The 72,089-nt window shown below is 37.3% G+C and overlaps 1 protein-coding gene across 1 annotated transcript; it reads right to left on the bottom strand.

The window, feature by feature from the left end:
- Positions 1-23,634: 23,634 nt before the first annotated feature.
- On the bottom strand, positions 23,635-32,010 carry LOC144456996 (syncytin-1-like). The gene is made up of 2 exons (XM_078153553.1): positions 31,578-32,010; positions 23,635-25,926 (listed from the first exon to the last, which is right to left on the bottom strand). The coding sequence occupies exons 1-2, from the start codon at positions 31,596-31,598 to the stop codon at positions 24,115-24,117; spliced, it is 1,833 nt and encodes a 610-aa protein (XP_078009679.1). The 5' UTR covers positions 31,599-32,010; the 3' UTR covers positions 23,635-24,114.
- Between the last annotated feature and the right edge of the window lie 40,079 nt (positions 32,011-72,089).

Here is a 72,089-nt window from a genome sequence, read left to right as displayed (position 1 = left end):
CTCAAATTACAAACATTGCAATTGTTCTTGAGTTTGGAACATGCAAAATATGATTCCTATTGAATTCTTATTGATATGTTCAGTTCTAACCATAGTGAATAACTGTTCAAACAAGAATTTTCACTTTTAGCAGACTTCTGATAAGCAGAGACCAACAGCTCAACTCATCCCTAGTGGAGAACTTTAGCGAATACAAACTTTGAAAAACACTTTTTTTCTTGCTTCCAGGAAAATTCTAGATGTAACTGGAATTTATTTCAGGAAACAAAAATTAAATTAATGTTTCATTGTGGATATTCTCTTTACTATTTCCTCCCCCTTCCTCTTCATCAACTTCATTCCAGCCCTTCTAGTTTTTCCTTTCTCAGTCTCAAGATTACATGAGAAATGATGTTCTATCTATCTATCTATCTATCTATCTATCTATCTATCTATCATCTACCTACCTACCTTCCTACTTACTTATCCATCCATTCATTCATCTATTTATTTGTTCATTTGGTAATTCATTCATTTATTCACTTATTTATTCACTTATTTATGCCTTTATCTATCTGTCCATCCATCCATCTCTTTATTTGTTAGTTTACTTATTTGTTGTAAGTCAGAGTTTCTATGAGTTAGGAAAGTATGCAAGAGAGTAAGCTATGACTCACCCTCATTCCTCTTCTGTGTTACCCAAGTGTACTTGTCAAAAGTGAGTCCTGATCTCTGTGCTCTCTCATTAGCACTGTGCTTTATTATGCCATTGTCACGGCACACATGTGCCATCTCCTCCCTTCTTTCCCCATTAAACAATATACAGGATTATTTTATCAATATTTGTAGTACCATATTTCTAGCAGTTAAAAAGGTTAACATCTTTTAATAGCCTTTTAAGTTCCTGCTGCAGCTAGATAATATAGTTAATGGTGGTGGAGCCCCAAACAAATTTCCTGCAACATTAGCTGCATTTAAAAGTATAATCTTATGCAGCTTTCTCTTGTTCAACAACATTTCAGAATAATGGGAGAATGCTTCTATTTACAATGGAGAAAATAACACACAGTATTTAACGCTGCTTATGATGCTTATAATTACTTGCGACCCAACCCTGAAAACCAAGTAGAGTCCTGAAAATATTCTCTGAAAGCAGAAAAGCATTCGAACCTGGGGGACCATAACCAAGTTTCAGATTTTCAAAAGCTGAGGTTTGTCTAATAAATGGATGCAGAACACCCAAATGTTTTTAAACATAATTACCATATGCAGAATGAAAAGGCTTAACACTTCTAACTAGCACATAATGAGCACAATCATCATCAGACTTCCTTATAAGGTTTCGTTCTGTATAACAGATGCAGGACTGACTGCTGGGTCTGGCGTTTTGTGTCTGGGGCTTTCAGTCTATCTCAAGTGAAAATATATAATTCCAGGCCACTCTTCCAATACATCACAGTCATTTTCTGCACTTTAGTTGTTTTTCTCTCCATTTTTCTTACAAAATAAAACATCATTACAGCAGGTTTAAAGTGCACTTTAGTGCCTGCAATCTACCCATGCTATTCTTTAATATTTCATCATTAAACAGCAAAATAACCTGATATGATCCTAATTTAGTGCCAATTACACTGCATTGATCAAAGTGACCTTTTCATACTGGAGCACAAAAATCAATCCCGCTGTACAACAAATGTCAGGGGGATGAGAGCAACATATAATCTGTGACAATCAAAACATTACTTACAAATGAAATCACCAATGACCTGCTTGCCAAGGCAATTTCTGCATGATGTGCACTGTTTTTGTTGGGGAACTCTCTCTCTCTCTCTCTCTCTCTCTCTCTTTCTTGTTCACATATTGTCTTTTCTATTCTCTCTCTCTCATGTTCACATATTCTCTTTTCTATTCTCTCTCATTTTCTCTTTCATATTCTCACTGTCATGTTCTCTCTCTCTCATTCACATATTCTCTTTTCTATTCTCTCTCTCATTTTTTCTTCCATATTCTCACTCTCATTCTCTCTCTCTCTCTCTCTCTCTCTCTCTCTCTCTCTCTCTCTCTCTCTCTCTCTCTCTTTCCAGACATACACACAGTTGTGTTATTTCACAATTTCAGTGACAATTGATAAAAATGGTCAAGTCTACTCAGTGAGTTTGTAGAACAATCTCGGAAATGGATCATAAAGATCACTTTGTCCATATTGTCCAATGAGCAGTCTTTCCAAAATATACCTCATTAGGACATTTGTGAGATAAGACAACTGAGACAAAGTTTAGATGGCTGTATATATTTTGCACTGGTTCCAATAGACAAGATTGGGGGGGAAAAAGGAGGCTGCTGAAAGGGAATTAGAATCTCTTCACAAAACGTAGTAATTTTATAACAATCTAAGTTTTATGAGAATGTAATTCAATATTTAGACCTACTACATAAGTTAATTGGGTAAGAATTGTCTAAGTGGGCCCAAACTAAGGCTAGTGTCTATGATTTCTAATTATAGTATTATACTTTATGATGAGACTTAGACTAATTCATTTCAGCCTCTTTCCTTATTTAATCTTGGTTGGTTTGTAGAATAAATTAAAATATGAATTGGTATGCTATTTTTAAACAATTTCTAAGATTTTGCTTAGACTTCTCACAGAGCCTCTCTCTATCTTTCCTGTGAATTCTTCCTAAAAGAGGTAAATGTTTCAGTAGAATGATTCTGGGATTTAGATTCAGAGGACCTGAAGCAAAGTCCCAGCTCTGATGTTTATTAGCTATGGACTTTATTTGCAAAGTGAAGAGGTCAAACTAGATGATCTGTAACATGTCATCTAACTTTCAATCTTCCAATATGATTGCTACCCTGCTTTCAAGATCCAATTCAAAAGGCAGTGCTTTCTTAAAGTTCTCTCTATTTAAATTCCCTCTTCTCCATAAATCCCCCACTCCTGCCATAACTAGGTGGCATGGTAGAATATTAGCTCTGGAGTTACAAAGACCTAACTTCAAATCAGGCTCCAGATATTTATTAGCTATGTATGACCCTGAGCAAGTCACTGGACCTCTGTTTGTCTCAGTTTTTCTCAACTGTAAAATGGAGATAACAATAACACTTACCTCTCAGGGTTATCATGAGAATCAAATTAGATAATATTTGTAAAAGTGCAGTGCCTGACACATAGTAGGCACTTAATAAATGATTATTGCTTCCCCTCACCTTCCCTTACCTGAAATACCACAATCCATTATACTTCTTACTTTATGTGTGCACATTCTAATTTACAGTGATTTATGTGCCCTTCTTAGATCCCGTGCTAGAATCTAAGTTCATGAGGTGTGAAACTGCTTTACTTTTTGATTTTCAACAAATTAAGTTCAGAGAGCATTTGTTAAGCACCATCTATATCCAAGGCACTGTGCTAGACAACAGAAATAAGCAGATATGCTACAGATCCCGTTCTTAGAGAGTTTACAATCAAACAGAGCCAAAGTCCTTTGTACAAATAACTGAAGCAAGACAGAATGTCATAGGTACAAATGGGAGGACCAAGAGAAGTGCTAGGAGAAAGTTGAGGAAGGAGAGAACATTTTTACCTGTGGAAACAACTGCAAGAATGTTTCATGGAAAAGGTGAAAACTGAGTTGACTCTTGAAAGAAGGGGAGAACTAGAACTGGAATGAAAAAGGATGGATGTAGCATTCCTTACAGGAATGGGAGACAGAATGAATAAAGGAATGGGAAACATCAGGATGAGAATGGAATGGAAAGAGTAGTGTAATTTGGTAGCAATGTGGAGTATATGAAGCAACCTTGTATAATACTGAAAGAGCAGGAGAAAGCCAACTTGTGGAGGCGTTGAATAAAAAGCTCAAGAGATTTTTTTTTTATCCAGAGGACAATGGAGAGCTACTGAAAGTTTCTGAGAAGGGGGTGATGTTATAAGAGTGGTACATTAGGAAGATGAATTTCCTAGAAGTGTGAACGGTTGACTAGCATGGGGAAAGGATCAATTGGTGGCAACAACGCCAATTAAAATGCTTTTAGAAGCATCTAGAGGAGAAGACATGAGAATCTTAACTGAGGATGGTTGCAAAGAGAGTAGAAAACAACAAGTATAGATACGAAAGATAATGCTGAGATAGAATCAACAAGACTTAGCTTTTTTTTGTGGAAGTAAGGAAGAAGGAAGAATCAAAGACAAATTAGGGGTTAAAAGCCCTGGTTGGTATAGTGTTAATAGTCAGAAGATGTGAGATTTCATTCCGGAATTTTAAATCTCAAATCATGTAACCTTCATGTACCTCAGTTTCCTTATCTATGAAGTCATGAGGTTGGATTAGAGAATTCAAAAGTCTATTTCAGTTCTAAATCAATGACTATAAATGGGAAGGTGATATAGAAAATTTAGGAGGATTAAAAACTTTGGGGGGAGCCAAAGGTTAATTTATTTAGTTACAGTATTGAGCTGTGTAGACATCTAACACACCCTTTCAAATGGGACTGGAATAATTTATAGACAAATGATAAATGAAGCTGTGAGTGTGGATGAAATAACCTCAATGGAGAGAGTTCAAAAGGAAATGAGAACAAAACTGAGGACCGAATCTTGGAGAATATGTATGTTTAGGATTCAGGAAAAGAATGAGTTACAAGGAGATAGAAAAGGAATAGCAAAGAAATAGGCAAAGGACTGTACAAAGACATCTCCTATAGAACCTTTTAAAGTATTTTTCTTGTTCTTAAAAGTTAATAAATGTTTGTTAAATGAATTAGACTGTAAGTTCCTCGACAGTAGAGACTGGCACATAGTAGGTACTTAATAAATGTCTATTGATTGACTGAGTGTATGGATGGAATATTAAGTTAATATTGAAGCTATAGCTGCAATATCTACATTCTCAACTTATTTTCCCTAAGATTATGCAAGATACTATAAAATCTAATTATATATGGAAGTTTTTATGATAAATCATACAGGTAAGCTTCATTATATTAGAATATTATTTTATTCCCTTTAATAAATTAAATTTAAATAGCAGAAATAATTTTTCCAAGGTTGGACTGTTTTACACTTTAACCAGCTCTGTTTTGCCTTTGAAATACACCAAAAATGTGCCAAGGCAATATATTTGCTGCAGTTACCTATTTGGAATAAGTGAAACCTGGATTCAAACCCTAACTCAAACACTTACTTTGTAAGCATGAACAGATCAGTGAATTTCTCTTGACCTCAGTTCCTCATCTGCAGAATGGAAGACTAGAAGGCCTCCAAGTTGATTTCAATAATTTATCTGAGGTTATTTTAGCCTGATTGTTCTTGTTGTTCAATCATCTCCAACTCTTTGTGACCTTATTTGGGGTTTTCCTGGGAAAGATATTGGAGTGGTTTCACTTTACAGATGAGGGAAACTTGGTTAAGTTACTTGCCCAGGATCACCCAGGCAGTAAGTGTCTGAAGTTAGATTTGAACTCAGGAGGTGAGTCTTCCTGACTGTACCACCTAGTTGCCCTTATTTCAGCCTAATGAAGGCATAATCTTTGAATATTCCATAATTATAGGATCAGTAAAAGATTTCAACATATAGTATATACAAATTTTCCCCATATCAGCTAACTTTCTGATATTTTGAACTCAATATGAAAATATTTTGACCATAATTCTCTTCTTTCCTCTGTATTCCTTGATCAGTTCAAGTTACTGGGAATATGCCATAATTTTCCAATAATATCTTTTCATTAAAAACTTTTTGTTTTTATTCTTTGTTAGCTTTCCTTCTCTCCTTTGAATTCTGATTACATTTCAGGTCCTATTAGCTCATGTTTATGAAATGATTAACAATTGAAAGGTAATTCTTTCCCAATAAACCCAGTGAAGCAAGTAGTGCAAATATTATTGTTCCCATATTATAGATGGGAAAGCTAAGGCTCAGAGAAAGTTAAGTTACTCTGTCATACAAGACTTCATGATTAGAGTACAGACTTGAACCTGGTTGGTGCTATAGCATTCTGAGTCATGTACTCTGTATATATGCTTTGGATGATTTAAGGCCAGAATTTCATCTCCATCACAAAAAGAAATCTGATAGCTCTGTTAAGAGACAGAGGTGCCATATGGTATACATTTACCAGAGTTTGTATGTGAGTTTAACAAAACTTCTTGAGCTTTACCTTCCTTTTTGGCTCCACCCTCCCTCCTGGGCTTCCTTTCCTGCAATGATTACCAAAACAAATAAATAAATGAATAAATACATAAACCTAATCAATAACCTATGTAGCTTTTTAAAAAAATCTTTCTTGTGTGTTTATGAGGCTATTTCCCCCTTATAATAACTTTGAATACAATATCAGTGCCATACTAAGTTGATTAAGTCAAAGTTTGGTTTCATAGCTATCTAACAAGAATATCTCTGCTCTGAGTAAGTCCATTAACAAACATGATTTATGACTGACACTTGCCCAACTCTGTACGTATGTAGCTCAGGAAAGACCTAAATAATAATAGAGTCCTGGTTATGAACCAAATCCAATTCATTTCACGCTGATGCCCAATTAGTTTCAGCTTAATGTAAAGGAGCAGGGCAGGCAGACTGTTAAGGTGACTTTTTTTTTAAAACATTTCCTAGTGCAATTTGCAGCTTAACGGCCACACTATAAATGACATAATTAAGTTTTATATATTTCTGTATATTTGATGTATTTACCCAAATGCAGCTGTCGTTTTGTATACTGTTTCAGATGTTTAGAGTTGAATGAATTGTTTGGAGTAATCACACTTTCCAAAGACAAGCTTTCTTTTTTTTTTTCTGTCAAAGCTATAGTAAAAACATGAAAGGACACAAATTCACACCAATAATTTACCATTAGGCTCAAAAGTGGAGCCTTTGTTGGGAGATGCAGGCAATAGAGAAGATACTTACAATCTCTAAATGAGCCCAGTGACTTTCAACTGCTTTCTAGGTTTCTATTCAATTCATTTCTTCCCATTATAGTTTTAAGCATTCTAACAGTGTTCCAGACAATTACATTTCTCTGGCCAAGTTTTGGAGGTCTGTTTATAGCTCAGCAAGGAGTACTATTTAGATAGCTCAATAAACTCAGAAATAATTATAAATATATGTTGTCGTTCAGTTGTTTTCCAGTTGTGTCTGAACCTTTGTGACCCCATTTGGGGTTTTCTTGGCAAAGATACTGGAATGATTTTCCATTTGCTTCTCAAGCTCACTTCACAGATGAGGAAACTGAGGCAAACAGGGTTAAATGACTTGCCCAGGGTCACACAGCTAGTAAGTGTCTGAAGTCGTGTTTGAACTCAGGTCTTCCTGACTCCAGGCTGGGCTCTGTTTCCCTGCACCACTTAGGTATCCCAAATATGAGTACATAATGTGATACACACATATGCATTTGCATTGTTAAATTAATCCTTTTAAGGTGAAAACAAATCAGGTAGTGACTTTTCACCTTTGTGACAATGGCACTGCAATGGGACTGTGTCTAAATGATGGAAAAGCCCCCAGGTGAAATTTTAAAAAAAGTCAATCATCCAGATGTTTGGTCTATTCAGTGCAAGACATCTGGATGTCCCCAAATAGCCAGATGATCCCGTAACTCTTTTTTTCACTTTTCATCCAGATGTTTTGGCATTCTCTAGATGTACCCTACATTTTTCAGAGAAACAAAAAGATAATTAAAATATATCACTAAAATAAACAATAACATGACTGGCATGCTCAATATTATGAAGTTCTACCATATTGAGCTAATCAATTTATAAATAGAACTACATATTTTTAGTTCAGAAGGAGTTATACTTATACAGGTTGGTATCTTTTATAAAGAGCCATGAGGTGTAGCTGCTATAAATTTATCAAGAGCTACATTTTTTAAAATAGTCGTTAAATTGATGGGTTGTTTTAATTTAAATGAACTGGGATTAGGTGGAAAATATTTGAGACAAAACTGTAACTTGAATGTTAAGAAAATTGAATCTTTAAAAAATTATAGATCTATATTATAATTTATATTTTTATTCTAAATATATCTACATATACTTATTTTTAAAGTGTCCTATTTCACAATCTTAGAAAGAGAAATACAATAGAGGAGTAATGACATTGTTTAGTAAAGCCTTTTCTTTTAAGGTTAATTCAGCATAGGAAATTAATAGCATTTACCAACTCAGATAATATGATGCCTTGTATATTTTTGTCTGTTTGCATTTATATTCCCACCAAATGTCTAGCTACACATTTTTTTCAATGCCCTTATGAATAAATCTTCTTTATAAACACATATTACCTATAAAATTAGTTGACATATTTTGTCATATGCATTTACTTTTCAACACAGTAAAAGTATTGCATGGGGAAGGCATTTCCAATGATATTAATTCAATATATGTTTTGTTTTATTCCTATGCAACTAAAAGATCTATAAGTTTAATACATAGACCCTATAGAAAAGCAATCACTTGTCTTGGCAATAAATCATGCCTTATTAAATAAAATCAGATTTTCTGGACACTGAGATTGGAAAATTATTAACTTAATTCTTTTTGAATTGCACCCAAGATAAATATCTGATAATACATTAAAAGCATCTTACTCAATGTCTTCCATCATAATGTCATGAATGCTGATAAGAGTTCTTGGTCTAGTGAGCCATTTGTAAAAAATTCAGAGCACTTCAAATGAATGCCTTACTAACATACCAATTAAATCAATTAGATCCTCTGTATATTCTCTGTAAATGCCATACAAAGTGAAAGCAAAACAGGGTGACTGATCTAAGTAAGGTTGCCTAAAAAAAAAATCACCTGTTGAAGAAAGTTGGCTTTGGAGGCAAGAAGACCAGTTCAACTCATTTATCCATCTTTCTAATACATCCTTTCTGTGTGATCATAGGCAAAGTATTTAACCTCTTATCGCTCTAGACAACTCTCATCTTGTACATGCATAGTTGTTGGCATGATATCTCTATTAGTATTTAAGATCTTTGAGGACAAAGGATCCATTGTTGCCTTTCTTTGTATACTGAACACTTAGCACTGTGCCCAGCATATAGAAGGTGCTTAATAAATGTTTCTTCACCGACTGACTGCCTGTACTGGTAGAGGAAGTTTCTCTGTCTGGCAGTTCTCTAAATAAAATAATAGGTCTAGTACCTATCCTTATCCCTCGAAAAAAGGTCAGAATCCGTATATTCTCTAGGAAAGAGATGTTTCTGATATTTTGAACTGTGATCTTAAGTTTTAAGCTACAACCATGAAATCACTTTGATGAAGATGATGATGATTCTCTTCAAAACAAATCAACTTTATTTTTACATATTCACACAAAGCATACTTGAAGATTAAGTAATTTATGGTGTGAAATTCAAATACTTTAGCAATATGTTTTAAGTCCTTTACTTCCTTATGCTGACCTTACATAATAATTGTCAAATGACTGCTATGAGAAATATTATTATATTTATACTTTCAAGTTATTTGAGTAAGGTCAGTTTGGAACATATACAAACATCCAACTTAACCCCTTCTCCCATTTATATATATAGCGATTTTTTTTCTGATTAGAAAAATCTTGTCAATAATTTACTTTTTAATAAAACCTCTTTCGAATAATTGTCAACATTTTTTAAAATGTCTGATTAAATAACATATGATTGTATGTACAGAGAAAGCTATGTGTATATAGATACATATATGTGGACATTATATATACTTTTAGCAGGACACTAAAGTCAGGCAAATTAGTGACTGATAAGAGCCCAGTAACTTCGTAAGTGCCATGGCAAATGTAATAAATATTAATCATGTGAAATGAGGCAATTTACCCCCCTTAAGATGAACGGATGGTATCTAAATAGTCCTCCTTTTCAGTTATAAAAGGTCTTCCAATCTGAACAGACAAAGCTATTCTAGTAGTTCTATTTGTTTAAGAAAATAGGTCTAAATTGATGAAACTAATCATTTTATTCTAACTGCTCTTTTTAAAGACAATTGCTGATTGCATGCCCCTTTTGTAGCTGTAGCTGAGCCCGCGATGGTACAAAATAACCATCTTGCCAGTTGTCACAACTATTTGCTCCTTCTTTAATTAAACATAATATAGAAAACAGTATAATTCACATCTAATTAGGAATCAAGTTCTTTAGTCTGTGAACTCTTTCCAAAACTGGCTTTAAGGATCATTGTTCCATGATTAAGATACTTATCAAGGTTATTTGTGCTTACCTGCATTAATTTCATATTTAAAAATACTACACTTTGCCCATTTTTTGTTAGCAATTCCTTCAAGCTGCATTGCATTCTGTTAGAATAGGTAATGACTATGGTGGTCAGTGGGGAAAACTGTTACCGTTGTCGCTGATTTCATTAGAATGAGTCTGATCAAGAGTGTGAGTCTTCTGAATAGACCTAATAAAATAATTAAAAATAAAATGAATACATAGGAACCACAAAACAAAAATCACTAAATGTTTTATAATTTACCTATATTACATGAAAATATAACTTAATGATATTCAAATGAGCTTATAATACCACAACTACTGTATTATAGTAATCATTCTTTTTCACGTAGTAAAACTTTTCTGATCTTTGTCAAGTACTACATACGTACATTGTTCCTTCAAAAATCTGTGCAAGGGAAACCATGCAGTCATTACTATGTCACTCTTGTTCCACGTCCTCAGGTAATTTTGATTTGGCTTAGTTGATCATAGTCACCTCACTGATGCTTCACTTTATCTCTGTCATTTTGCCATCATAAATCCCAAACAACTTGTATTGTCTTCCTCTACTACTTTCATTATGTAATTAGCTTATGTCTAAGCACAAGTGACATGAAAATTGAACTCTTGGTCCTTTGATCAGGCTCCTTCTTGAGGGCCAAAGCCTAATGGGAAAAATGTTTTCTTCCCATTTAATACTTTTCTGTCTCTCTGTCTTTCTCTCTCTTTGTCTCTCTCTGTCTCTCTGCCTCCCTCTCTCTCTCTCCATGTATATAAATATATATATAGTGTGTGTATATATATATATGTATTATATATATGTATATATATACACACACACACACTCACATACATGTATATAAATATATATTCTCTTCACATATGTTAATTATATTCACATATTATCATATATACATATATGTGTGTGTTGTAGTGATTCAGATATATATTAGGAGTCATCTTGGACTCCTCATTATTTCTCACCCCTATGTCCAAGCTGTTGCCAAATCCTATCAGTTTTACTTCTTCAACATCTTGGATACAGGGTGAAAATAAGGCATTTTGCAATTGGGAAGCATTCAGCGATTAGGAAATCCCTGAAATTGCATTGAGAATTGAAGGTGATTGCTGAGTCAAGGTTCTTATAGAAGTCAGAGGAATGGAATTAACTGGTCAGGGTTGGAAGTAGCATCAATGGTGGTGGTGATTGCCTTATAATATAGTTATCTTTTATTTTGGAACAAAAGGGAAGGAAAAAAGGATGAGTGAAAATTTGAAGGAAAAATTGGTGTGAGAAGTGAAGTTCAGGAAGATCATGGAAGATAGCTTTAATCTTATCAGAAAAAAAAAGATAGGAAATAGGGTCATCTTTTGTGAGCATTAAGTGCCTGAGATTATTTGGGTTCTCAAGAGGAAAGGTAATGTTTTGGACTAGTCAATGTGGGGAAAGAGAAAGGGAGTTAATGAGTAATAAAGCATTGCCGAGTATTAGTGGGTCTCTCGATGAATTTCTGTAATGTATATTCAGGTATTCTGTAGTTTGTGAATGAAATAAGCTTAAATGAGACTTTCCCCAGAAAAGCAGGACTGGATCAGGGAAATTAGATTTTAGTGATAACCTAAGGTTAAGGATTAGCAAGACAATAATAGCAGGTCAAGAGAACTGGTGATATTAGGACACTAGCTGTGGAACCATTGGTTGACTACAAATTCAAGCCTGGGAAAAGAGGAAAGGAAGATAGCCTGGGAGATTATGTAGGAATTGAAGGTCTGGAGGTCATGAAATGGGCAAATCATAAGTTTGATCAGAGGAAGAAAATCAGGTAAGTGGAAAAAGATGAGCTCAGAATTTCAGAGGTAGCAGAGAGGTCTAAGGTATGGTTGTTCTTGTATGTGGGTATAGTGGAGATGAGGATAAAGATTATAAAAGTCATGGATATCAAAGAACAATGAAGTTAGAGTGCTACAAATGACTGACTAGGTAGATTTTGAATTCCTCGAGGATGATTGCAAAGAACAATGTAGAAAGGAAAATACATAATATCATATACTTCAGTTGCTGAAGTAGTTGAAGAATATGAGTGAACTGGAGGTTGGTAGATACTACTGCTTATATTAATGATAATAGCTAACATTTAGAAAGTGCTTTTAGATATGCAAAGTGTTATATATATGAACTCATTTGTTCCTCATAACAATAACTAACATGGTTACCCAGGGAAAAGACAAGTTTCTATGTAGGGAAGGAGGCAAAAGGAGCTCTCAAAGAAAATGTTTAAGGGTGAAGTGAGTAGGGCTCCAAGTGTCATACTGGAAAAGAATGGGAAAGCTGTGTAATACTCCAAAGTTGAATCAGAGAGGAACAGAAATGGTCGAGACAAGAAGAAAGCAGAGATGGTAAAGAATGAGGGATGGAAAGCTGTGTGGGTAGAATTTTAACCAGACTTAAAGTTCCAATTAGTGTGCTCACAACATGGAATGTTGGCCTGGCGAGCTGCCCTCTCCAATCTGCTCCCCAGGTGGATTAAGCCCTCTTTGATTACAGCAAGCCCAAGGAGTATGAAATTGGGAGGGAAGGAAAAGGTCTGGAATCCTGCCTTCTTTGATTTGCTCCTTGGATGGATTGGGACCTTTCTGATTGCTATGTGCAGCATCTAGGCCATAATGAAGGCAAATGGATGTTCTCTCATAGCTTATTTTATGGAATATGGCTTAACCTGGGCTTCTTCAATGGACATAAAACATCTGGGATGGGAACAAAATACTCTTACAGAATAACCATAAATTTGTTTTCTCTCATATTCTTTTTTTTTCCTTTACTTTACTCAAGACTCTAAAGGGCACATTTTATTTAAGACTCTATCTACCCAAGAAGCAGTGCAAATTCTCAAAAAATAAGGATATTAAGCAGAGGAATTTCAAGAAGCCATGATATAGGATGAATAGAAGTAGAATTGAGTGACCAGAAGTCCCTACATCTATATTTTGGGAAAGCATATAAGTATGATATTAATGAATTAATCAAGAAATGATGACAAAGTCTCACATGATGTAATTGATCAAATATTTTTTGTTGATTTTAATTTATACCTACCAATAGAACATTGTATATTATACTATGATCTGACGTTTTGTTGTGTATCTGCAAAATTTATCACCATATTAGTAAAGTCTGTTTATCATGATCAATTCAATGAACTAATCTAAAAATTGTACCTTCACAGATATTCTTAAAGATAGTACTTGGCAATTAATTGCCATAGTAGTCTATGATCTGACTACATTATCTATATCTATCTATCTATCTATCTATCTATCTATCTATCTATCTATCTATATATCTATATCTATCTATTTATCTATCTATATCTATATATGTGGAGAGAGAGAGAGAGAGAGAGAGAGAGAGAGAGAGAGAGAGAGAGTGAGAGAGAAAGAGAGTCCCGGAAGAGAAAATTTTACTTACAGCTTCAGATGTCTAAACAAATTGTGCAAAATTATTAGTAAAAATAAAGTGCACTATCTTAATAAAAATAGAGCAAATGTAATTTCATATGTTTATCTAAGAATGTTGAATGTGACTAATATTTGGAATTCTGCAGTAGGAGGAGAAATATTCTTCAGAGGAACCAATTACATGCAAGTAGAGTGGTAGGATCAGAGTATATAAAGAATGTGTCTTATTTTGTCTATCTGTTACCAACATGACTAAGATGTGGATAAAAAGATTTGGGTGAGAATCTATTATGGGAGAATCAGAAGAAGTAATGGGATTGGAACACATTGTATACCTCCCAGACACTATTAACAAACTTCTGACAGGTCATTCCCTCACTATCCTGGTAACTTTGACCTCCTAGATTCAAACCTCATTCTTTATTCCCCACTAGCTACTTCCTTACTTTCAGCCCCCACAACCCAATCCTCTCTTCTTAATGCCACATTCTAAGGCCGCTTCCTCTATGCCCTCTGGAATGTCTGTTCAATATGAAACTAACTAACTTTAATCTTAAATCTTATCTTTCTTACTCTTATCATGTCCTGGCTCTCACCAAAACTTGATTCATGTTTGAAGACACTGCCTCTCTGGCCATCCTGTTTGGCATAGGTTGCATCCAACTCATTCATCCAACTCACTGGTAGACATGGAGTTGGAATACTCCTTTCTTCCAACCGCTGCCTTCAAGCTTTTCTTCAACTTCCATCCCTCAGACACTTCGGTACTTAATCCATATCCACCACCCAATCAAAAGTCTTATAGATATTGTCTACAGACCTCCAAGATTCTTTCCTTTCAGCAATTATTTAATGCCTAGCCAACAATCTTTCTTTCCTCCCCAACTCTTGCCCTCAGACTAAATACTTAAAAATACATATTAATACTTCCTCAAACACCCTAAACTTAAATTTTATTCATTTCCCATTTCTCATTTCCTTCTTTCACTCTACCTTAGCTACACTCCAAAATGTATCATTTCCATGTTCGTGAAGTCAGAAGTTCTCCTCTCTGATGACAACCTGTTGTCATGACCTATCCCTCTGTCTTGAAATAACAAACTCAATTTCTTGTCCTTACTATAATCTCTAGTCTCTTGACCCCTTACTTATTTCCTAGGTCATCAGCCATATAGTGGCTACAGTCTCCTCACTTCTTCCTCTTGGCCCTTGGTGAAACAATTTAACTCTACACTCCCATCTTCTCTTAAGTCTCCTGACCCTTATCTTGTCACTGATCTTGCCCTGCCAAACCTCAGTCTTGAACTACTCTACCATCCACAAAACTTCTACTCCTTTGCTGAAGAATAAAGCTGGAGAAAGTATTGAAATTGTGCTGACTAGATTCATTACAAATTTATGCTATGTAACCTTACTGGGCCCTCACTTCTGTGGGACAATTGTTTTACACTTCCCTAATCGACTCACCAAAACAATCACCAAAGAAGCCTTGCAAACATTTTTTTTCCTCTTCTTACCTCCCATAGCTCCTCCTCCCTCTCTCCTCTCAGCTGCGAATTTGCCTCATACTTCACTTAAAAGAAATTGAGGGTTTGGGGAGTTTTGGGACCATGCTTATTGTGCCACTTGTTTTGTGACAGTCCTCTGGCATTATGGAGTCGTTCCTAGTAGGATGTAGGATATTGATCCTGGTTTTTGGCAATTGGGCTCACAGCCTCATACTCCCCCAGTGTAGGTGTGGCTGTTAACAGGTTAAGTCCTTGTTCTGTTACCCAGTTTATGTTAAGGAAAGTCCTTGGGTCAGACAAAGAAGTTAGGGAAAGGAATCTCTTAATGAGTTAAGGTGCTAAGACTACGTAAAACAATGGCAATCAGTTCAATGCAAAGCTTTATTGTGAGCAATGGGGAAGAGGGGAAGGGAAGAGGGGAAAGGGAGACTAAATATACAACTCAGGTATATACACAAACATGGAATACAACTCATGGAAGGACAGCATCGAATTTGGGGAGCACAAAGACACTGGTCCATTAAGCAGGAAAGGAGATGCTCCAGTATGAAGGTATACTGCTTTTGGAGAGCAGGAATAGGGAAGAGAAGGGAAAGGAAAAGAGGAAAAGGGGACCCAACTAAGACATATATACTTTTCCTTTTATACTATTTGACTTGGTAATCTCATCACCTCTCATGGATTTAATTATCATCTATTTGCTGATGAATCTCATACCTACTTTTCCAGCCTTACCCTCTCTCCCGAGTTCCAAGTGTTTTGTAGACATTTTTAAACTCAACATGCCCAAAACCAAAGTCATTATTTTTTGCCTCCAAACCCTCATATTCTTTAGACCTTTCCTATTACTAATAATACCATCATCCTCCCAGTCACCTAGGCTTGCATCCTAGGTATCATCCCAGACTCCTCATTATCTTTCAGCCCACTCCCTGTTGCCAAGTCTTGTTAATTTTACCTTTATAATATCTCTCATTTATACCCCATTCTTTGCACCCTGGTGCAGGCCTTCATAACTTTATGCTTAGACTTTATTATAACCTCTTGTTTGTTTTCCCTGCTTCAAGTCTCTCCACACTCCAGTCTATCTTACCTTCAGCTTTCAAACTGATCCTTCAAAAAACCAGGTATGAGTCTCTCTCTCTCTCTCTCTCTCTCTCTCTCTCTCTCTCTCTCTCTCTCTCTCTCTCTCTCTCTCCCTCCCTCCCTCTCTCTGTTTCTCTCCCTCTTACACACACACACACACACACACACACACACACACACACACACACACTCATACACACACCATTCAACCAACTTCAGAGTCTCTCTACCACCTCCAGGATCAAATATAAAATTCTACTTAGTATTCAAAGCCAGTTATAACCTTGATCCCTCTTACTTTTCCAATCTCTCCAATCCTCATCCATGTACTTGGGATCCAGTTACACTGCCCTCATAGCTTTTCCTCACATAAGATATTCTGTCTCCTGACCCTGGACAGCCTTTCCTGATCTCCCTTAGTATTAATTTTTTTTTTCCTTCCATTGAATGTCTTCAATTTATCTTGTTTATTTCTCATTTGTCCGTAGCTGTCTACATGTATTCTCTCCTATGTGATTGTGGACTCTTTGAGAAAAAGAACTAGCTTTGACCTGTCTTCTTCTCTGTAGTACTTAGCACAGTCTTAGTACATAGGGGCATAAGCAATTCATGCTGACTGCATGGCGCTTTGATAGCTAACACAGAAGCAGGCTATAATACTGATAGGGTACCCAAGCCAAATGACCCCTGGTGGAATCCCTCTTTAGGGTTCACTTGGCTCTGGGGAAATGGTCTATTAGCCAACCTTGGTGAATGGGCACTAATTACCCTCTACCTTACAATCCTTTTTAGACTCTGTATTAGTTGCTACATTAAAGCTTGTTCTAAAGTTGTACCAGAAAAAAAATTATTGTCAATGTATGCAGTTAAGAATAACTGTTAAATTTTTTTTAAAAAAATAACTATGTTAAAAATCTTATAGAATGATATAAGATACCAGACACAGATATCCTTTCTTAAACTAAACTGGCAAGCATTCCTATGGATAAGTGATCTTTTAAGGACATACATGTGTCTCATTGATCAAAGGGGGAGAGATTAAAATAATCAGATTGATTCTGTGTCATTTTTTTAATTGCCCCTATTTGCAACTGATCAATTTTGTCCTGTAACTGCCTGAGTCATGATTCTTTGTCTCTGAACTTAGTTCAGAAATTCAGCCATCCTGTAATAAGTTAAGTTTAGAAATCCAGTTCTCTTGTTAATCATTATTCCACTCTTGTTTCAAGAATTTCTTGGTTGTTATCCAAAGAAGTCAGGTTTGCTATCTCTCTCTTTGAAGATACAGATGGACTCAAACAAAGAATATTTCTTAGTCATAGGAGGGAAGGACGGGGTTGTTTGTTGCTAACCTCTTTCCTAATTTCCATCCAATCGTATTTTCTTCCATCTATTATGTGACCTTCCTACTTTCTATGCTTCCCAAAACTATAAAAGAGAGCTATCCCTTTTATTTAAGGTTTTAGCTTTGCTGAGGAAGCTGAGATCTTATTTATTGGTAAATTCATGCTTTACTAATAAATTTGATCTGCTTGGCCAAAAAAAAATAGTGATGGAGGACTTCAAGTCTCCAGGTATGTGACAAAGGCAGACTAGCTATATAGCTTATATAAATTATACTTCCGTGCTTTAGAAAGTAGAGGAAATGACAAGGTAAAGTACCTATTTAGGACACTATTCTGAAAATCTGCTAGCCAAAGTAGGAAAAACTAAAACTTTGGGATGCAGTTACTCCATCACATTCAAGTTCATGATTGCTCAAAAAAAATGATTCAAACTGGACTTGATAATCTTACATATATGTGAAACCTTTGGAAGCCTTCTTTTGGAGTTTAGAGAATAAATATATAGGATCCCATGTCCTAAAATTCTAACAAGAAGTCAACTCAAGAGAGAAAGTATACAATTTGTTAGAAATTTATTCTGATGGTATAAACACAAAAATTCCAATGTAGAAGAAAAATGAGAAAGTGAGGAGTGTAAAAAAAAATCAGTAGTGTAACTGCACTAGGAGTTTGGATACTCCCCTCCCTGCTCCACATACTCAAAACAAAGGCAGGCAACAGGATAAATACAAAAGGTGGTGAGGTAAGTAATAAATAGTAATAAATAATTAAAAATAATTAAACTTTGTCAGAGATATTTATATAAAGATTCATATGAAACTTTCAATGAAGACTAAAGTCAGGAAATTGTCTTTTAAAGCTATTCTAAAATGAATTTTAGGTAAAAGAAAAGGTATGACCCCTACATAGATTGGATGGGTCAATGGCAACAGATAACAGAGAGAAGGGAAATGAATGATTTCTCTCAAGTTAAATTTTCATGTAGAGCCTTAAGCTATGGAATGTTTTGTGTCATTTCCCTGAACTCTTTCAAAACTGACTTTTCAAAGTCTTAGAAATGTGTCAGATTTGTGTGATATTCTTTTCCTATTGTCTTTCTATTTTATCTCTCAAGGAGAATAATCCTAAAGCTAGAATATATAAAACAAACATTGGTTAACAGGGAATTGAAACACAAGATAAATGAGGAGATATTAAGAGTACCTAGCAATCCACGCTGAGTCCATGAAACCCAGCCTTGATTAACTATGTCCCAGTATCCTGGAAGAATTGAGAGTTCTAATTGCTGTACCATTGTCAGTGATCTTTGAAAAATTGTGGAGAAAGGGAGAGGTGACAAAGGACTAAAGAGTAGCAATTGGTGCCTTGATTTTTAAGAGGGAGAATAAAGCAGATTTTGTTCAAACCACTAGGCTTCAGAAAATTCTAGTAAAATTATAGAGAGTGACACTCATGAGACAACTATCTATCTCATGGATTATTGAGAAAGTGGGAGGTCATCAAAAACTATGAGACAGTGCAGATTGAAATGTTCATCAAAAATAAATCCTGAAAGATAAAACCATTTTCCTTTTATGATAGGAAAATTAGATTGACCAGTCTAGGGAATTCAGTGGATGTCCAACACATTAATTTCAGTAAAAAATTAATGAAATCTCTCAATGTATACTTGCTGTCAAAATGAAGATATATAGGCTAAACAATAGTTTAGTTAGGCAATATCTGAACTATTTGAACAACAAATCACAAGACAGTGACTAATGAATTCATGTTGATTTGGAAAGAATTCAATAGGGAAGAGACAAAGAAATCATTCTATGTTCCTAGAAAGTTTCTGAACTCTACTCAGCATTTTACCAATGAAAGCATAGATGGCATAACAAATTTTTGGGAAAAACAAAAAAAAGATGGATAGGTAATACATTTAGGGACAAAAGTGGCAGCAGAGGGTAGTGGAAATGACCCAGTATTTGGAGTTAGAGGGCCTAGTTTCAATTCTGAGTTTTGGCATTTGAGCAAAAAAAAAAACCTTAATCACTTGATCTCATTTTCCTCACCTGTAAAATGTTTTTGTACTAGCTACCCTCAAATGACTCCTTCAGTTCTGACTTTGCGATACAAAGAACCAAGATCCTATAGACTTAATTAAATAATCAAAAGTATTTCTTGCATAAATACATTGCTTAATGTATTGCTTTTAATAACTATAAATATTCAATGACATTATTAATATTAAGTAAATTATATTATTGATAATAAATATTTAGATAAAACATTAATAATAAATATTAATAAGTATAAATTGTTTCTCAAGTAGCCTCTTTGAAATTCAGAATTCATACATTGAGAAGACTTCCAAAATAAAGAGTACTTATCTAAAGAAAGGATGAGGGATCTTATAGTCATGTGAATCTGGGGTTCTTTTCATTTCAAGAGAGTCTATTACCCCAATGAGATTGAAAAGGAAGGAAAGAAGAAAATAGAAAAGGGAAGTATTGTGGTTGTGGGATGTCTTACAATGAATACTGAATTTGATGGAGATGGAGTCAGAGTTCAAATGGGAGAGGAAATAAGGAAGGATTTAGATTACCATGATCCCATAAAAGCAGAAACTCTCCAAGAGAAGGAGAAAAAAGCTTTGATGATAACAACTTTATAAGACATCAGTAGTACTAATCAATGATAACAATAACATTGACTGGATTTCTGTTGGAAGGAAGAATGTGTTGGTCATTTGTATGTAGAGGTTATTTGTAAGGTGAATATTCAAAAATGGGGGGTACTTGCATATCCACTACCATTTATATGCAGAAAATTGTTCATTTTCATATAAATGTGTTAATTTTCCAATTTCTATATTCTGCTCAATTTGGGGGAACCAATTTTATTTACACAAAATTTAAAAAAAAGTTAATTCAATTTTAAAGAAAGTCATTGTTAATATAAATGTGTTTACCATGAACCTGAGGGGAGAGAACAAGATAATAAATCCATTAGAAGGTACATGTTAGACATTAAGGTTTTAGAAAATTTCTTTTGATGGACTGGGTAGCAGAACTAATTCCTCCTTAGGCATGGATTTCTTTATTCTGCTAAACTGAAGTTGGAGTTAATGGATTTTGTGGTTTTGAATGACCTTTTAGGGCAGTTACTTTTGACAACTCTTTCACTTGGGTAACTATCAATTAAGGCAACATTTAGCCTATTTACAGATAGACACATTCTCTGGATTTGAACCATGAAAAATCCACTGTTTCTCACAGTCAGCTCACTATTAACAGTTATCCTCTGATGAAGGGTGATGATTTAAGGGCCTTCTAAGTCATATGTTATGCTCATTCAAAAGTATGGGGTAGACATTTTCTTTCAAGCTATTATATTTACCACAGAAAAGGTAATGCTTCAACATCTATTGGGAGTGTATGAATATGAAGAATACAGCAAAGAAAGGTAATATGGGAAGAGGATGACGTGAATGTTTCCCAACTCCAATGTATCAGTTCTACATAGGAAAACTCTCTCATATACTCTACAATGAATTACCTAAGATTCTTAAGTAGCAAAGTTGCTAAATTTAATTTGTAGGAGTTGCTCACTGGTAGCTCCCTACATGAATAAAATCTCAGATGTGATTAAAAATAAACAAATTTTAAAAACTTACTGAAGAATTTGGTAATAGCTGTGTAACTTTAAATAATGATAACAAAAATAATAAAAGTTAACATTTATATAATGCTTATTGTATACCAGGCACTGTGTTAAGTGCTCTACAATTATCGTCTCATTTGATCCTCATGACAATATTGGGAGGTGGGTATTATTATTATCCCTGTTTTTACAGACGAGGAAACTGAATTTAAGTGACTCGCCCAGGGTCATAAACATAGAAAATGTCTGACATTGGATTTCCTGACTCCCGGCCCAGCACTCTATTCACTGCACCACAGAAAATAAATTTTTTGTTATCATCACAACCCTCCATGCCATCCCCTTCAAAAAAAAACTACTAAGCCATTATTTTTTTTTCAATTTTTAAAAACATTTTTATTTAAAGTTTTGAGTTCCAAATTTTCTCCTTCCTATCCCACCTCCTTGAGGTAGTAACAATCAGATAAAGGTTATAACTGTGCAATCATATGAAATGTCTCCATATTAGTCATTTTGTATAAGACTCAAACAAAAGAAAAAATGAAAGTAAAAAAAGTAGCATGCTTAAATATCAGTTCTTCTTCTGGAGGTAGATAGTATGCTTCATCATTTGTCCTTTGCGATTTTCTTAGATCATCATATTGCTGAGAATAGCTAAGTCATTCATAGTCCTTCATAAAACAGTATTGCTGTTACTCTGTACAACCTTCTCCTTGTTCTGTTCACTTCATTATGCATCAGTTCATGTAAGGCTTTCCAGGTTTTTCTGAAATTGTCCTGTTTGTCATTTCTTATAGTACAATAATATTCTATTACAATCACATTCCACAGCTTGTTTAGTTATTCCCCAATTGATGGACATATCTTAAATTTCCAATTCTCAGCCACCACAAAAAGACCTGCTATAAATATTTTTTTTAACAAATAGGTCCTTTTGCATTTTTGGATGTCTTTGATAACCATTTAATCTTAAAAATGTTTTCCTTAAAACTTAAATTGGGATGACTTTCATCAGCTGCCTTTTCCTTTAGGCAAATCCAAGTAGGCTCAAGTCACTGGGTTCTATTCACTTTCTTTTACCTTTTTGTGAAAAAATACAATTATCAGTTACTTTTCCTCCAAGTAATATTTTTTTACTTTGCAGTTGACTTTAAAGCTTTAAAGTTGACTTTGTTTTGAAATATATGTGGTTTCAACATGCAGTACATGGAAAAATTACCTGATGATACATGAACTGAAGTAAGGCCAATATAACAAGGGAGCCACTTAAATAAGTGTTAAGGAACATTTAATAACTCATGTAGCTAAATGCTTTTTAATCCAAATTCATCCCAGCTATCCAGAGTCTCTAAATATTAAGATATCACTTCTGAGAAAAGATTGACATGAATTTCTGGGACTGACACTAAAATTCACACTAGGGAAGATGTGGCAGACTATAGACGTAGAAGGAAACATTCATTGCTAAATACGTATTGATCTGACCAGCTTCATTATAATAGTTTGTTACAAGTCAAAGTTGTATTGGGAATCATGGGGTCATTGAAATGTGACAGAAATATAAGAAAAAAAACATCAGAAAGCAAAAAAGTCTAAAGAACAATGGACACAGAAATCATGATACCATGATTGATTCTAGTACTGACTCTTTCCTTGACTCTATGCAAAACTTTTAACTGCTCTGCTTAGTTTTTCTGTCTCTAAAATTATCATAAATTCATTGAACCATAGATTAAGAGCTACAAGGGATCCTAAAAACCATTAAGATCATGCCTTCATTTTACAGATAAAGAAACTGAAGCCCAGAAGGTTGACTTCCCCAAGGTCACACAGGCAATTATATACATCTCTCTCTCTCTCTGCCTCTCTCTGTCTCTCTCTCTGTCTCTCTCTCTCTCTCCTCTCTCTCTCTATCTCTAACTTTCTCTCCTCCCCCAAATAAATATTAGAAATATAAAATTTCTCCTAAAGATTGCTTTGATTACATCCTCCAAAATTTGGTTACGTTGTCTCAATGTTGTCACTATTTTTGATGAAATTATTATAGCTATGATTTGTTTTATTTTTCATCCACTAATTCTTTAGAATTAAGTTATTTTAGTCACCAGTTCATTTTTATATTTGTTTAGTAATTTTAATGCATAATGATCAGTATAGGATGTGTATTATATTTCATCCATTTTTTTTGCTTTTTTTGTAAAGTTTTTATGTCCTAAGATATGATCAATCAAAAAGGTACCATAAACAGATGAAAATATGCATACTCCTTTCTGGTTCCATTAAATAATCACCAGAGATTGCCCCGACCTGCAGGGCCAGTATACGTGGGGGGTCGAGGAGGACCCTGGCTGAAGGGAATGGGTGAAAAGGAGGAGTGAGACCAAAAGGATGGTAGGCAAGGTCTAATTTTACTTTTGAGCGTTACAAGCTTATATAGGGCAAAAGCGGGGAGGGGCAAAAGGGGAAAATGGGCCTCCGGGACTTTCCAGGGGCGGTGTGGCAACATCTTGCGGTTAGCCCTGACAGGAACACGTTATGGTACGGTTTGTCCCGGAACAAGCTGCTTGGGGTGTGGTAATCTCACGGGGTTAGGGGCCCACTACCAGGTGCTGGCCTCCAGCATGTCCCCCATTTTGTATTTAAAATAGCAGGTGAGAGGCCTGTCTTAGGCTATGAGGTCGGCCTCCATGTTCAAAGCGCATTAGTGGCAGTGGTCCCTGTCTTAGGCTAAGCGAGGGGACCCCACGATGTAACCCATCATGGCCTCACTCTATTCCCGTCATGGGGAAACAACTGCAGCCGCGCTGGTCTTTTTTTTGAAACATGGGACCTCAATATTCCCGTCATGGGCTCTCTCACAGCTGCCAGATCACTTTTTATCCTTAATATTTCTCCACCACCGCGAGCAGCGAGATTCCGGATGCACGAGCTTCGAGAACTGGAGACCCTCTTCCATGGTATCAGTAGGATCTTCTGACGAAGCAAGTTGGTGGTAATGGATATTGACGGTGTTTTTAAGAGAAGCCTCAATCTGCGTCTTAATGAAAGAGGTTAGTCTGGTAAAGGCCCAAGGTCCAAAAGAAAAAAGTAGGAGGAGACCAATTAAAGGTCCAAGAAGAGGGAGGAGGTATGGGAGGACTCCATTCAAGCCACTCCAGAGGGGATTTTCAAAAAGTTTTCTGCGTCTTTCAATCAGATCCTCTTGCAGTTTTTTGATTTTATCCCGCACTATCCCAGATTTATTTGCATAGAAGCAACATTTTTCTTGTAGGGCTAAGCAAATTCCCCCTTGTTCTGCCGTGAGTAAATCTAGGCCCCTCCTATTCTGAAGAACGACTCCCGCCAGGGAGTCAATTTGGTCTTGAAGGTCATTTATCGTCCCCGAGAGGGTTTGCACATCATTAAGAAATTGATGGGATAGTTTTGTATATGAATCAACAGCAACTCCTATGCCGGCAGAGCCGGTAGCGAGTGCCCCTGTAATCCCAAGGCCAACAAGGAGGGGGATAAATGCAACAGCCCTCTTGGGTCTTCCAGTAATATAATCAAAACTGGGCAGTGGGACAGGCTCATCTCCCGGAATGATGTCGATATCAGGGAGGATTGAAATTTGTGTGCAGAGTCCTGTCCAATTCTGGGGGAGAGCAGAGTAGGCCATATTTCCCCCACAGGCGAAAAGTTGTCCCGGCAGGGGACAGAGAGGTTCCTGTGAGGTATAGTTTTTGACTTCAGAGCAATTAGCAAAGGTAGCAAAACCAACATCAATATCAGCAGTGGAATTCTGAAATGGGGCTTGGATACAAGGAGAGGGGCGGAGACCAACAGGTTGTACCTTAAAAGGTGGACTAAGTGTGCAATTTGTGGATGTGGAGCCATTTTTGGACATCAAAGCTATGGGCATAGGTGTGCCAAGGGCCATACACAGCCAGCAATCGGCAGCCAAATCAGGGTTAGAGTAATTAAGGGCCTTAAGTGTTGCTTCAAGGATTTCTGAAGTTTGGACATCTAGGTCCGTTCCCCGGGGTTTGGGCAGTGCAAGTGGATGGTAATGGATGGGGGGATACATACTCTTAATTATTTCATTTATTCGTTCCCTAACCTCATGTTCCCTAATTTGGTCTGTAGGGCCACCCCCATCAGAGATATGGACAGGTGCATGAAGGGGCCAACAGACATTTTTTCCAATATTTTCTTTACGACAGGAAGCCTGAGCATACTTATTGGTACTTCCACGTAGGCCTTGGCTAGTTATATGCGCCCAGTCCCCTCCTGTGGAGCCACCATATTCTCTTTCCTGTATTGTAGTAAGATAGACTGTTCCTGAGCTGCCACTGCACTGCTGGGTAGAACTATAGCATGTGGAGTGCAAGGCCTCAAGGTAGTTGCAATCACTGGGGCAAGGCCCGGGCTGGCCACCATTCGGAGGGATAACTCGGGGCTTCCTTACGCATTCCCACTTGGGTTTGGAGACGCCCGTGATAGAATGACGGTAGGCGAGGTAGGCTGTCTTTTCCCCGCAGTCCACTTCTTGCGTGTAGGTGGCGGGACGGACAGTGAACGTGCCCCCGCCGCAGTCACAAGGGCTTCCAAAGAGGGCACGGCTGAGCGCTACTGGGTCAGGAGATTGAAAACCACCGTGGCTCCCACGGAACAGGAGGAAAATTACGAGGATCGTCATTTTCTGTAAAACAGAGAAAGAAAACAGAGGTGTCTCAGGGGGGTGTGGTTCCCTGGACGGCATTATGAGTTTCTGGCTTGTCCATCAACCTAATCAGCCTTTCAGGCAACCATCTAGCATTTTGGCACTTTGAGTCATAAATACAAGCATGGCCTTTGCCCCAGATTAACACAGGATCAGGGCCCTGCCATTTGCCAAGCAGGGGATCTTTCCATTTTGCCTGAGCGTAGGTTTGGGCCGTAGTGGAATGCCAAAGGCGGTCTGCGGCACTCTTTGCCGCAGTGTCCAGAGTGAGAAAATTTAAAACAAAAAGAGCGTGATTGAGCAATGTTTTGGCATTGCCAGCTCTGGGATAAAGAACTTCCCTCCCTGATTGTAATTTCAGGATCATGTTTTTCAGTGTCTGATGGGCCCTTTCCACAATTCCTTGCCCTTGAGGATTATAGGGTATACCAGTAACATGCTTAATATGCAACTGTGTACAAAAAGATCTGAAAGAAGAACTGGTATAACCAGGGCCATTATCTGTCTTAAGAATTTTGGGCTGCGGGAGGACCGCCAAGGCACTAAGGAGGTGATTAATGACATGTTTGGTGGCCTCTCCAGGTTGCAGGGTGGCAAAAATGAAGCCACTGAAGGTATCAATGGACACATGAACATATTTAAGCCGACCAAAAGGGGGATAGTGAGTGACATCCATTTGCCAAAGTTCCCCGGGGATAAGACCTCGGGGATTGATGCCATTATGAGGTTCAGGAAGGAGGGTCAGGCAACCAGGGCACTGTTTCACAATCTGTCTGGCTTGTTCCCGGGTTATAGGGAACTTGAGACGAAGCGTATGGGCATTCAGGTGATGCAGCTTGTGGGCTTGTGTGGCAGCCTCAACAGGGGAGGCAGACAGAGCAAGCAGAATGCGACGAGTTACTTGATCAACCTGATCATTCCCTTCAGAAAGAGGACCGGGGAGGTCGGAATGGGCACGAATATGACCAATGAAAAAGGGGTGATCGCGGGAGAGAATTAGAAGCTGAAGAGTGGCAAAAAGAGGAGACGCATTAGTGGAGGGACGGATATACGGGACGGTTTCCAATAGAGGGACTGACTGTGCAATATAGGAACTATCAGTATAAACATTGAGGGGGCCCGAGACAGATTCAAAAACCTTAATGACCGCTGCGAGCTCTACCAGCTGCGCGGAGGTGAAAGGGGTGTCAAAAGAGGTGACCTGTCCATCAACACTAAAGGCTGCCTTCCCTGTGGCGGAGCCATCAGTGAACGCCAAATGGGCGCTCTCTATGGGCTCCGCTTTGGTGATCCTTGGGAAGACCACGGGTGTTTTCTGAAAGAACTGAATGAGCTTATCTGAGGGATAATGATTGTCTATAGCTCCCATATAGGAAATGCAATTAACTGCCCAATCATCATCATTCTGAAGCAGCCATTGAATCTGCGAAGCAGTGTAGGGGCAAACAATATGATCTGGTTCTCGACCAAAAAGTCGAAGGGCTGCCTCTCGGCCGAGGCGCAGGAGCCCTGCCGTTAAATGCGGGTAGGAAGAAAGGATCTTTGTAGGTGTGGCTGGCATATGAATCCAGAATAACGGATGTCCCTGCCATAACAATCCAGTGGGAGAAAAAGTGGTGGAAAAAATTAAGAACCAAAGAGGTTTTTGAGGAGCGTAATAGCCAATATGTTGTTCATGAATGGCTTGCTCAATTAAGGCAAGGGCCTTACGGGCCTCCGGCGTGAGAGAGCGGGGTGAATTTGGATCGGAGTCTCCTTTAAGAATATCAAACAAGGGTCGCAGTTCCCCTGTAGTGATCTTAAGATATGGCCGAAGCCAATTCAATTCTCCCAGTAATTTTTGGAAATCATTAAGGGAGCAAAGGTGACTCACTCGTAGGCGAACCTTCTGGGAGAGAATGCGATTCGTCAAGAGTTCAAATCCCAAGAACAGCTGGGGGGGGCAGGTTTGCACTTTATCAGGGGAAATATTAAGGCCCCGATATTCCAACGCCTTAATGAGCTCCTGTGATACCTGAGTCAATTCCTCATTATTTGGTCCTGCAAGGAGGATATCGTCCATATAATGGATAATATAAAGCTTGGGATACTGCAAGCGGAAAGGATCAATTGTTTGGGCAACATATTTTTGGCACAGCGTAGGGCTATTAGCCATGCCTTGTGGCAAAACTTTCCACTGAAAGCGCGGAGAAGGGCCCACACAATTGGTAATAGGAACACTAAAAGCGAAGCGCTGACAATCGGAAGGGTGGAGGGGAATGGAAAAGAAGCAATCCTTAAGATCAATTGTAATCTTAGAAAAATCTTGCGGTATGGCTACAGGGGAGGGGAGCCCAGGTTGAAGGGCCCCCATAGGAATCATAGTTTTATTGACGGCCCGTAAATCATGTAAGAGTCGCCATTTACCTGATCTTTTTTGGATAACAAAAATGGGCGTGTTCCACGGGGATGTAGATGGTTCTATGTGACCTGCAGCTAGTTGCTCCTGCACTAAAGCAAGCGCTGCCTCCAGTTTTTTCTTGGGTAAGGGCCACTGGTCTACCCAGACGGGTAGGTCATTTCTCCACGAGATCCTATCTGCCTGGAGTGCAGGAGGACCCGTGGCCCTCACGAAAAATGGTTCTGATTATCTGGGCTCTCACAACCAAGGCCTGCTCGTCCTTTTCTCCCTTCAGCAACAATGGGGGACAGTTGCCCTTGACCTTTCTTGCCTAATCCTTGCCCTGGGAGAAATCCCTGGGAGAGCATTTGACGGGTCACAACGGTATTTGGGCTGCACATAATTACCCCCATCTGTGAAAGAATGTCCCTTCCCCATAAGTTGACAGGTAAGCCGGGGATCACAAAAGGCCGAACAGTCCCTTTATTTCCTTCTTTGTCTTGCCAAGGCAGCCATTGAGAGCTCTGTAGGGTATTGTGGGATTGACCTATGCCCTGCAAGTGTGTCATGGATGGTTGAAGGGGCCACGAAGATGGCCAACTGTCTTTTGAGATAACAGTCGAGTCAGCTCCTGAATCTAATATTCCTTCAAAAAGCCTGCCTTGAATAAAAAGCGTAAGCATGGGGCGGTCTTGGGAAATGGCCTGGACCCAATAGATGTCTGAGGAACCAGGCTTGGAGTGGCCTCTAACAGTGGCGAGAGCAGGGTATGGAGTCTGTAGGGGGAGCGGGAGAGCCTGCGCAAGGCGTTGTCCCTGACGGACAGTGAGGGGCCCTTTCAGGGTTGAGGCAAGTATCTGAATTTCCCCCGTGTAATCACTATCCACAATGGAGGGGTGAATCATGAGGCCATTAATAGTAGCGGAGGCGCGACCAAGGATGAAAAAATAGAAGTCAGGGGGCGGGGGGCCAAAGATGCCTGTAGGAATAATATGGACGCCACCCTCGGGAGTCAATACTGAGGTGGAGGCGGCACACAAGTCCACCCCTGCGCTTCCTGCAGTGGCTCTGAAGAGTGGGATGTGGAGTGGGGTGTGGACTGGCTGATCCCCGAGGCCCGAACAAAGGGGGTCGACTGGGGGGCCCGGGGCTGGCCCCTCCGACCGTTTCCCTGTAAAGGGTGGCCATGAACGTCTGTAGTTGAGCGGCAGGTATTTGCCCAGTGTTTCCCTTTCCTACACCGAGGGCAGAGGGTGGAGGGTTGGGAAGCCTTATTGCTGATTGGAGCGGAGGGAGTGTCAGGGGCACTAGGGCACTGTCGGGCAAAATGGCCAGGTTGACCACACCGGAAGCATGCCTTTTGGGAGTCCCCGGTTTGGAGAGCTGCCCCTATGGCCAGATGTACGGCCTGGGACATTTTGGTAGTGAAGGGATCTACATCTCTGCACATACGTATCATTTCCTCTAATGTTTTATCTCTCCACTTCCCGCGTAAGGCAGACCGACAGGCATTGTTAGCATTTTCATATGCTAAGCGTCTCACAAGCTGATCATTAGACGCTTCTTGCCCTAAGGTTCGTTCAGTTGCTTCCAAGAGCCTACTAACATACTCAGAGAAATCTTCCTGAGTTCCTTGTACGATCTTATTAAGCGGAGCAAGGGGGGATCCAGAAGTGGGCAAGGCACGCCAAGCCGCGAATGCAGCATTGGCGGTTTGCGCCAAGAGGCCTATTGGGAGGCAGCGTTGTTTGGCCTCCTCTGCGTATTTCCCTTGACCACTCAACTTCTCATAAGTCCACTTTAAAGCGGGGGAGCCAGGGGATTTTTGGTTGGCTGTAGCCATGGATTGGCAGCGGTCGAAGAAATCTGCTTTCCATGTCAAGAACTGCCCCCTTGAAAGGACTGCCTGTACTACACGAAGCCATTCTGCCGGCAAGAGATATCCTCCGCGGGACATAGATTCAAGAGCTGAGAGGGTGAACGGGGCGTTAGGACCATAGGACTTGACGGCGGCGTTAAGATCCTTAATCCCTTTGAACTGCAATCTCCTATATTCTAACCGCTGTCCTTCCTTTTTTCCAATTGCCCATTCCTCTTCTTCTATTTTTCCACTATCCTGTCCCTCCCCCTCTCCCTCGTCCTCTTCCCCTTCTTCCTCACTTTCTTCATCTCCCTCCCCTTCACTGGCAGAAACTTCCTTGGGGTCGTTGTGTGAGGAGTCAGGCTGACGAGACCGGGTCATAACAGGGAATATCATGGGCTGTGCCTTGTTAGATTTTCTATCTCTAGCACTGGCTCTGATCTTTTTCAGGGGTTTCTGATGTAACTGCGACCTATTGGGGGAAAAAATGACAGAATTCTGGAGGGAGTGTTGCAGGGAACTCAGTTCCGAAGAGAGTTGTGCATATTGCTTTTGTAGATCTAAGACTTCTCGGAGCTCCTTAACTTGAGTGGAGAGTTGACTTCTGGCGGATGTGAGGGCTGAGGAAGTGGGAATGGGGGGCAAAAGCGCAGGAGCGCAAGTCTGGGATATGTAGGGAGGGGGTAGGTACTGGGGAGTTATGGGCCAGTCCGGGTTATTATATCGGGCGGCTTCTTCCTCCAGTTCCGCCTCGTCCCCGGGATCTAGAGTATCAGGGTCAGGATCTCCTAAAGGAGGAGTTTTGTGTTTTGCAATTATAGGCAGTGTTAAAGGTTCAGTAGCCGGGACCGTTTCCACAGGGAGGGGAGGATAAAGAGGCTTTGGAGGTTCCGGCGGAATGGTAATGACCACGGAGGGGGGTCTAGGGGGACTTTTTCCCACTGATTCTAATGACTTTGTAGAGGCGGTTCGTGATAAAGGGCGCTGTAGCGATTTAACAGAAGCTGCCCGCGACAAGGGGCGTAAACAAAACTCTGCCACCGAAAGGAGTTGGCGCTTGCCTGGGTCCCCAGGGGCAGATTCCACTATGTCTCTGATGATACCCCAGTAAGAAAAAGCCGAGGGAGGGACCGCCTCTGGCCCTTCAGTTTGCAACTTTCTATTGAGGTCTCTCCCGACCTTCTGCCACTTTCCCGGATGAATATCTGGGCCGGTAACCATAAACCAAGGGCAGACCTCATCTACAAAAAGAAAGAATTTCAAAAGGTCCTTTTTCTTAACTTTAACTCCTCTCTCCTTAAGGGCATGCTTAAGGTCTTGGATAAAGACCTGCTCCTTAGAAAGGTTGGAACCCATGATTAGAATGAGGCGGACGAAAACTCAACTTACCAAAACGCAGGGGCTCTTCATGAGCGATGAGAAGGAGGGGGTCGCGACGAATCGTTTCTCAATGCTGGTCCGCCTGGCAGAAGTCCGAACCTCGAGCCCCACGTTGGGCGCCACTTGCCCCGACCTGCAGGGCCAGTATACGTGGGGGGTCGAGGAGGACCCTGGCTGAAGGGAATGGGTGAAAAGGAGGAGTGAGACCAAAAGGATGGTAGGCAAGGTCTAATTTTACTTTTGAGCGTTACAAGCTTATATAGGGCAAAAGCGGGGAGGGGCAAAAGGGGAAAATGGGCCTCCGGGACTTTCCAGGGGCGGTGTGGCAACATCTTGCGGTTAGCCCTGACAGGAACACGTTATGGTACGGTTTGTCCCGGAACAAGCTGCTTGGGGTGTGGTAATCTCACGGGGTTAGGGGCCCACTACCAGGTGCTGGCCTCCAGCAAGAGATCTATCATATCTATTTTTTTAAGAAAAAAAGCTTATTCACATCATTTTTTCTTGTATTGTTTTGTTTAAATTTATCTAAGGTTGAGGGAATAAATTGAGGTCCCCCATTATTGGAGTTTTGATTTTTTTAACTCCTTATGCTTCATTATTGTTTTCCTCAAAGAATAAAAAAAACATGACGACCAAAGTAGACTAGAGTATAAGAAATTATGTAAAAAAAAATCCTTAACCAGAGAGGAAAAATCAGAAGCTAGTCATTTTGTCCACAGTGTGACTGCATTGCTGTTAGGAGGTCGATAACAAGCCTGAGATTCAAAGCATGAAATGTGATTTAAAGCAGTTGAGTTTGGTTAGTTTTTTTCTCCTAATTTGAGAAAAAAATATGGTGGGTTTTATCAGAGTGACTCAGAATATAATAAGCTATCTTGTGAAGTAACGAATTTGATTATATGTGTGGCCAGAAAAGGGAGGCAAGCATGTAAAAAGAGTGAGGGATAGAAGATGGTTGGCCCAAATGTTGCCTCTTATCTTAAAAATACTAAAAGAAAACAAGGGAAGCATACACTGTATTAAAGACAAAAGAAATTACATGAATTGAGGAACCTGAAAAGATTGTAATTTTCCCCTGTGAAGAGTTCTCATGCCAAAGAGATCTACTGAAGTAATAAAAATTATAATCTAGTCATGAAAAATAAATATACAGCTTTTCAGGGATTAAAAAACATCACAGAGTATTTTTTTAATGTGGACCCAAAATTATTAATGAAAAATAGTGACATTTGTATAATTTAATATTTGGAAGGTAGTTTTGATGAAAAAGGAGAATGGTATGCAGATTGGCAAAATAATGATTTCTGTGAATATTAACATTTTTTGTGAGCTACCATTGTAACTACAATCTCTTACTGAGCTAGCACTATATCAAGTAGCTTTTATTTATAAATATCTCCAATGTCAAATGAACAAAGGTTTTTAATAAGAACTTAAATTTGTATAGTTCTTTGAAGTTATGAAGTTCTTTCCTCATAATATGCTTGTTTGGTTAATATTGTCACCATTTTGTAGATGAGGAGACTGAAGCTATAAGACTTTAAGTGCCCCTCCCATGGTGCCACAGATAGTAAGGGTCTAGTATGCTCCTAATGGGCAGGATTTGAACCCAGGTCAACTGATTCTAAGTCCATCATTTTGTCCATATGTCTCAATTCCACAATGTGTCTCAAATTCTCTTTACACAGTACACAAATGTTCAGAAAAACAGGGCATTTCACCAGTGTCATTTAATGGACAAGAAAGCTAAGATGAAATGAAGAGGAGGATGATCATCCCTGAAGCTCCAAGGTGAGAATTTGAAATCAATTAGCAAAGCCATGGCCTTACTTATTAGGAGTAGCACTATATAGGGTTAGTAAGCAGCCACCTTTATTTATTTATGTACTTGTTGCTTATTTATTATTTGCTTGTTTATTTCTATATTTGTTTTTTGAAACATGATTGTAATAAATTCCCCAATATGGGAGGCATTCAAGTAGGGACAACTTGAAGAATTCAATTAAAACATTCAGTGCTATATACTGTAGGTAGGGAATGGATACTCAACAACAAAAACTAAATAGTACCTCCCTTCTGGGAGCTTACATTCTCCTGGAATGAAATATAAGGTAAAGTCAGAGTAGAAAATAGTGGGGTCAGTATTTCTGTCCAAGGCAACAGAGTCAATAAAGTCATGGAAACATAAATTTACAGAGCATGCTCAAAGAACTATGAGTAAGACACATAGTTATTATAGAAGAAATGCATGCATCATTCAAGAGCTGGAACAAGATGACTTAAGAACCACCTTACAAGTCTAAGTTTATAATACTGTGATGTGATGAATTTTCACAATGCCCAAGTCTAGTTATCACTGAATTATCACTGAGTCATAGAATCATGAAACTAGAGCTGAAAGGGATACTGGTCCATCTAGTACAATACTTTCATTATACCATTGAGGAAACTGAGGAGAAGCAAGGTCACATGACTTTACCAAGGTAACAAAGTAAGCAACGGAGGCAGAATTTAAAATCAAACCATCGTATTACTGAGCCAGTTCATTTCCTGCATCTCCATGGAAGATGAAAAAGCCAAGAAAATAGAGTATATCATTATATTGAAGGATGCTAGAGGAGAACAAAATGGCAATTGAAAAACACAATCTAACAATTTATTAAAGTTAACTGCATTAAAACACAGCTCTCACTCTTATCAAAAACTGAAGATATTTGATTAAAATAGAAATGTTAGCAGTGAGGAGGCTTTTCTTGCCTGACCTGCACATAGCATTTTCATTTTTGTTTTTTTTTTTCCTTCCATCTCTGAAGCATCCAATGAATGCCTGGTGAACTTCTCGGTCTAGAGGAAGGACTCTGACTTTTCCATCACTCCTCCTAGAGAACACTTGCCAATCACTGAGCAAGCCTAGCTCAAATGGCTGTTGCCAGTGAAGTAGCTGGGATCAGAAGAATTAGTTCTGCTTGCCTTACAAGGCCAATCTATCCTCTAAGTTTTCTATTCAAACCACACTCCACTGCTCAACCTCAACTGGAACCATTTAGTGTTCACATTGTTCTGCATTTTTTTATTTGTTTCCTTCCACTCAAGCACATGTAAAAATAGAGAGGAAGATTCCCATCCCCTACCCAACATACACACACATGGGCACACACACACATACACACAAAATGACCCCCAGCAATCCTTTCCCCACTTGACATGACAAAGTGATTATCTTCTTCCTAATCAAAGAGACAGATGAAAGGAGTTTATTAATAAAAGTTCCCCTTCAGGACGATTGGAAATGAATGATTAGTAAAATACACCCAATTTTCCTTATAGACCCCCCTCATAGAGAGGCATCTGTGAAGGGCAGGAATGCCAGAAAAGAGTTGGGGATCGAGGCATCTGGAAGCTGTTTGCGATATGGATTAGGAGTCAAGCTGCACACAGATACTGCCTCCAGTCACAAAAGCTTACTCTGCAGAGAGGAAAAAAAATATGCTGTTTGTTTACAATGCTACTTTTCCCCTTTGCTTGTTATCTATTTTATTTCTTCCTCCACTCCCCCTTTTCCCCTGCCATTCATGTGCAATTATGTCTGTACAGATATGCCAGCTGGTGAGGCTTGTTAACCATACCCACCATGAAGGCATTTAGCGAACATTGGGAGGAAGGATGCTAGAGCTGTTCAAACAGTGCCATGTTATATGGGAAACTGGTTTGCTGCACTCATTTGTATGTCTTGGACCTTGTAGGCTGGTTGCAATGATGCAGCATGTACATCAGAGAGTCACATGCACAATCTAAACAACCCATACTGTCCAGAAAGATGCATGCATGTGTGTATATGTGTGTATAAACAAGACTTCCAATGTTGGTCTTTGTTTATGTCCTTATCAAAACAGTTGGACAACGGTGTCTTCAGATTGCCATTTTGCACATCTGGGAAACGTTACCTGGTGAAATTTTATAGATATCACCAGTTGAAATTTTTATTTGGGGAAAATATTATTTCCTTGTCTTTATATGTTTGTTATAAAATTAGAGAAAAGTCACTCTAGCTACTTGCTATCCATCCACCCCGAATTCTGAAAATGCTGGTATGGTGATAATTGTGCTCTCAGGACAATCTGTACAAGAATGACGGCCTTTGCTCTATAAATCAAGAACAATTACATGTTTGGTTTAATTTTTTAAAATCAAACTAACAAACAATAAGTGAATAGGCTTGACAGAAAGTCGATGGGGTGAGGGCAGCTATGCTGGCCAAGATCAGACCAAATCTGTCACCTTTTGCATCCAGAAGGAGCTGTTTGTTTACCTTCTTTCTGTCAGGAGAGGTTCTAACAAAACAAATTGGAATGATGGCAAAAATACAAGTTGAAGGCATGCTCTGAATATAGAAAGAGAGACTATTTTCAACTGATTTGGTGCTCCTTCTGAAGACATCTACACTATAGATGCAGAGTTGCTTCCCAAAGAAGCCACTCTACTCAAATGTGTCTTCATGGATCAAGCTTTATCTGTGAGAAGTGCACTGGAATGGGCAGCTGCAATCCAGCAATTTTACTCTTGTCAGATAAGACCCTAGAAAATAGAGTTTGCAGATGCTTCCTAACCTACTAGAAGTGAATCCTTTCAGGCACCAGTCTTGAGAGGCAGAATGGCATTATGTATGGTGGCTAATATGTTGGAGCTGAAGGGAGAAGATATGAGTTCAATCAATCAATCAATGAATCCATCAACCATTTATTAACACCCTACTATGTGCCAGTGTCTTTGCCAAGGAAATCCCATAAACAAAAGTTAATGGTATCACAAAGAGTGAGGCACAGCTGAAAGATTGAATAGCAACAATGGGCCAGGCATAGGGCTAAGTGCTGAGGATAAAAAAAAAGAAAAATGATACATATCTTGTCAGGAAGAATCTTGCATTTTATCAGTAGAGGCAACAATATACATATGTGTTTATTATTATTATCATTTTGTTGGGGGGAAGAGTTAAAGGGGATTTGTTGTTATTTCGTTAATTATTCGTGTCTGACTTCATGATCCCATTTGGGGTATTCTTGGCAATGATACTGGGGTGATTTACCATTTCCTTCTCCAGCTCATTTTATGGTGAGGAAACTGAGGCAAACAGGTCTAAGTGAGTTGCCCAGAGTCACACAATTAGTAAATGTCTGAGGTCAGATTGGAACTCAGGTCCTTCTTACTCTAAGGTTGGCATTCTATCCATTGTGCCACCTAGCTGCCCCTGGAAGGTATTAGGGAAATTTTTATGTTACAAAGCGGTCCTCTATTTCAACTTTAAAGGAAACTCATTATTCTAAGAGGCAGCTACGTTGAAGCAGGACATTCCAGAGATAGGTGTCAGCCTACACAAACATGTAGAGAAGGAGGATGTAATATCTTGTGTAAGAGTAAGTCAACAGATCTGTTAAGCTGAACCATAGAGTGTGTGAAGGTTAATCATATTTAATAAGCCTGGAAATGTAGGGTGGACCCAGGTTTTGAAGAATTTTAAATGATGAAGAGAGGAGTTTGCACTTGATTATGGAAGCAATCATGAGCCCCTGGCATTTATTGAGCTAAGCAGTGACATGGTCAGACGTGTGCTTTAGGAAAATCATTTTGGCAGCTGTGTGGAAGATGGATTGGCAAGGGAGTGACGTGAGGAGGGGAGACCAATTAGCAAGCTATTGCAATGGTACGGTACAGGCCAGAGGTGATGAGGGTATGAACAAAGGTGATGGTTGCATGAACAGAACGAAAGGGATGGCTGTAAGATATGTGATGTGGAGACAGAATTTAAAAAGACTTGGCAAGTGGCTAGATATGTAAGGTGGCAGGGAGTGAAGATCCCAAGGTTACAAATGCAGGTGACAGAAAGTATATCTTAGATATAAAGATATATAAAAAAAGAGTGAGTTTGGGTATTTCAAATCCTGTTTCACACATTATTATCCATGCAGACTTAGGTAAGTCATATGACCTTTAGGAGTCTCAGTATTTTCATCTGTAAAATAGGTATAATATTATTACCTACTACTCCACATTGTTGTGAAGATCAAATGAGATAATAAAGTGCTTTGCAAATTTTAAACTCATATGTAAGTATAAGCTATTATTATTGCTACCACAATCTATGTAAATGCTAATTATTGTTGTTGTTGTTGCTGCTATTGACATAACAGCTCCAATTGTTAGGAAGCTTTTCCTTACTAATTATTCCTCTTTACAAAATCTGCCATACTGCAATACTCCTTTGCACTCCTCCCAATAATTCCTAGTAATGACCTCTGGTCCTAAGCAGAAAGACTTCTTGCATTCATTCACATGAAAAAATGACAAATACTTGCATATGTTTTACCCTCACTGTTACAAGAAAGAAAGAAAGGAAAGAATGGAAGAAAGAAAGAAAGAAAGAAAGAAAGAAAGAAAGAAAGAAAGAAAGAAAAAAGAAAGAAAGAAAGAAAGAAAGAAAGAAAGAAAGAAAGAAAGAAGAAAGAAAGAAAGAAAGAAAGAAGAAAGAAAGAAAGAAAGAAAGAAAGAAAGAAAGAAGGAAGATAAAGGAAAAAAAAGCAATAAAGTCAATGGTTGGAAGTTGTAAAGAGGCATATTTAGGCTCCGTGTATGGAAAACTTTCTAGTAATTGTAGCTATTCATGAGTGGATTAGGCTGTTTCAGGAAGAAGTTACTTTCACCAAGTAAGAGCTCTTCAAGAAAAGATTGTATGATGACTGTTCACTAGGTATGCTTAAAAAGGATTCATAGCCTGGCATGAACAAGACCAGAAGGCATCTGAAGTCCCTTCCAACTCTATGATTCTGCCTGGTTCTAGAGGAATCTATGTTCACTGACTTTTCTGAGCATCAATGATAAGTGGTGGAATAAAGCTAAACAAAGGTGACTGTCATTATTATGGAGGGTGGAATGTATATCCTGAGGAGAGGCCAGATTAAAAATATTACTTAAAAATTGTGAAATTCTCCAATTGCTCCTGTTTTTGGATAAAATTATCCTGACTTCACTGAAATCCAAACTACAAGAGGAACTCCTCAATGGAATTCATGGCCACTCAAAAATGATTATCCTAGAGATTTACAAGAAAAAATTTATGAAGAATACATATTACTAGGATTGTATCAAATATTTGTATGGGTACTATTATATCAATATGTATTATTTGATCAGGCCAAGAGTTGAATAGGAGTATGGGAGTGGGCTTTATCACTTGGCCTTTTTCTTCTATTTTCTTCTATTCCTGCTATAGTCAGTCACAGGTTTTCTGTTCAGTTCTGACCACCAAGTTTAAAAAAAAGCATTGGTATGCTGATAAGCAACTTAAGAAGAATAGCCTATATGGTGAACAGCCCTAAGATTTTGCCAGCTTAAGACTTGGTTAAAGAAGCTGGGGATGTTTATCGTGAAGACCGTGTGTGTGTGTGTGTGTGTGTGTGTGTGTGTGTGAGCAAGAGAGCTGCCTTCAAGTATTTGAAAGGCTATTACATGAAAGAGAAATTAGAGCTGTTCTGTTCATGACCATAGGCAGAACAAGGAGCACAGTATAGAAATTATCAAAAGGCAAATTTCAGGGTGACATAAGGTAATTTGCCATTAGAAAGAGGGGTTCTGAAACATTTGTGTCATGGACTCCTTTGGTAGTCTAGTGGAGCCAATGGATACTTCTTTAGAATGATACTTTTTACAAACATGAAACATACAGGATTACAAAAGAAACTAATATATTCAAAATACAGTTTCCAACATAATTTTCACAAAACAAATTCACCATCTGGACCCAGATTTCCCATAGCTTTCTCCCTCATTTATTGTTTTATGTATTGGTTAACAATAAAAATAACAACAAAAGAGTTCCCAAGGCATGGGTTCTCATTCTTTTTGTCTTCTAACTACATCTTATTGTGCCTTTAAAATGACCTCCAAATCCTCCTTCAATAAGAATTCTCATATAAACCCTCTTGAATCCATTTTCTGGCTCAAAAGACATATCCTCAAACTATTTTCCTCTTGCATCATCAAAGAAAACTAATGGCAATTTCACTAATCAAAGAAGATCACAGAATAATGGAATATCAAAATTTGACATCTCCTCATTGCCCTTTCTCGCTTGACAAAGAAGTGGCCTACAGCATTTCTGGCAAGTGATTACTTAGTCTGTTCTTAAGGAACTTCAGTGAGGCAAACTGATACTCTCTGAAAGCAGTCAACTGCAATTTTTGGATGGTTCTAATTCTTAGGGAATTTCTACTTACCTCAAGACTACATTTGGCACATTTGAATAACTTATCTGAGTTCCTCATTAAACTATAAGTTCCTGTAAAGATGGCCATTTATAGGTTTTACTATCTTTCATACTCAATAAATGCACAATGACTGTCCTAAGGTCCATACAATATGTGTCTTTTATAACCTCAGGGTTATCTCGTCTATTGATTAGAAGATCCAGCTGGTTGTCTGCCCAGGGCTGTCAGGTGTCACAGCCAGGAAATGTTAAACTGGCATTTTCTACATCACTAGAACAAACCGCAGGTTAGGGAGATCATTGTAAACCTTCTGTTCTGATGTTCAAATCATAAAATAAAGAATCTAGAGGCTATCAGGAAGACATTAGTATTTTTTTTTTGCTGTTTTTATAATTACAGTCTACCATTTTCTTATAAGTATAGTTTTCATTTAAAACAAACTTTATTTCTATTTTAATTTTTATATTGCTTGATTTTCTCTCTTTATTTCCTCCTCCCAGAGGCTCTCCCAAATAAATAAATAAATAAATGTGTGTGTGTGTGTGTGTGTGTGTGTGTGTGTGTGTATACACATACATACATACATACATATATATATATATATGCATACATACATAGATAAATAAAGAGAGAAATTAGCAAAACTGATCAATACGTCAACGAAATCTAATACATACATATAACATATATTATATATATATATATATATATATGTATATGTGTGTGTGTGTATGAACACATATACATACATTATTCCATATCCATGGACCTCACACTTTTGCAAAGGAGTGGAGGGAGTTGTCTTCTCATATCTTTGGAACCATACTTGTTCTTTGAAATTTTGCAATTTTCCTATTTCTGATCATTGTTATTTACTTTTAAATTTTTGCTGTTGTGAATATTTTTAAATACTACTTACTACACTCTATATCTGCCCAAATAAATTTTTTCATGATTCTCTCTATTAATTATATTCATAATATTTTATAGCATAGTAATTTCATTACATTTATATAACAATTTTTTTAGTTATTTCCCAATTGATAGTGATCTATTTAGTTTCCAATTCTTTTCTATTATGAAAAGTGTTTTTATAAATATTTTGTTGTACACAGGAGTCTTCTTTTCAATGACCTCCTTAGTATATGTACTTAGTAGTGGAATCTTTGGATCAAAGAATATAGATGTTTTAGTGATTTAATATGAATAATATCAGATACTTTCCAAAATAGTTGTGTTTATTTATAGCTCCACCAGCAATGAGCTAATGTGTCCATCTTCCCATAGTCCTTCCAACACAGACTATTTCTACTATTTGTCACCTTTGCCAATTTGATGAGTGCAAAGTGAAAGTTAAAGGTGATTTTCACCGCATTTCTTCTACTTTTAGTGATTTGGAGCATCCTTTCATCTGGCAGTTATAGTTTATAATTCTTTTTTTTATTAAAGAATGGCATTACATTGATAGGTAGAAAGAGAGACATATGAATGTAATATATACAAATGTACATATATATGTGATATTTTTCCATATCCTTTGACCATTTATCCATTAGGGAATGGCCTTTTATCTGATGGCTACATTTTGTATTTTCTTATCATCTATCCATTTATATCTATCTGTCTATCTGTCTGTCTGTCTGTCTGTCTGTCTCTCTATCTACCCATCTACAAAGCACTTGGGTGGTACAGTGGATGGAGCACTGGGTATGGAATCAGGAAGATCTGAGTCCAAATCCAAACTCAGACACTTATGAGTTGTGTGATCCCTCAGTTTCCTCAATTGTAAAAAAGGGATAATAATAGACCCTATTTTCTGAAGGATTTTGTGAGAATCAAATGTGATAATATTTGTGAAAGTGCTTAGCATAATATCTGCAACACGTGGGAATTAAATAAATGCTTATTTTCTTCTTTCTCATCTTTATTAACCTATCTTATCTTGTCTTATCTATATCTGTTTCTCCATCTAAAACCAAAAAGCATTGCTCAGCAATTAAGTGGTCAAAGGATATGATCAAACAATTTAGATACATCTCTATATCTATCTAGATATCTATTTAGTTTTCTATCTGTTAGTTCATTTTGAATACAAACTCTTTATCTGAGAAACTTCATACAATCTTTTTTCTAATTTTGCCACTTCCTTTTTTATTCTAGACACATTAATTTTGTTTTTGCAGGTTTTCAATTTCATGTAATCAAAAGTAATGTTTTTTAAATATTTTATAAGAAGAACAACTAGATTGCACAATGACTAGAGTTCTGAACCGAGAGTAAGGAAGACTCTCTTCCTTAGTTCAAATCTGGACTCAAACACTTACTTGCTATGTGACCCTGGGCAAGTCACTTAACCCTGCTTCCCTCAATTCCTTATCTATAAAATGAATTGGAGAAGGAAATGACAAACTAATCCAGTATCTTTACCAAGAATATCCAAGAAAGGGTCATGAAGATTTGGAAACAACTGGAAAATGACTGAATAACAAAGAACTGAATCTTTTATGGTTGCTTCTATTTCATTTGATTAATGATACGGTTCTTACTCAGTTATGAAATATGTATGACCTAATGCTCTTCTTATTTTGTTATATTGTGATCTTTAACATTAATGTCACATATCCATTTTAATATATTCTGTATTCAGGTGTAAGATATTGGTCTAAGCCTAATTTCTGATATACTGCTTTCCAGTTTTCTAAGCAGCTTTTATCACATATGAAGTTTTTTTCCTAAGTAATTGATTTTTTTCAGTTTATCAAACACTGAGTTATTGAATTGTATTGTTTCTCATTACCTAGTAGTTTCCATTGATCTGCCTCACTATTTTTTAAACTAATACCCAATGGTTTGATGACAACTCCTTTATAATATAATTTGAGGTAGGAATTGGTATCCTCCTTTATCCTTGCCTTTTTTAAATTATGTCCCTTGATATGATAGTTTCTTTGTTTTTCTAAATGGATTTTTAGTTATTTTATTGAGTTTTATAAAGTTTCCTTTTATTAATATGAATGATATGGCATAAAAGTGTAAATTAACTCTGGTACTAGTATCATTTTTATTTTATTAGTATGTCCCATCCCTGAGCATTGAATAATCCTCCAGCTATTTATGGTGTTTATTTCACTAAGGGGTACTCTGTGATTCTATCTATTTAATTATTTATTGTGTTCTGGTAGATTGATCTCCATTTTTTTTTTGCATTTTGAAATTATTTTGAATGGAATTTCCATTACAATTGCATCTTAGATTTTGTTATTATATAGAAAAGCTGTTGATGTTATGAGTTTATAATCAGTATCTTTGCTGAATCCTTAATATTTTCTAACCTTCATATCATCATCAAATAGGAATCACTTCATGTACTCTTTCTGCAACCTTTATTTCTTTTAATTCCCCTTGTCATTGCTATTACTTACATTTCCATCAAAAAAGTGTATACAGCCTTGCTTTACTCCTATATATATATTGGGAAAGCTTCATTGCATACCCATTATATACAATGCTTGATTTTTGTTTTGAGATATTATTTCTATGTTATTTAAATTTCAATGCTTTCTCCTTATAGGGTAGCAGGAAATAGAAAGGCTTTTGTACCCTGTCAAAGATATTTCTCCCCATGCATCAACTGAGTCAATCTCATGGTCTTGAATGTGTTTGTTTTATAACAATTAATTCTGTTTATTGTTTTCCTAATACTCTTCCTATTTGGTGTTAGGGTTTATTTTGGCATTCCTAGCATAAATCCAGTTTGATCATAATGAATTATTTCTTCAATGAATTGCTATAGTCTGACAGGTTTTTGTTTAAATTTTTTGAAACAGTTTTTGATGATATTGGTCTACACTCCTTGCTTTGTCTTTCTCTGGCTTGTATTTTAGAACTACATGTGTCTCATAAAAAGAGTTGGGTGTAGAGCTTTCTTTTTCAATTTATGATAATAACCAGCATACTATTTATATGCATTGTCACTAAAAGTTTGATAGAATTCTGTTAATGAATCAGCAACAAGCATTTTATTACTTTTTTTGCTTTATTCATTTACAATCAATTTTATTATTTTTTATGACACTGATTACTTAAGCTCTTTATTTGGTCTTTTGTTAGTTCAGACATCTCATATTTTTAAAGATATTATGTTCTCAATTTTGGTCACAGGCAGCTGTCCCTAGTAAGTTCTGATAATTCTTTTATTTTTTTTGGTTTTGTTGTGATTTTACCTGATTCATTTGTTATTTTGTCAATTTTCTTTTATGCTTTCTTTAAGTTGACTAAATATCAATTTTAGAGGGCACAGCCAAGATGGTGGAGTAAAGCAGGGATTCATTTGAGCTGTCCCCCAAACCCCTCCAAATACCTGCAAAAATTATTCTAAACAAATTTTAGAGCAGCCAAACCCACAAAAAGACAGAGTAAAAGAAATTCCTGGCCCAAAACAACCTGGATGGTTGACAGGAAAGGTCTGTTGCATTGGACTGGGAGAGAAGCACAGTTCAGTGTGGGCCAAGCTGGCAAAGACCAGGCCCCAGCAAACTTGAAGCAGGTCTCAGGGGACTGAATCATGAACAAGTGTGGAAATTTCCAGACTTCTCAACCCACAAAGCTAGAAGATCAGTGGGAAAGGTCTATTGGGCCTAGGTGAGAAAGAAGTGCAGTGCAGCCCCAGGCAGTGGCAGTGGTAGCAGCTGTTTTCAGAGCTGTCAGCCCACAAACTGTAAGGGGATTGAATAACTGATCATAAGGAGATTACAGGGATCTCTTTGCTGTCACTGAGGTAGGATTCTGTTGCTTTGCCCATATTTGGATTTGGTCACAGTCCTACGTGGCTGTCCTGGGTGAAGAGGAACACTGGCACAGCAGAGCTTGTGGCATCAGTGGAGAGGGAACCCTCTTCATAGGTCCAGGCCAGAAAAGACTGCTTTCAGTCACTCATAAACCAGAGCACAGGCCAGGGGAGGAGTAAATACATCTCCTAAGATCATACCACATTGGAAGAATTGAAAACTTACTGGCCCCTAGAAATACCTCTGAAAACAACTGCTCAAAACCCCTGAAGCTTAGGACAGCACACCCTCCACACTGGAAGCAGAACCTTCCTTAACAAAGAGTTAAGTTAAGTAATTGACTGGGGAGATGAGCAAACAGCAGAAATAAACTCAGACTATAGAATCTTAGTTTAGTGACAAGGAAGATAAAAACATACAATCAGAAGAAGACAATAAAATCAAAGCTCCTACATAAAAAGCCTACAAAAAAATATAGATTGATCTCAGACCATGGAAGAACTCAAAAAGGATTTTGAAAATCAACTATGAGAAGCAGAGGAAAAATTGGGAAGAGAAGTGAATGTGATGCAATAAAATTATGAAAAATGAGTAAACAGCTTGCTAAAGGAGACCCCAAAAAAAACACTGAAAAAATAACACCTTAAAAATAGACTAATCCAAATGGCAAAAGAGAACCAAAAAACCCATGAGGAGAAGAATGTCATCAAAAGAAAAACTGGCCAGGGGGAGCTAGGTGGTGCAGTGGATAGAGCATTGGCCCTGGATTCAGGAGGGCCCTAGTTCAAATCCACACTTACCAGCTGTGTGACCCTGGGCAAGTCACTTAAGCCCAATAGCCTCACCAAAAGAAAAAAAAAAAGAAAAAAATTGGCCAAATGGAAAAGGAGGCTCAAAAGCTCACTGAAGAAAATAATTCCTTAAAAAGTTAGCATGGAGCACATGGAAGCTAATGACTCTATGAGAATTTAAGAAATTATAAAAGAAAACCAAAAGAATGGGAAAAAAAATAGAATACAGTGTGAAATATCTTACTGAGAAGACAACTGACCTGGAAAATACATCCAGCAGAGATAATTTTAAAATTATTGGACTACCTGAAAGCTATGATCGAAAAAAGAGCCTAGACATCATCTTTCAATAAATTATCAAGAAAAACTGCCTTGATATTCTAGAAACAGACAGTAAAATAGAAATCAAAAGAATTCACTGAAGAGGAAGATGAGGAGGAGAAAAGGGGGAAATGAAGAGGATGAGGGAGAGGAGGGGAGGAGAAAGAGGGGAAGGAGGATGGCAAGGGGGAAAGGAAGGGGAAGAGAAGATCCCAAAAGGAAAATTCACTAAGAGAAGCATGAAAAGGCAAACAGGAAAGAGAAATCATAAGGGACTCAATAAACTTGAACTGTTTACATTCCTACATGGAAAGATGATATTTGTAAAATGAGACCTTTCTCATTACTGTGAAAATAATAGTATAAGAATAATGAGAAAAATAATCTCATAATAATGACACCTTTCTCATTATTAGGGTAGTTGGAAGGAATATACATAGACAGAGGGCAATGGGTGAGTTGAATATGAAGGGACCATATCTAGAAAATAAAATTAAGGGGTGAGAGAAGAATGTACTGGGAGAAAGAGAAAGGGAGAGTAGAATGGGGTAAGTTATCTCACATAAAAGGGGCAAGAAAAAAACTTTTACAGTGGTGCGAAAGGTGGGGAGGTGAGAGGGAATGAGTGAACTTTACTGTCACTGGATTTGGCTTAAGGAGGGAATAACATACACACTCAATTGGGTATGGAAATTTATCTTACCCTATAGAAAAGTAGGGGGAATGGGATAAGGAGGGGGATAGAAGGGAGGGTATATTAGAGGAAGGGGCAATCAGAAGCAAACACTTCTAAGGAAGGACAGTGTCAAAGGAGAGAACAGAATAAATGAGGGGCAGAATAGGATGGAGGGAAATATAGTCTTTCACAACATGAATATTATGGAAATGTTTTGCATGACTACACAGGTATAACCTATATCAAATTGCTTGTGAGTGAGTGAGGAGGGAGAAAGAGAGAGAATTTGGAACTCACAGTCATAAAAATGAATGTTAAAAATTGTTTTTGCATGGACTTCCGCTTCTGGAAGCCAAGATGGTGGAGTGAAAAGGTAGTCACTCTCACTCTCCCCTATCAACCTCTGAAAACCCAGAAAAAATCACCCCAGAAAGAAAACCCTGGAACACCTGAACTAGAAGAAAGACAGGGAGCAGCAGTGTAGCAGCCAAGAAAATGGGTCTCCCAGTGCCTCAGCAAGAATAAGGGAGGCAGAACTACAAGGGGCCCCAGGCTGATAAGTACCCTGCAGCATTCATGTGAAAGGAGGTGAAGAAAACAACCTAAAGGCTTCCTAAAGCCCGCCTTGCTGATTCCAACCCAACACCAGGTGAGCTGTCGGAGCCCTGCAGCCTCCAATTGTGAAGAAATCCTGAAGCCCAGGTGGTAAGCAGGCAAACACCAACACCTGGACCTCGAGTGCCTCAGTGAGGGGGGGAACCGTGGAAACCAGCTCAGAAAACCACCAGGAGCCTCGGCACTACCACAAAGGAATCTCCAGTGCATTAGCAGAAACGAGGGAGACAACACTGCAGGGGGCACCATGCAGATAAACACCCTGCAACACCCATCTAAAAGGAGCTGAAGAAAGCTAAAGGAAAGGAAAAGCAGGCAACCTAGAATTGCCTGAAAGTTCCAGCCTTCCTGATTCCAGCCCAACACAAGGTGAGCTGCCAGAAACCTACAGCCTCCAATTGCCAGCATAAGAGGCCCCAGCACAAAGCCAGTGACCAAGACCTAGGCTCCCAACACAAGAAGCTTGGGTCAGTACCCTCTGTTCCCCAGCAGGAGAGCTCAATCTCTTTAAAGGCCAGAAACACCATGAGTAAAAAGAAACTACCATAGATTCATATTATGAGAAGAGTGAAGATCAAGACAGAAATTCTGAAGAGGACAACATTGTCAACAAACCCACATCTGCAACAACAAAAGGGAATATGAACTGGTCTGAAGCCCAAAAAGCCTTCTTAGAAGAGCTCAAGAAGGATTTTAATAGTCAAATGAGAGAGGTAAAGAGTCCTTCAAAAATACAATTGGCCAATTGGAAAAAAAATACACTGAAGAAAACAAGTCCCTAAAAAACACAATTGGCCAATTGAAGAAGGAAGACAAAAACTAACAGAAGAGTATACTGAAGGAAACAAGTCCCTAAAAAACACAATTGGCCAGTTGAAGAAGGAAGTACAAAAACTAACAGAAGAAAACAATCTGTTAAAAACTAGAATTGGACAAATGGAAACTAATGTCTCTATGAGAGAGCAAGAATCAGTCAAACAGAAACAAAAAAATGAAAAAATAGATGAAAATGTAAAATACCTCATCAGTAAAACAACCGACCTGGAAAATCGACTCAGGAGAGACAATTTAAAAATTATTGGACTACCTGAAAATCATGATGAAAAAAAGAGCCTGGACAGTATCTTTCAGGAAATCATAAAGGAAAACTGCCCAAAGTCCTAGAACCAGAAGGGAAAATAACCATAGAAAGAATCCACCATCACCACCTGAAAGAGATCCCAAATTGACAATGCCAAGAATATAATAGCAAAATTCCAAAATTACCAGATGAAAGAGAAGGTGCTGCAAGCAGCCAGAAAGAAAGAATTTAAATATCATGGAACCACAGTCAGGATTACACAGGACCTTGCAGCTTCTACATTAAAAGACCGCAGGGCATGGAACATGATATTCCATAAGGCAAAGGAGCTTGGAATGCAGCCAAGGATCAATTACCCAGCAAAAATGAGCATCATTTTTCAAGGGAGGAGGTGGATATTCAATGAAATAGGAGACTTCCAAACCTTCCAAAAAATTTGATCTTCAAGTACAGGACTCAAGAAGGACTTAAAAAGGTAAATGGGACAGAAGGATACAATATGTTGTTAAAAGGGGGGGCTGTTTAAACCCCTGCAAGGGAATATGAGACTTGCAACCCTTGAGAACTGTATTGTTATTACACCTTGTTAAAGGAGTATACATAAAGAGGGTGGATATTAGTTGACTTTGATGTAATGATAAAAAAAAATCTAATCAAGTGGGTTAAATGGATCCAAATAAGTGGATCAATCTGATCTTAGAAAATGTACTGAGAAAGGAGGAGGCAGACAAGGGTAAATTACATTACAGGAAAAGACACAAAATCCTATTACAGCAGGGAAAGAAGGGGGGGAGCATTGTTTGAACCTTACTCTCATCAGATTTGGCTCAAGAAGGGCATAATATAATCAGTTAGGTATAGAAATCTAACTTGCCCTACAGGCAGTAGGAGGGAAAAGGGGAAAGAAAAGGGAGGGGGAAAGAAAAGGAGGGGGAAGAAGGAGGAAGAAGCAGTAAGACTAAAGGGGAAGAAAAGGGAAAGGGATAATAAAAGGGGGAGGGACTGAAGGAGGCGTGGTCAAAAGCAAAACACTAGTGAAGGGGGAAAGGAAAAAGGAGAAAGAAAAGCATAAATGGGGGAAAGGATGGAGAAAAAGACACAGATAGTAATCATAATTGTGAATGTGAATGGGATGAACTCTTCCATAAAACAGAAACGGATTGCAGAATGGATTAAAAACCATAATCCTACAATATGTTGTTTACAGGAAACACATTTGAAAAAGAGTGACACATACAGGGTAAAGGTAAAAGGCTGGAGCAGAATATATTATGTGTCAGCTGAAGTGAAAAAAGCAGGGGTAGCAATCCTGATCTCAGACAAAGCAAAAGCAAAAATAGATCTAATCAAAAGAGATAAGGAAGGAAACTACATCCTGCTAAAAGGCACCATGGACAATGAAGTAATATCATTACTAAACATATATGCACCAAATGGTATAGCATCCAAATTCTTACAGGAGAAGTTCAGGGAGTTACAGGAAGAAATAGACAGCAAAACTATACTAGTGGGGACCTGAACCTCCCCTCTCAGCACCAGATAAGTCTAACCACAAAATAAACAAGAAAGAAGTTAAGGAGGTGAATAGAACATTAGAAAAGTTAGGTATGATAGACCTCTGGAGAAAACTGAATGGGGATAGAAAGGAATATACTTTTTTCTCAGCAGTACATGGCACATACACAAAAATTGACCATGTACTAGGGCATAAAAACCTCACAATCCAATGCAGAAAGGCAGAAATATTAAATGCATCCTTTTCAGATCATGACAATAAAAATTATATGTAATAAAGGGCCATGGAATGATAGACTAAAAAATAATTGGAAACTAAATAATCTAATCCTAAAAAATAATTGGGTCAAACAACAAATCATAGAAACAATCAATAATTTCATTCAAGAGAATGACAATAATGAGACACCACACCAAAACCTATGGGATGCAGCAAAAGCAGCTCTTAGGGGAAGTTTTATATCTCTAAATGCTTACATAAATAAAATAGAAAAAGAGGAGATTAATGAATTGGGCATACAACTAAAAAAACTAGAAAAAGAACAAATTAAAAATCCTCAACTAACCACCATCCCCCAATTGATAAATGGTCAAAGGATATGAACAGACAGTTCTCAGATGAAGAAATTAAAGCCATCTATAGTCATATGAAAAAATGCTCTAAATCATTATTGATTAGAGAAATGCAAATCAAAACAACTCTGAGGTACCACATCACACCTATCAGATTGGCCAACATGACAAAACAGGGAAATGATAAATGTTGGAGGAGATGTGGGAAAATTGGAACACTAACACATTGTTGGTGGAGTTGTGAAATGATCCAACCATTTTGGAGAACAATTTGGAACTATGGCCAAAGGCCTAAAAAAATGTGCATAGCCTTTGATCCAGCAAAAGCACTTCTATAGCTATATCCCAAAGAGATTAAACAAATGGTAAAAGGACCCCATGTACAAAAATATTCATAGAAGCTCTTTTTGTGGTGGCAAAGAATTGGAAATTGAGAGGATGCCCATCAACTGGTGAATGGCTGAGCAAGTTTGTGTATATGAATGTAATGGAATATTATCGTGTTATAAGAAATGATGAACAGGCTGACTTCAGAAAAAAGCGGAAAGACGTATATGGTCTGATGCTGAGTGAAGTGAGCAGAACCAAGAGGACTTTGTGCACAATAACAGCCACGTTAGGCAATGACTAAGATTGTTAAACTGAACCCTTCTCAGCATTATGGTGGTCTAAGACATCTCCAGAGGCCTCAGGATGGAAAATGCTGTCCACATTCAAAGAAAAAAATATGGAAGTCGAATTGCTATCACTTATTTTTACCCTCTGTTGAGTTTTGTTTCATCTTTCTGATGGTTTCTCCTATTGGTTTTAATTTTTACTTACAACTTCACTTATGTAAAAATATGTTTAATGGGTAAAAAAAAAGGTTTTTGCATGCAACCAGGAAGTAAGATACACAGGCAATGAAGTATAGAAATTAGGAAAATAGAAGGGGAATGGGATAAGAGAAGGAGGTGGGGGTGATAGAAGGGAGGGAAAAGTGGGGAAAGAGGTAATCAAATGCATGCCATCATGGGGTAGGGGAGGATAGAGATGGGGAGAAATTTTCAAATTCAAAATCTTGTGAAAGCAAATGTTGAAAACTAAAAGCAACTAAGTTGGGAAAAATAAAATTCTAAAAATGTATCAGTTTTAATGCCCTTTCAAACAGCTAACTTTCAGTTTTATTTGTCATTTCTCTAGTACTTTTTGTTCTAAATACCTGTTCCTTCTCTAATTTTAATAGTTCATCTTTTGCTCTTATTTTGTTTGTTTATTTGTTGGCTTTATAATTTTAGAATACATATTCACTTCATTAATCTCCTTTCCTGTTTTCTTAATGTATGATGTTATAAATATATTTTACCCTGGGGACTAGTAAGCAAGCTGAATATCAGAAATTTTGGAATGTTTTTATCACTGTCTTTCTCATAATTATTGATTTTAGCATTTATTCTTTGACACTACTCACATTTTGGATTTCCTTTTAAGTATCCATTTGGGTCTGTGTCTTTTGTTTGGGTTCCCTGAACTCATTATTGTTTTTCTTTCCTTAAAGTTTGTAAAGGATTTGTTGAGTATTTCTACCTTTTTATATTTATCTTTACTCTCTCTATTCCCTAATCCATATTCCTTCTGTTTTTATATTTTACATGCCAATTTATCTCCTTTTTTTCCAAGGTTTTAACTGAATTTTTCTTCTTCCTTTAATCTTTGGTAGTTTTACCCTTCTCTTTTACCTTCCTCCTCCACCCTTATTTAGTTTTTGACTCCTTCCCCTTTGATGGTGACTCCTCTTGGGGATGGACCTGAAAAATGTCTCATCTTCCTCACCATGTAAGGGAAATTCACTTTTCAGTGATCTCAGTCCTTGTCTGAAATGATTTCTGGAGGTTGATGGGTAGAACTATCCTATCTATATTCCAATCCCCCTTCCTACAGTTCTGGTACAGCCACACACACACTTGCACCCTTGAGCTGCAGCATATTGCTACCCAGGGCAAGGCACACTTCAGCCTTCCTTTATAATTTACCCTACTCCACGAGTGGGTGGATAGAGTTGAAGTTGGTAGCTTATTGCCACGGAATTATGAAGTAAGAGCAGGGTGAGACATGCTGGCAGAGACTGCCACAACAGCAACAAAATTACTCAATGGATGCTTAAAACAAGCCAGTGGCTTAGTTGTATATCTTGCCAGAATGTAGGGTCTGATGGGAAGCAGGGGTGCTGATTCAACATGAGGTTGTTACTTTGTTAAACTTAGTGGTTATACTTGATTTATGGCGACGACTGTCATTACTATAGCTTTTGTAAGAAGGGAAGTGAGAGAGTTTTTGAGGAAAGGAGAAAATGTTTAGTTCTCTGGCTTTTTGGTTACATGACCAAGAAGCATACTGTATTTCATTTTCCAATCTTGTCTTCTTTTGGGGGCAAATGATGTGTTCCTATCTCTAGCCACCTAGAATTTCTTCAATGAAAGAAAATGTTATTATAAAGCATCATAAATTCACCAAACCAATAATTAATGCCTTAAACATTATGCAATAATTGTTTTAGTTTTGTCACCTGTGGCCTAGCACTGCCTCTTCAAAGTCTCTGGACTCAGGAACCAGAGTCTGATTATAGGGCAGACTTTATCCTACCTACCAAGGAAAATTTAAAAAAAAACATTCACCAGAGAACATGAACAAAAGCTTCTGTAGAATAATTTAGCACTTTTTCCTTGGGCAAGTCAAGCTGAAAACAGTCCAATGATTCGAGTTCAGGATTAGAATGCAATAGAACACTTCTGTACTACAAAATGCAATAAAAACAACTTTACTGATAATAAGACTGAAAAGGATACACATTTTTTATAACTAAATCAAATAAAATACCACTATCCTGACACCATTTTCCACATATCAATGACAATGCTAAGCCAGAAACACATGGCTATAGGCAGCTGTTATTCTGCTAACCACTTACAGCCCCAACTCTAAATATGCTGGGGGTTTTATGCCGTTGGTTTTCAGAACCAATCAAGTCATAGGGAAAACTCTTTTGATCTGTGAAAGGAAACTGCCTTAGCCCCAATAAAACAGACAATATATTACCATATACTCATATAGCCCATTGAACTCTTTAGGAAAGTAACAAAACTCTGAGGTTTTCTGAACAGATACTCCCCATTTACCTCAGACCTAGCATTGCAAACAATATCATAGAGTTTTAAAAGGGATCCAGATCTCTAGGTACCTTATGACATGACTTTAGTCTTTTTCTAATATTTTTTTTATTTTTTCCATTTATCTTTAAAGATAGTTTTCAACATTTATTTTAAATATAATTTTATGCTCCAAATTTTTTCTCTCTCCCCCTTCCTATCCCCCCCTCCCCAAGATGGCAAGCAATATGATATAGGTTATATACATATTTCCACATTAGTCATACTGTAAAAGAAAGAAAGGAAGGAAGGAAGAGAGAAAGAGGAGAGAGAGAGAGAGACAGAGATAGAGACAGAGAGAGAAGCCATACACAAAAAGTGAAAATAGTATGCTTTCATCTACACTCAGATTCCATAGTTATTTCTCTGGATGTGGATAGTATTTTCCATTGCTGAGAAGAGCTAAGTCAATCATAGTTTGTCATCACACAATGTTGCCATTACTGTGCATTATGTATTCCTGGTTCTACTAAATTTACTTAGTATCAGTTCATATAATCCCTTCCAGGTTTTTTCTGAAATCTGCCTGCTATTTCTTATAGCACAATAGTATTCCATTATACTCACATACCATGACTTGTGCAGCCATTCCCCATTTATGGGCATTCCCTAAATTTCCAATTCTTTGCTACCCCATAAAGAGCTGCTATAAATATTTTTTGTATACATAGGTCCTTTTCTCTTTTTTATGATCTCTTCGGAATATAGACCTAGTAGTAGCATTACTAGATCAAAAGATATGCGAAGTTTGATTACCTTTTGGGCATAGTTCCAAATTGCTGTCCAGAAAGGTTGAATCATTTCACAACTCCACCAACAATGCATTAGTGTGTCAGTTTTTCCATATCTTCTCCAATATTTAGAATTTCCTTTTCTGTCATATTAGCCAATCTGATGGGTGTGATGTGGCACCTCAGAGTTGTTTTAATTTGTATTTCTCTAATCAAAAGTGACTTAGAACATTTTTTCACGTCACTGTAGATAGCTTTGACTTCTTTGTCTGCTCTTTGCCTGTTCGTATCCTTTGACTATTTATCAGTTGGGGAACGACTTGCATTGTTATAAATTTGACTCAATCCTCTATATATTTGATAAATGAGGCCTTTATCAGAGACACTTGCTGTAAAAATTATTTCCCATCTTTCGCTTTCCTTTTTAATCTTGGTAGTGTTGATTTTGTTTGCACAAAAACTTTTTAACTTAATGTAATCAAAATTATCCATTTTGCCTTTCATAATGCTCTCTATCTCTTGTTTGGTCACAAATTTTTCCCTTGTCCATAGGTCTGACAGATAAACTATTCCTTGCTCTCCTAATCTGCTTATGTTATTACCTTTAATGTCTAAATCATGTACCCATTTTGACTTTATTTTGGTATAAGGTATAAGGTGTTGGTCTATACCTAGTTTCTGCCATACAATTTTCCAGTTTTCCCAGCATTTTTTGTCAAATAGTGAGTTCTTATCCCAGAAGCTGGAGTCTTTGGGGTATCGAGCAGTAGATTACTAGAGTCATTTACTACTGTGTCTTGTGTACCTAATCTATTCCACTGATCCACCACTCTATTTCTAAGCCAGTACCAAATAGTTTTGATGATTGCTACTTTATAATATAGGTATAATATAGGATCAGGTATAGCCAGGCAACTTTCCTTTGCATTTTTTTCATTAATTCCCTTGATATTCTTGATCTTTTATTCTTCTAGATAATTTTGTTATTTTTTCTAGCTCTATAAAATATTTTTTTGGCAGTTTGATTGGTGTGGCACTGAATAAGTAAGTTAATTTAGGTAGAATTATCATTTTTATTATATTGTTTTGGTCTACCTATGAGCAATTAATATTTTTCAGCTCTTTACAAGTGACTTTATTTGTGTGAAAAGTGTTTTGTAATTGTGTTCACGTAGTTTCTGGGTTTGTCCTGGCAGGTAGACTCCCATATATTTTGTATTGTTTACAGTTTTCTTTTTTTATTCTTAATTTTTTTTCAAATTTTAGGTAAATGCTAAAACTTAAATATATAATAAGAAAAGAAAAAAGAAACATCATAAACTAAACATAAAATAAGAAAAAAACCAATCTCATGTGCACAGCAGAACATAGGAGAGGATTCAAAATATATAGCAATAACTTTTCATTTCAAGAAAGCCTATATATTTAATTCTGTGCATTATGTTGAAATCTGTCCATCTTTTCTTTGCTTCCTTGTAGGCTTTCTTTTGTTCTCTGCTGTACATTTTTTACTTCGTTCTTTTTTCCCCTCCCTCCCCCCTACCCACCATCCCAAGGCTACAGCTGAGCATTGGACATACTTATATATAGATATTGATACATTCATACACTTATACATATATACAATTACATATATATATACATACATACATACATGCATACATACATACATATGCAAACATATACTTTACCTAAGAGATTCTACTCCTAATCTTTGTTTCTATGTTTGTGCATTTTCCCTATCTTTCCTAAATCCTCTACTTTACTTCTACCTGCAACCTTACCCTCCGAATACTTAACCTATCCCTACTCCAGCAATCCCTCCCTTATTATCCCATTCCCCTAAATCTAAACCCCTTTCTAAATCCCCCTTTTAACCTCTTCCCACACCTTTCCCTCTAAAGATCTCTCCTTTATGCTCTCCCCCTTCCCTATCCCTTGGAGTTTTATTTCTTTCTAAATTTAGAAAACTTTTATACTCTTTTAAATGTATGTATATTTTCCTCTCTTAAACCCATTCCCCATGACAGTAGGTTACCAGAAATAATGCCCCCCCATATAATTCCTCTGTATTAGTTCTTCCTCTTGCACCTCATTTTAAAAGATAATTGCTCCTTTTAGCTGCACTTGAATGGTTTTACTTTTTGAAGTCATATCATACACAGGTCTACCACAACCTTCCTTATGTTACCTAATTACTAGTAACAATGTTAGACATAGATTTTACATTTTTCATTCATAAAAGGTAAACATTCTATCCTTATTTAGTCCCTTATAATTGGTGTGCATACATCTCTTGGCTCTTGTATGTCAAATCTTCTATTGAATTCAGTTTTTTTTTTTAAACAAAGACCTGAAAGTCTGACAATTGACCAAATGCCTATTTTTTTTTTCATTTAGAATTATGCTTAGCTTTGCTGGGTTTGATATTTTCTGCCAAAAGCCCATCTTTTGCTCTTTAATATATAGTGTTCCAAGACATACAGTCTTTTAGTGTCGCCACTGCTAGGTCTTATATTATTGCGTCAAGATTCTTTTTTTTTTTAATCAGAACTTTCAGGCAGTCCAATTATTCTTATGTTTTCTCTTTTTGATCTGTTCTTTGGATCTGTTGTTTTTCTTGTGAGATGTTTCACATTCTCTTCTATTTCTTTTTTTAATCTTGTTTTTCTTGTAGTATTATTATTTTTCTTTTTAGGTTTTCATCAGTCTCTCTCATTTGATTTTTAAAGTCTTTTTAAGTTCTTCAATGAGTTCTTTTTAGGCAGGTGACCATTTGACATCACTCTTTAGGGTAGAAGAGAGTTTCTTTGCTTCGTATCCTCCTCTGAAGATGAATCCCAATCTTCTCCATTCCCATAGTAGCTCTCTATGGCTGGATTCTTTCTTCTTTGCCTGTGCATTTTTTTTTGTGTAATAATTTAGGTTTTTTAAACATCTCTAGTCCTGGGATATGGGGGATGGTGCCTCTAATCCTTTTCAGTTCTTTCTTCTGATCTCGAACTCAAACCAAGACCTCAGGCCTCTTCTAAGTGACCACTGCTTCAGCACTCACTGGGCGGGGGGGTGCTTCCACCACCCTGGGGGGTGCTTTCACCACCCTGCAGCTCTCCGCAGGACTACTGGGTCCTTGTCAGCAGAAGTTCCCTCAATCTTCCCCAGGTCACATACCCAACTCCCCTAACTGTCCTGGGGATAAAAGTTACTGTGGCTGGGGCCAGGCAACCTCCCAAACCAGCTAACCCCAGGGTTTGTCACTTGTTGTTTAAGCAGCTTGCCCCTTGCTGTTAAAGGGGACACTAGCCTGGATGTGTTTACTCTTCACAGGAAGGAAATCTGAGCCACTATTTTTCTTCAGATATTCTCCAATTGTCCCAGGAGGACCCCCTATTCTGCCCCTACTCTTATTTGTTTTCAGACCTCTATGTTCACCCAGAAGCACTATTTTGTCTCTTTGCTGAGGAAAATCTTGAGAGCTTGAAGTTTTCTGACTTACTCTGTTTTCTTCCAAGAAGCCTCACCCTGCAGTTATTTTCAATGGAATTTCTCTGTCTCTTTCTTTGTTGGTAATATATAAAAATGCTGATGAGATATTTTATTTTATTTTATATCCTGCAACTTTACTAAAGTTGTTAGTTATTTCAAAGAGTTTTTTAGTTGATTCTACATGATTCTTAATTTATAGCATCATACCACCTGCAAAAAGTGATATCTGGTTTCCACATTGCCTATTCTAATTTCTTCAATTTTTTTCTCCTCTTATTGCTAAAGCTAACATTTCTAGTACAATAATGAATAATAGTGGTGATAATGGGCATCATTGTTTCACCCCTGAGCATATTAGAAATGTTTATCTCCATTACAGATAATGCTGCTCTTTGTTTTAGATAGCTACTACTTATCATTTTAAGTAAAATTCCATTTATTCCTATGATCTGTAGTGTTTTTAATGAGTGTCGTATTTTGTCAAAAAGCTTTTCCTAAATTTATTGAGATAATCATATGATTTCTATTGGTTTTGTTATTTATATGGTCAACTGTGCTAATAGTTTTCCTAATATTGAACCAGTCCTGCATTCCTGGTATAAATCCCACCTGGTCACAATGTATTATCCTGGTGATACAACGCTCTAATCTCTTTACTAAAATTTTATTTAAATTCTTTGCATCAATATTCATTAGAGAAATTGGTCTGTAATTTTCTTTCTCTGTTTTGGCTCTTACTGGTTTAGGTATCAGTGCCATGTTTGTGTCATAAAAAGAACTTGGTAGCACTTCTTTGTCCATTTTCCCAAATAGTTTATATAGTATTGATATCAATTGTTATTTAAATGTTTGGTAGAATGCACTTGTAAATTCTTCTGGCTCTGGTGATTTTTTTCTCATTGCTGGCTTATTCAATCCATTTTTCTAAAATGAGGCTATTTAAGTATTTTATTTCCTCTTCTGTTAATCTGGGCAATTTATATCTTTGTAAATGTTTATCCATTCCATTTCAATGCAGATTTATTGGCCTAGAGTTGGGTAAAATAGCTCCTAATTATTGCTTCCTAATCATTCCTCTTTGTTGATGGTGAATTCACACTTTTCACTTTTGGTACTGGTAATTTGGTTTTTTTCTTTCTTTTTTTTTTAAACCAAATTAACCAAAGATTTATCTTTTTTTATTGTTGTTTTTTTCATAAAACCAGCTCTTAGTTTTATTTATTTTGATAGATTTCTTACTTTCAATTTTACTAATATCTCCTTTAAGTTTCAAAATTTCTAATTTAGTATTTAATTGGGGATTTTTAATTTGTTCTTTTTCTAGTTTTTAAATTGCGTGCCCAATTCATTGATCTGCTTCTTCTCTATTTTATTCATGTAAGTATTTAGAGATATAAAATTTCCCCCAAGTACTGGAAAATACAAACAAAGGGGCTAGAGATACAAAAACAAAAGAAAAAAATTATTCCTGCATTAAGTGGCTCACAACCCAATAGAGGAGACAACATACAAACAACTATGTATAATCAAGATATATCCAAGTAGAAAGTAATCAGAAGAACAGTAAGGGTGATTGGGAAGGGCTTCCTATAGGAGATGAGATTTTAGCTGGGGTTTGATGGCAGTCAGGGAAGCTAGAAAGTGGAGATGAGGAGGGAGAGAGAGATCCATTCATAGAGCACAGCCAATGAAACTTCATGAGTGTCTTGTTTGAAGACTAGTGAAGAGGCTAGTCTTATCACATGAATCCAGTAGGATTTCTAACCTCCTGAATGTTACAACTCACGGAAAATGCTGATTTTCAGGATTTCACAATCCTTAGATTCAAAGTCCTTCATGATACTTAGCTAACCATTCAAGCCGCATTGATTCTAGGCAGGAGGTGAAATTGCCTAAATGAAGGGGAAATATGATCATTAAGAAACTTGAATATAAGTTTACAATAACTTAAAGGTTCCTTGACTTCAAATTAGAATTTTAAAAAACACACCCCAAAAAACTCTTGAAAATTGATTTACAGACAAAATAGCATCAAATCCTCTGCTACCTACATTTTACAAGACTTCTAATGATTTTAAACAGGATAGCATTGATCATGCTGTTATTTAGAATTTATGTTGTACTTTACATTTTCTAAATGTTTTACAGTTCTGAGTGGTTCCTTATAGCACCCTTGTGTAATAAGTCAGTTTTATTATGCTTAATATAGAGGTGAGGAAACTGAGGATCTCAGCATCTAAGTGAATTACCAGTATCTTGTGAGTCAGTAAATTCACTCATACAATATTCAATTCATTATTCCTAAATATCTGACTTCAGGGCTTTGTGAGGGAAGTACACCCATGTGCCCTTACACATATTCACACACACATACATACATATATATCTATATCTATATCCATATATATCTATATCTACATCTATCTATACATATAGATAGATGCATATATATATATATATATATATATATATATATATATATATATATATATATATATGCATATCTTTTGATTTCTCATCGATTCCATGCTAAAGAAGCACAGGTTTCCTATATGTTTGTTTGTCTTTCCAAGATCTTTCCAAGGGCACTAAGCATGTTGCAACAAATGAAAGAAAAGTAAGATCTTGGCAGTAAGATTTTCTTGTGAAGTCTAATCTAAAGATGTTCTGAAACTGTGAGTGGGCTCCAAGAAAGGTAACACAGTTAAAGATAGCTCAAGTCTAGAAAAGGCTCTATAAATGCCTATACTCCTGGAAAATGCCAAACCCAAGGAGTCAAAGCAGCACTATGGTGTTGAATCTATTATTTTTTTTTTGATATCCAGATTTTATTTTATATGTGTGTTTGTGTTTGTGTGTGTGTGTGTGTGTGTGTGTGTGTGTGTGTGTGTGTGTATTTTTTAAAACAGCAATGCAAATGATTATTGTGCTTCATCTTCAGAACGGGAGTGCCAGGTCAGTCATTCCTTGTAAAAGGCGATGACTATCTGAGGACATTTCATGTTTGCTTCTTTGGTCAGCACCAAGTCAACCTCATTGGAATCTTTCCACTTCATGACAAACATCAGCTATCCACTGCTGTTTGTAGCATCAGTGATTCATTCTGGATCAAGGTCCCATGCAAAACACCATGACTTGTTGGCCAGTTCTCATTTCTTCTTTGACTTGTTGTCATCTGAATCACAGTGGGACAAAGACTTTGTCTTGTCTCCATCTTTTTTTCTTTTTTTAATATAAATTTAATTACTTTTAGTTTTCAACATTTACTCCCACAAGATTTTGAGTTCCAAATTTTTCACTCCATCTCGCCCCTCCCCCCACCCCAAGACGGCATGCATTCTGAATACCCCTTCCCCTAGTCTGGCCTCCCTCTCCTCCCCTTCTATTACACCCTTCCCCTTCTATTTTCCTGTAGGTCAAGATAGATTACTGTACCCTATTTCCTGTATTTCTTATTTCCCAGTTGCATGTGAAAACATTTTTTTAAACATGTGTTTTTAAAACTTTGGGTTCTAAATTTTCTCCCTTCCTCCCTCCTCATCCACCTTCACTGAAAAGGCAAGCAACTCAATATAGGTTATACATGTGCAGTTATGCAAAACATGTCCATAGTAGACATGTTGTGAAAAATTAACTCTATTTCCCTTAATCCTATCCTGCCCCCATTTATTCTATTCTTTCTTTTGACCCTGATTCCCCTTTCCCAATCTACCCTTCTCTCTATCATCCCCCTGTTCTCTTGACCCCTTCCCCTCCCCATTTTCCTGTAGGGTAAAACAGATTTCCATATCCAATTGAATGTGTATGCTATTCCCTCCTTAAGCCAAATGCCATGAGAATAAGATTCACTCATTCCCTCTCACCTTTCCCCATTTCCCCTCCACTGTAAGAGACTTTTCTTTTGTTTTTTTGTGAGATAATTTACCCCATTCTACCTCTCCCTTTCTCCCTCTCCTAGTATAATACTCTCTCCTCTCTTAATTTTATTCTCCAGATATCACCCCTTTATCTTCAACTCACCCTGTGCCCTCTATCTATCTATCTATCTATCTATCTATCTATCTATCTATCTATCCATCTATCTATACATACATATAATTTTTTCCCTACAACTACTGTAATATTGATAAAGGTTTCATGACTTATAAATGTCATCTTTCTATGCAGGAATGTAAACAATTCAACCTTAATAAGTCTCTTATGATTTCTCTTTCCTGTTTACCTCTTCATGTTCCACTTGAGTCTTGTATTTGAAAATCAAATTTTCTATTCGGCTCTGGTCTTTTCATCAAGAATGTTTGAAAGTCCTCTATTTCATTGAATAACCATTTTTTTGCCTGAAGGATTATACTTGGTTTTGCTGGGTAGGGGATTCTTGGTTGTAATCCTATCTCCTCTCCCCTCCAAAATATTATATTCCTTGCCCTGCAGTCCTTTAATGTAGAAGCTGCTAAATCTTGTGTCATCCTGCTTGCATTTCCACAATACTTAAATCGTTTCTTTCTGGCAGCTTGTAATATTTTCCCCTTTACCTGGGAACTCTGGAATTTGGCTACAATATTCCTAAGAGTTTTCCTTTGGGGATCTCTTTCAGGAGGAGATCTGTGGATTCTTTCAATTTCTATTTTGCCCTCTGTTTGTAAAATATTATGGCAGTTTTCCTTGATAATTTCTTGAAAGATGATGTCTAGGCTCTTTTTTTTTTTGATCATGGCTTTTAGATAGTCCAATAATTTTTAAATTCTCTCTCCTCAATCTATTTTCCAGGTCAGTTGTTTTTCCAATGTGATATTTCACATTGCTTTCTAATTTTTCATTCTTTTGGATTTGTTTTATAATGTCTTGATTTCTCATAAAGTCACTAGCTTCCAATTGATCTATTCTAACTTTTAAAGAAGTATTTTCTTCAGTAAGCTTTTGGACTTCCTTTTCCATTTGGCCAGTTTTGCTTTTTAAGGCATTCTTCTCCTCATTGGCTTTTTGGACCACTTTTGCCGTTTGGGTTAGGCTATTTTTTTAAGGTGTTATTTTTGTCAGTATTTTTTTGTGTCTCCTTTAGTAAGTTGTTGACTTGTTTTTCGTGATTTTCTTGCATCACTCTCATTTCTCTTCCCAGTTTTTCCTCTACTTCTCTTATTTCCTTCTCAAAATCCTTTTTGAGGTCTTCCAAGACTTGTGGCTGATTCCTATTTTTCTTGGAGGCTTTGGATGCAGGAGCTTTGACTTTGTTGTCTTCTTCTGGTTGTATGTTTTGATCTTCTTTGTCATCAAAGTAAGATAATATAGGCTGACTCTTTTTGCGAGGTTCTCATAATCAGTCGTTTACTTGAGTTTTAAGCTATTTGTTAAGGTAAAAGTCTGCTTCCAGTGTGGAGAATGTACTGTCCCAAGCTTTGGGGGTTTGTACAGCTGTTTTCAGAGATACTTGTAGGGATCTGTAAATTTTCAGTTCTTCCTAGGTGGTATGATAAGGGGTGAGATGTTTACTCCTTTCCTGGCCTGTGCTCTGGTCTCTGAGTGACCACAAGAAGTCTTTTCTGTCTTGGAACTGTGAAGAGAATTTCCTTGTTCCAGCCAATACAAGTTCCACCAATCCAGCGTTCCTCCTTGCCCCAGGACCACCACCCAGAACTGTGACCCATATCCAAGGAGGGGCAAAGCAAGAGAATCCTGCACCAGCAAAAAGACCCCTGCAATCCTCCTCTGATCTGCCACTAGATTCCCCCTCAGTCTGTGGGCCGGAAGCTCAGGAGGTAGGTGCCACCTTGAGGCCACGCTTGGGAGTTGCAGCTGAGATCTAGCTTCCCTCTCTCTTACCGCAGAAACAGACTTTTCCAACTGACTTTCTAAGTTGTCTTTGGCGTTTGTGGGTTGAGAAGTCTGGAAACCACCATAGCTGCCCATGATTCATTCCTCTGAGGCCTGCTCCAGGTTCGCTGTGGCCTGTGCTACCATGACAAACTGTGCTCCTGTCCCAGACCTGTGCATTATACCTTTCTGATCAATCATCCAGGTTGTCTTGGGCTGGAAATTTGTTTCACTCTGGATTCTGGTGCTTTAGAATTTGTTTAGAGCCATTTTTAATAGATATTTGGAGGAGTTTGAAGGAGAGCTCAAGCAAGTCACTGCTTCCACTCCACCATCTTGGCTCTGCCCTCGAATCTATTCTTTACAGGCAATTAGGTGATGGAATACTGAGCCTGGAGTCAGCAATACCTAAGTTCAAATCTGACTCCAAATACTTACTGTGTGACCCTGTGCAACTCGTTTGACCTCTGTCTGCCTGTTTTCCCAACTCTAAAATCTAGTTAAGAATAGCACCTACTTCTTAGTGCTATTGTGAGGACCAAATTCAGAAAAATTAAAGGATCAAAAATCAAAAATTGTAAGCACTTAGCATAATGCCTGGCATGGGGTGGGCACTAAAACAAATGCTTGTCTCCACCCACTTTTTATTGCCTTTATGCACCATTCTGATCCGTAGGAATTTTATCAGGTTGCCCTTATACATATTTATGTGTTAGCCCACTAATCCATCCTGGGGTTCCTCTGTTCACATGGTCAAACATTAGTACTCATAGGAGTGTGATGTGATATGACTATAGGATCATAGGATCATAGTTCTAGAACTTCTAAAATACAACTTTGATGTTCTGGAAGGAATTTCAAAAGTCATTAAGTTCACCCTCCATGATTTATAGATAAGAAAACTGAGGCTCAAGGAGGTTCAGGGACTTGTCTAAGATCACATGTAGCAAGTATCAGGGTAATATTTGAACCCAAGACCTCTAACTCCTCAGCTATTGCTCTTGATATACCATTTATAGGCACTGAAATGTCAGCTAATTTTGTCCCAAAGGACATACCATTTGAGAAAGATTGAGGACATACTCAATTTAAAGCTGGACTGGATTACACTGCCTGTCTGAGAGAGGTAATCAGCATTTTGTGATCATGTTAAAGAGGTCCAAGAAATCAGGCAAACTTTAATTCATTGTCTTTTTCAATTTGCACCCATTTGGGGACAGATCAAGGAAAAAGTACTCTTGGGAACAGTGTTTGTCTCAGAATTCAGGAATGAATTAATCTGTAATTAAAAATATTCCTAATTTTGTGGCTAATCTTTGGTAAAAGGTAGAGTCATTATTTTTTTCTGCTAATCACTGAAGGAGAAAAAATTGGAAAGCTTAGTCTTGTTCATTTTTTTTCACTGAATTGTGAGAATTGTGCTTGGAATTGTTAGTTTATAAACAAAGTTATTTAAAGAAGACTGACAAATCCTAATAACAGATATAAAGGAGTGAGAGTCCCTGCCTTCAAGAAGCGTAAACTTATGTTACACTGAATTATAACTTTAACTATTCTATTAGAGAAAACAATGAATACTTTAAAAAAAATCTTCTGGCTTTGTTAGTATATATTCACTTTTTTGATGATATATAAATCTTTGCACACGTTTACATTCCATTGACGTAGTTGGGTCCTGTCACCACATCTATCATTTAGGCTTATGTCCTCTGTGTGAAGTTTCAGATAACACATTTCATTTCTGGTTATTCAACTTCCAGTTCAAAAATGCACCTGCTATGTGAGGCCATATTAAGATATTATTGCATAAGTAATGACTCTTTGACTTAAATATTAACCAAAAAAAGGACTGATAATTTATAAAGAAAGTCAATCAATAAATAAACTGTCCCTAATCAGCTCAAGAGCTGGCAGGATGACATTCCATTATCCTGTCAGACACATTGCAATCAAATGTGTGAAACCTCCAAGGGCTGGTCTCCCCTTAACCGCCTGGCTGCTTCTGACTTTCTCAGTATGGCCTCCCCCATGCCTGTTGAATTTCATCTTACCCCATAACACTATGAGCGCTGTGTGCAACTTCCAGATTCATATTTGCATGTCAATTTAATCCATAATGCAATGTAACTTCAGTCTACTGGGTGGGAAGGCTTCCCATGGTGACGGCAGTATGTCACTTGAGCTCCCTGACAGCTGATTCTCAGTAGACAGGGCTGTCAGAGAACCAGAGACTTCCACGTGTACAAGTGAAATTAACTTCTGTTAGTCTGACATTTTCCACAATCAATACTCACAGGCTCCTTGTCTCTAGGATCAAAATTCATAAATCAAAAGCAGAAAGCATGAAATAAGGTATTTGATAAATCCATTAAGTGAAGTGGAAGTGTACTTCTGTCATGCTATCTAAAGACTATAGTAATACTTGTGGAAACCAAAAAAAAGGAAAGAACAGAACCATACCAGATTTGTTAAGGGGAGTATGCAATTTGTTTGTTGTTGTTTGTATTGTTGTTGCATATAGTTTGTTTAATGATATTGAAGAAACTGGTCTGTATTTCAAAGCAACAATCTAGTCTCACTTGTTTCCTTAAATTCTTTGCTGGAGTTACACAGAGTGATGAGGAATTTGGACTCAAGGGACAAAAATCTCACTGGTATTATTTTGCAAGATAGAAATTGTCATCAGAGGCACTGACTCAGTCATCGTGCTTCAAAAATTCAATGGGATACGTTTCTGTGTATGTATGTATGTATGTATGTATGTATGTATGTGTGGGACTGTATGTATGTGTGAGTAGCTGAGAAAACTGAAGTAATCCCATTTCTTTCGCAGTTCCCCTATCTTGCCCCTGACCCTGTTTGTATTATAGCTCCCATATTATGTACAACCTTCCTTACTGCTGAAATATGAAGGACAGTCCTATCTATTAGGGTGGGGTTATAAGAGATAAATAACCTGAAGAGGAACCTTTGTTGTTCCTAACTCCAGCAACAGACTGTGTCCAATCAAGGGATATCACATCCCTTATTCTTACCCTGCAAGTCCCCAGCAATAAGCAGTATCTAATCCAGAACCACCTCATGCCTCATTCTTCACCTGCCTAAGTTGAAACCTATATAAATTTTGTCCTTCTTTTCCTTGGGAGATTCTCCACCCACCTGGGGAGACTTTTCTTGCAGGAGTTCCCAAATTTCTGGTTTGGGGTTTGGTTTGAGTATTTTTTCCTAGTTCTAGTTTGTTCCAGCACTGAAAATTTTATTCACAGTAAATGGTGGCAGTGGTGGGGTTTCAAGACTGACCAAGCTGTGAAATTCCAGATGTTGTGATCCAGGAATGTGGACTCTGTCCACTCTGGATAGGCTTTATGCATTGGTGGTAAGAACCTGGTAAGTACTTGTACTTGGGAAGCCACATATGAATATTTATCTATCTATCTATCTATCTATCTATCTATCTATCTATCTATCTATCTATACATATGCATGTATGTACCTATGCATGTATGTATACATATACCTATATGTGTATATGTATAGATGCATAGGAATGAGCATGTGTATGTTGCATGTATATGTGTGTATACTTTTGTGTACGTATAGGTGTATACATACATCAAAATGGATTTAAGTTCTTGATATATGAATTCCTTCCAATTCTAGATTGAAACCTATTCATGCTTGCCCATCCTACATGACTCATTTTTGTGTTCCCCAAAGCTCATCATACTCAATCTATCAAATATTCAAGAGACCTTTCTCATTTTCTTTCTAACACTGCAAAGGTATGAGTGGAATGCTCTGGCCATCCACCTATTATCCCTCACTCTCCACATAATCAGTTCATCATTTCTTTCTACCATACGATTCCTTCATGAACATCCATTATTCCACCAAGTTCTTTATTGGTTATAAGTTGTAGTCAGATCACACCCACTATACACCTTTTCATTTCTCTGTGTGTGGTGCTCATCTTTAGTTCATCTGAGGCAATAGTGCTCCAGGTCTTAGTGTTATATCCCAAAAGCAGTGAAATGTTTCTTTTTAATAGGTGGAAGCTTAAAGTTAGTGAAACGTCTTTGTAGTTTCCTGAAAGTGATCCAGCCACCCCATACCCCTCCTGTTCAAGTCTAGGTCCTACATGTTGTCCATATGTATTGTCTGCTACAGATATGCATTCTGTTGTGTAGGTTCTATAGGGTTTCCATTCATGGGCATGCTGAAATCTGCAAAATAAACACTCTTCATCTTGTTGGTCTTTAATGGGTGGATGGACAGGCCAGATTCCTTGGAGTGATTACAGGTCTCTCCCAGAAGTAGCTGTAATGTCTTGGGGCTTGATTTAATCATCTAAATATCATTCCTCAAAAAGAACATTTGGGGGAGTCAACAGGAAATTCTTCCTTGACTTGAAATCTGTGTTGTATCTTCTTAATCCCAGTACCTGTTTTGTATCTCACCTGATATTCAAAGATTCATTGATCAGGATTAATTTTGTTGTTGCATCTTCCAAGCAATACTAAATGTTGATGTATGGATGGAAGCCATCTTTTTGTAAAAGACCCTGGAAGATGAAGTTTTGTTTTACTAAGCATAATGCTTTTTCATAATCAACAAGTAATTAACACAATGAGATAGTATATTATTTACATCATTCAGTTCCTTGTGAGGTGGTAAAATTTTGTCCATTGATGAATATAATTTACAAAAGCCTGCTTGTTCCCTACTGATACCTTTATCAAGGATTCTCTCAGTTTAGGTAGAGATGACCCTCCTAAAGATTGTGGAGAGTAGGGAGAGTAGCATGTAATTCAGTAGCTATTGATGTTTTCTCCATCATCTTTTTTTTTTTTAATCAGTGGCTATGAGATTTCCCCTCCATATATTTGGGATCTATACCTCCTTCAGATACCTTTAAATGCATTCCTTCAAGATCTTCACAACTGTATCACCTATATAATTGACTCATTCAACTGCTTCTCCTACCTCTATTCCCTTTAGTGTCATTTCTACTTCCTTTGTAAGTACCTTAGGGACTAAAATGTTGGTGTACAACTGTTGTTGTTCTATCATTGATGGGGAAAACAGTTTATGGTAAATTTATATGTTAAAGGATATACACACACACACATATATACACACATACACATATATAATGTGTGTATATATATGTATATATATATATATATATATATATATAAACATGCATGCATACACATATACACACATTTATGAAAATGTGTATGTGTGTTTCTGATCCCATTAGTATAAGGTACTTCTACTAAGGAAGTTTCTTCTACAAATGTGGATCTGGTACTTCTTTTATAGTCTTACAGAGATTCCTGGGATACTGTGAAGTAAAGTGACTACTCCAGGGTCATATAGGTTGTATGTGTCAGAGAGAGAATTCAAACCCAGTAGAACCTCAGTTTTTATTGATTCCATGCATACATATACATATATCTGTGTGTACAGGTATAACATGTTACACACACATATATAATATTCTGTGCCTCATATGGATGAATATCTGGCTTTTTGGACACATATAAGGACTCTACAATGCCTTAAATTCACAAATATGCCAAAGGGAGTCAATGTGTGTTTACACACACACACACATACATATATGTATAAATTAGTTTATATAAACACATACATAGAGATAGTATGTGTGTGTGTGTGTGTGTGTACATATACATGTGTATAGAGGGAAGAAGAGAGAGAGACACACACACACAGAAAGAGAGACAGAGAGACAGAGACAGAGACAGAGACAGAGACAGAGAGATAATATATCCCAAAACCAGTCATTAATCCTCCATTGATAATAGAGATTGCATTTTTGTGCACTGAGAGTATTTGGTTACCTTATTCAAAGTCAAGGTTACCATGCCGACTGGGTCCACTACAAATTTATATGACATCATCTCAAATAGGCCATTGTTATCCCACTCATGATAGCAGCTTTTCTAAACCTTTTCATCCTGCAGCTCCTCTGCCCCCAACCCTCTCAGCTAAGAATTTGTCTCACAATAAAAAAGATTAGACCGTTATCTGAAAGTTCCCTCTTTTCTCCTTCCTTCTCATTTCACATCACTCCAATGTCCTTCTCCACCAAGTTCTCACTATCACCCTATCTTATATGAAGAAGTAGACTTTCCCCTCACCCAGACTAACCCCTCAGAAACAGGTTGGTCAATTTCAGAACTATATATTTGCTTATTAGATACAGTATATGATAAATGGTGATTAAAATGGTACAAAGCTAAGTACTGAAGTATTTAGTTACATTTCTTTAGATCAGCCTTCTATGGCCTAGAGACTTTAACCTGCCTGGAACACCAAACCACCACCACAAACCATTGGCTTAGGATCTGAAGAAAAATCAGGGTTTTTGAAAAATAATAAAGAGAATCTCCAGTTCCAATAAAAATGGGTTAAACTTGATTTTTTTTTATGCCATCATAAGGAAAGCGATTCCATGAAGGATTTTATAAAGATATTTGTTAAGTATGATTTTTTTTTATATGTGCTGTTGGATTTTTGGTTTTTGTTTTGTTTTGTTTTGCAGGGTGGAGTATCTGGTTATGTGTCTTTACCAGTGGACTGAAAGCTATAATTTTTTTGGTTTTTTTTTTTTGCTTTTAATTTTACTGAGACAATTAAGCCATGCAACCAAAGAGTATGTCTGTATGCTATATTAAAGTGTTCTTATCCCTGACATGACAATCTATGTACCATCTGTTCAAAGTGGTTCAGCTGCTTTCACTTGCATACTCTCTACTGACTACATGCTAGGATTGGTCCTTGTTCCTTCTAGAAGTAGAAGTAACCTCATTTTCAAAGTTTCCTTGTTACTGATGACTTACTCTGATACCTATGGTTTTCTAGTGCTTAAATACTTGCCTCATTTCTTTCCCATTGTTTTTCCTTGACCTTTCATATCTATTTATTCTATGGTTTTTAATGGCTTTGTCTTATTCTCAAGCAACTATATGGTATCAGATTGCTTGGTTAATAATAATCATCTCTATGTCCTGATAGCTGTTTTTGATCACTCCCTAAGTCTGGTCTTCTTCATGACTGGCCCTTCATTTCTGGTTTTTGTTCTTCTAGTTCTGGCTGCCCATTCCATTTCCATGATCTACTTCTACTAACACCTTGGATGTGAAGGGATTGGGAATAGGAAAGAATGATTGTTTGGTATATCCCTTCTTAAATATCATACCCAATAGTATTATACAAAATATGGCTTAATAGTAAGGTCTGGCCCAAAAGGTTTTGTTTCCAACTCTGTCTCTCAATTAGATTGTGAATACCATCCAACTGTAGAGTAGGAGAGTTCTGACAAGATATGCTGTAATAATATCAATTATCAAGCTAGCATTAACAATTAGACTAGGATACATCATTCTTCCTTTGTTGCTTTTCTATTTAATTTAGTTCAACAAATAAAAAAAAAATCTTAACCCTACTGTGTGCATAGCACAGTGTGGGGTGTGAGAAGGGGAGGTAATTGAAAGTTTAAATAAGACATGGTCCCTGTCCTCATGGAACTTAAGATTCAGTAAGAGAATAAAGTTTAATCACAAATAACCCTATTTACATTCTATCATAGAATTATAAAAGCTTAGTGTGAGAAGGAACCTCAATAATCATAAAAGCCAAAAATGATCAACCTGGGATCTGTGACCTTGCTTTGAAAAAAGGTAACTGTATTTCAAAGTAATTTGCTTCCCGTGTAGTCCCACATATTTTTATATTGTGCATTTAAAAACATTATTTTTAGAAGTGGTTTATAGGATTCACCAGACTGCCTATGGTGCCAATGTGACAGAAAGGTGGGATCTAGGTCAACTCACATTTGAAAAGGAATACTTTCTGCTTCAGCCTGACAGGTAGTCAGCTTGTTTGTTTGTTTGTTTTGCTTGAAGGCCTCTATAGAGGGAGAACCAATTACCTCAAAAGCAATACATTTTGCTTATCTGTGTAATATATCAGAGAGATACAAAATGAAATTATACAGGAGCTCTGAATGGAAAGGACAGTACCATTATGGTAGTGTGATAGGTCAGAGAATGGTTCATGAATAAGTTGGACTTTAAAGGATGTGTAGGCATTCAAAAAGTAAAGAGGAAGGAGGATACTTCAGCCAAAGCACACTAAATGGTAGAGCTTCTATCAATTTATTAAACCATTGGCTCAAGTTTATTGATGATTTCTATGAAATGTATTCAAAAATTGAACATATTCAAACATGTTACAAATTATGTGAATAGTTGTACTATTTGTAATTCAAACAGAATTAACATATATAGAGATATGCCATTAAAACATATCTAAAATGGAATTAGTTACTTTTTTTCCTTTTAAAAGTATAGGTGTAGAAAAGTTCAGCATTAAAGAGTCTTTTTTTTTGACAGAAAATGGACACAGGTATATTTGTGCATGAGAAAGAAAAACTTAGCAGCAGTATTGTGGCCAGATTGGAGTGAAAAAATGGTCAAATCAGGAAGTCTTCATCCTCAGATGTTTTGCTTATCTGGATTTTGCCTAATGACCCATATGTCCAACTAGAGTATTTGAAAAGACAAACTAAGATTAAAATGCAAGGTTAATGATATTACATTTTATCCTTTTTGGTTAACCAACTTCACCATACAAAGCTAGATGCTTTCTGAGTATTTTCGT

Source organism: Phascolarctos cinereus, unplaced genomic scaffold (genome assembly GCF_003287225.1).
Source record: "Phascolarctos cinereus isolate Bilbo 61053 unplaced genomic scaffold, phaCin_HiC Scaffold_4;HRSCAF=312, whole genome shotgun sequence".
Taxonomy (NCBI): Eukaryota; Metazoa; Chordata; class Mammalia; order Diprotodontia; family Phascolarctidae; genus Phascolarctos; species Phascolarctos cinereus.
This window is presented reverse-complemented; position numbering and strand designations above follow the sequence as displayed.

What these genes read in the sequence shown, in the direction of transcription:
- LOC144456996 (XM_078153553.1), bottom strand. Translation starts at nt 31,598, where the DNA reads ATGAAGAGCCCCTGCGTTTTG. An exon ending in TGAAGAGCCCCTGCGTTTTG is followed by an intron (nt 25,927 to 31,577) that starts GTAAGTTGAGTT and finishes TCTGTTTTACAG; the next exon opens with AAAATGACGATCCTCGTAAT.